The sequence below is a fragment of the Hydra vulgaris genome, chromosome 12 (genome assembly GCF_038396675.1).
Source record: "Hydra vulgaris chromosome 12, alternate assembly HydraT2T_AEP".
Lineage (NCBI taxonomy): Eukaryota > Metazoa > Cnidaria > Hydrozoa > Anthoathecata > Hydridae > Hydra > Hydra vulgaris.
Window position 1 is genome coordinate 36963021 of NC_088931.1, and position 72089 is coordinate 37035109.

The following is a 72089-nucleotide window of genomic DNA, read 5'->3' on the forward strand; positions in this document are numbered from 1 at the left end:
ACATTTATTTCACCTTATGTACAACCATATGTACTGATGGCAAGCCAATGGTAATCCCCATTATATATAATTTATACAAATGGTAAAGAACCAAGAACATCAAACTATAATAATTGTCCCAATATGGGATCTTGAAGTCCATTTGCATATGGGTTAGCTTTCTTTAACATATCTTGGAAATATTTGATAACTGTATCGGATAACATTCGATTTTTTGAAATGTCTTCAAAATCTTCTTGTGAAAGTAAAGAATAATTTCTTTCAAAACCGATTTTCCTGAACAGTCATTTTTCAAAAAATGTTTCATTGTAAGAGAATTTGTTTGAAAAGTTTCTTCACCAGTTATTTGATCTTCAGCAATAATTGATTCCTATACTGGTGCTTCCTGAGAGTTGCTTTCAACATTTATTGTAGAGGCTACCATCAACTTATCCTTTTTTTCCCCGCACGATTTGAATGAAAAAAATTTTTAACAACAGGTAAATGTACATAATTATGCATACCATAACCTGAACTTAATGGTAGACCTTTCTTGCTTGATAAAGCTTTTTGACTATATTTCAACGTGTTTCATCTAGATCACATAGTTCTTCTAATGATTTATTAAAATCAAATGTTAAATTTGTTATGCTTATTAACACTTCGCGGACTACAGAGGCCGTAGAGTTTCTTTTCCTTGTACTATCTTGATATGGATTTGTTGATGTTGTACTGCAAATAGTGTCATTAATTAAGTTGAAACTAGCATGCTTTACATGATTACGTTTGAGTATATACACAAAATCATTGGTGAATGTTTCAATATTTAAAAATGGAGAACTTCTATATAAAGATGATATAAACTCCCATCCCCATGTTAGTAGGTACTTTCTAAAAGTTATAAAAAAGTGTTTGTGTAGATAAGAAGATTTGAACCACCATTACATGAACATTTTGGCATGTTCTTCTCATCACAAGGTAAAGTGAATAAGGTAATTTTTGTTTGCAATAGAAAAGCTATTGACAACAAATACTCCAAGATCTTTATTTAGATCAGTATTGTTAGCCAAATTTTGAAATGTTTAATAATATGATGAGGCTTATTTATCAAGAATTCAGGTACATTAGAACTGTATTGTTTAAATGGACAATCCATTTAATCTGAATATCTTAAAAAATAAGTAAAAATAAATAAATTATTATATATATATATATATATATATATATATATATATATATATATATATATATATATATATATATATATATATATATATATATATATATATATATATGTGGGGAGACCGGGACACGTTGGCCCACGAGGTTGCTTAGCCCATTCGAGTTTATTCAAAGTTTAGACGCTTTAACAAGGTGGGAATCTAAGTGAAGGTTGGTAGTAATTCAATCCTTTTTTAAAAAAAAAATCATATTTATTGGACTATATTTAAGTGTGTGGGGCCGTTTTAACAATTTTTGATACATCAAAGTAAATTTTGAAAAACTTTTTTAACGTGTTTATACTCAGTGACGTTTGACAGTACAGCATTATTCAAGTGCCATATTTAAAGCTTATAATGTAAGGATTATTTTAGTATATAATGTTCCACAAAATTAGTTGATGGTTTAAGGAGAAAGTTGTTCATACTCTGAACATGACAATGGGGCAGATTGGCCCGATGCAACCGGGCCAATCTGCCCCATTTATAAAATAGTTCGGGTAATTTGTGACGGAAAAACTGTTTTTGTTATAAAAATATTAAAACTTGTAAAACATGTTAGATCAGAAATAAGCCTCATAAACAAATAGGCTTTTTTTTTTATACATTTTTTTGGGTTTTATACGTCGATAATAAGAAAATATCACTCGTATACATAATATTTAAATTTGGATAAATAATCTTATTATAAAATGTAATTTTAACTTAGATTTACGGATGTCTAAACTTAAATATTGTATTGCATTGTATATATTTATATATTATTATTATATATATTATTTAACTTATAATATAACTTATATATGTAAGTTTAATTGACATTTAAACTTTTACATACTAGTTATACTTACATATATAAATTTAATATGACATGAGTTATGTAAACTATTAATGATTAAAAGTAAATAAGTATTTAGTATTTTAAAAATGAAAAATATAAAATGTAATTTTTTAAATATATAAGTATACAGGTATATAAATAATTAAATAAAAAAGAAATAGTTAAATATAAAACATGTAATAAAGTAATGTACTTTCGGTTTTTGCATTTTTTTTAGACCTACCTAAAAATGGTACGTAATTATCTTTGCAAGTCACAACCTGGAAAAATGGTCGAAATAAACAATGTTATTGGCAGTGATACAAATTACAAAATATAAAAGATTAATTAGAGCAGTTAGCAGAGAATTTAATATACCACGTAAGACTCTAGGAAGGTATTACTTATCCAAAAGGTTGCCATCTACATCTAATGCTTAGGTTCAAACTGAAGTAGAACTTGATTGCCAAGTGAATCAAATTCTAACAATGATTACACACTTGAGTTTGATGTTACTGCAACAGTACATAAGCCTAATGCAGAACATACGCCTGATAATGCAGCTGTAGGGAGAGATTTACTATCACTTAAATTAGATAATAAAAACCCTGGCACAAGTTTGACTATGCCAAAAGATTTCAAGTATTTCTATTTTCTCCAACTAATTTGAATATAGTTTAGTTCTTTAATTTATTTAAACATTTAATAAGATACTTTAATAGAAAACACTGCTTTAATATATTTAAAATTTTGAATTTTTTTAGAGACTGAGACAGATACCTAATATGATTTTATTGTTTATGTTCAATGGTAATATATATTTTATATTTCTTTAGGTATTTGAACCTGAGCAGGAAGTTTTGCTTGAAGAATACCTAATGAAAGCAAGTGATATTTATTTTGGTCATTCTCCTAAAGAAGTTTGGCGATTGCTTATACATATGCTGTTGCTTGTACCAGAAAAATTCTTCACTCATGGATAGAACTTCAATCTGCTGGTAGTGATTGGTTTTCCGGATTCTTAAAAAGGCATCCAAAGCTTTTTATTCGCTCTCCTCAAACAACAATTTTAGCTCGGTGCACAAGTTTTAATAAACATAATTTAAATTTTCTTATTGACAACTTAAGCAATGTTTTGACTAGGTTAAAATTAAGTGCTTCAGACATTTGGAACATTGATGAGACTGGAATCACAACAGTGCAGCGGCTTGATTGTGTTGTCGCACATAGAGGCTTTCGCCAGATAGTTCGAATAACATCAACAGAAAGAGGAGCATTAGTGGATATGGCTTTGGCGGTTAGTGCTATTGGCAATAGCATACCTCCATAGTTTATCTTTCCCAGAGTTAATTTTAAATCTCGCTTTATTCGTGATGGACCAATAGGATGTGACGGATCAGTACATTCTTCAGGATGGATGACAGAGACAAATTTTCTTAAATGTATCAAACATCTTTCTATCCATTCACGTTGTTCCAATGATTGACAATCAGAGCTCTTATCTTGATACAGCAGTACTTGATTTTTGAAAAAGAAAATGGTATCACACTTTTATCTTTTCCAGCACACTGTAGTCATAAATTACAATCATTAGATAGAAGTGTTTATGCTCCTTTTAAAAAGTTTGTGAACTCAGCATGTGATGCATGGGTTACTGTAAACAAACGACCTATGACTATCTATGACAGACCTGGTATAGTAAAAACAGCACTTCCTAATGCTATAACTCAAAGGAACATAATTAGTGGTTTCCAAGCAACAGGTATTTGTCCATTTAACAGAGATTTTTTTTTTACTCCAAACACTTCACTTATACCGTCTCCTGAAGAAGTGAGGTCTTTTGAAAAAGCTCAGCCTAGAAAAAACAATGTAAATAAGGTCAGAAATCGGATCCGAATTTCTGCTATATTAACTGATACACCAGTTAAAAAAGCAACAGGAACAGAAAGAAGCAAAAGAAAAAAAATAAAAGGACCCAAAAAATAAAAAACTATTTTCTATCAAAGAAGCCGGTCCAAGTAACACTAAAACAGGCAAGATTTTTGCCAGTCAACCTGTAAAAGAAAAACGCAACAGGAAAAATAAAGATGATAATGAGGAAGATGTCTTGTGTCTTAGTTGCTTCAAACTGTTCTCAAACAGCCTTCCAGGTGCTGTGTGGATACAGTGTTCAAGCTATCAGTGTTGGGCCCATGTGAGTCGTGTAAAAAAAGATGCAAAGGGGTTAGATTATAAATGTTTATAATGTTGTTAAATAAAATGTTGTTGTTGTATTGTGTTTTACTTCATTTTTTTGTAGTTTATTGTTTTAAAGTTGTTTCAATTTTATTTAATTAAGTTAAAAAGTTGTTTGTTTTATCAACTAATCATCAGTTGTTTGTTTCATCAACCAATCAATTTTTTTGTTTCATCAAATTGTAAAATTGTTTTTGCTCAATGAGCATTTTCCTACCTCAAAGTCTGCCATAAGTTGTATGTGGGCCAACCTGTCCCAATCCTTCGGCCAACCTACCCCGATAACGGGGTAGTTTGGCCCACCCGATATGACTTAATAAAAACAGTTTTAAATGTGTTGAAAAGCTATTATGAACTTTTAATGTTTTTTCCGGATAGTCTAGGGAAAAGTCAATTTTTTTCCAAAAAAAAATAAATTAAAAAATAAAAAGCTTAAAAGTTACACATCAAGGAAAAAAAAGCGGGCCAACGTGCCCCGGTTTCCCCTATGTATGAATGCATGTATGTATGTATGTATGTATGTATGTATGTATGTATGTATGTATGTATGTATGTATGTATGTATGTATGTATGATGTATGTATGTATAAATATAGATATACATATATATATACATATACATATATACATATATATACATATATTGCATATATACTACAATAAAAATTTTTAAAATACTTACTTCTCAAATTTATCTGCAAAAAACTCTTCTATTAAAAGAGTAAGCATTCCAGTAATTGATGAATTTTGTTCATGGACTTCTAAATTAAAAAATATGTTATTAACTATATAATATATTTATTACATTTACTTTATTTATAACATTGTTATAAACAAAATAAATAAACTCAAAATAAATTCTGCATTTATTAAACTGAAAATGTTTGTATATTACATTACCTTTTATATTTCCGCTTTCATCATCAGGGCTTATTTCATCAGAACTGCTGAGATTCAAATTTTCGCCATATATAGATAAACCCATAATCTTTTTTTTTTTTGCTTTAATAATCCTTAGTTTTTAATACCATGTTTCCTCGTGCAATTATTTGCTGTTTCAAATTAACTCGAAAAAATAAAAAAGTTAACGGCCGCCGAAAAAATTGACCTACTTTGGAGTTATGTTAACGTCTGCTTACCTAGCGCTTGAAGTTAAACGCTTTAAATCGACGATTTGCTAAAGAATTTAACTTGTGGAATAAAATAATAAAACAAAGATATATTATTTGTTAATCATTTTTAGAATGTAGTAAAAGCAAAAAAATGAGAATGTAGTAAAAGCCCTTCTAGGATAAATATCGATCGGCCCATGCGGGATTCCCGCATAGCCTCTGGGGCCAGCATACTACTGGGAAGTTATAGTTATCTGATACAAGGTTTCAGATTATTAAAAACCTTGTGTTAAGCTTTTTAATAATCTGATACTTTGTATCAGTTAACTATAACGTTAAGGATATTTGTGTTAAGGTTATCTAAGTAAAGCCATGATCTAAGCAGGGATGCGGAGTCCCAAAAGGACTCCGGATTTATATGTCACAAAAAGATTACTTCAAGTATTGTGAATTTCAAAATAGGTATCACAGATGTAATGACTTGTAAGACTGCTCAGTTTTATGGCTTTTAATTAAAATTTTGTGCAGGCCAACGTCAAAAAGCATGTACAAGCAACAAATTTTTTAGCTTCATCTTATTTCTGAAAATCCTTTTGCATTTTGATTATATCTCAAAGTTTTTTCAGAAGTTATATTTGTTCAAATTAGTTAATTTTTTTTTTTAGACTTTGATTTTATTTATATAACTCAAGATATTTTCATAGAACCTTCTTTAAAAAGATAAGATATTCAAAATATGAAAATAATTTATTTCTATTAGTTTTTATAAATATTACCTGTTATAAAAATATCAATAAGATGACACCTTTCTTAATGTTATGCTTTTTATTTTTTTTAATAAATTAAGCTGTAGATGTATATAATAGTTCTATTGGTTAAAGGTTAAGTTATTATATTGGTTTAAGAATAAGTTATTTTAATGGTTTAAGATTAAGTTAAGGTTAGCTATTTAATCCACAACATATCTAAAGCTAGGCTGTTTAACAAGTTATGCAAATTACAGTGTGTGTAGATTTATGAAATAGAATTTACAAATTGAATGAATATAGAAAATGTATTATAAATTGATAGGTCAGTAGTAGTTTTGTTTTTTTGTTTTTTAGGTATTGGCAGGCTGTACTTGACGACTTACTTTCCTGCAACGAAATCAAAAGAAACTTCAACTACGAACCAATTTAAAATAATTTTTATAGCGACATTTTTTAAGAAAAATTTTCCCTATGTTTTATTTTACTTATATTTCATAATTTATTTTAATTATTTTTGGAGATTTTGGTGTTTTACAAAGTTTTAAGTTTAAAAAATTATTTTACATATAGATTTTTAGTTTTTTAATAATTTACTTTTATTCAGAAGTACAATTATAATTAGAGTGTCCAATTTTTGTAATATTTTTTCTAATATCAATTTGATATTATGTTATCAATGTGAAAGTATAATGTCTAGATATAATTAAAAAAATGGTTGGACCGATAGAAACCACTTGCAAAAACTTTTAATATTGATTGGTCAATCAAAATTTAATTGTTATTTTCACATGGTTTATACTAACTATGACTGTAAGTGTGAAAACACGCGCAAACTGGCAATCGGGAGATTTTTGAACAAAAATTCACGCCGCGAATAAATGTATTTAACTTTGCTTTATGAACTAAAAATGTTTAATTAAGTATGTAACGAAGTGTTAATTATTTATTGATATTCTTAAGTGTCAAATGCATATACAAACTTATATAAATAAATAACGGTACTCATAATATATACTTTTTAAATGGCATTCTGCGAATTTATATAATATAAATAACATGAACAACACTGACATTTAAGCAACTAAATCATATGTGTTTGATCATGAAGATCCGCCTTTAATGAATAATAAATTTGTAATCTGTCAACGTTGCAAAAAAAATCCTATAGAAAATAGTAAACGAAAAATCAAATAATCTGGCGATTCAACGAGCATCATAACTTGGCATTTAAAATATGCCCATAAAATATTTGGACCATTAAATAGCAATAGCAATATCAAAAGGCGAGAATCAGATGTGCTTCACGATTTAGATGTGGAAGAATATAAAAAAATGAAAGCGGACAACAACAACTGTATTAATAAAAGGTTTACATCAAGGTGGCACATCTATAAATAATCTTAACTTTTTCGATTTTTTACATATATACATTTTAGATTATTAAAAATTTCAAAAGGATATCTAATTTTGTAAAAAAAAATTCTAACTGCCTAATTTAACGCATTAATTTAAAGACCTTAAGAGTCATTTTTGAGAACCAAGTCTCTGGTTAATCAAGGCTTATATTAGCATGTTATAAGTTTTTAAGAAAGAAAATCTTTGTTTTTTTACTGTAAATACAGTCAAACTGATTTAAAACTCAATCTTAGTCTAAAAATCATGTCTCAAACCCTCACTCGCTTTAAAAGCAGTAAAATTTATGCTAATTTTGAGAAGCAAAAGATTAACGTGCTAACGAGCTATTGACTTATAGTTTTTTAAAAATGTTTTATACACCTGTATACTTTCAATAAATTAAAAGACTTCAATGGTTTTGCTTTAATGAAGATATCTTTAATTTAAAAAAACTTTTAACAGAAAAAAAACTGCTATTAAATTCGTAGCTAATTAATAAATCAAGTTATCCAATTTTGGTTAGTCTCTGTTTGTTGTTTAAAACTTGAAGTTTGTTTTTTTGTGAACCCTGAATTCAAGTATCTTACTTACTTTAGCTATAAAAATGTAGACTTACGATTTAAATTAAAATATTTAATACTTTTGAAAAATAACATAGTTACCTTAATTTTTTTTATTAGTGTACATATTATTCTAATATTTATAATACCATTTCTATAATATATTTTTAATATTATGTATAATTAAAGATTACACATATATAATGTAATAGTCCGCTACTTTTTATGACACAATTAATAAAAAATCCCGCATAGTGGTTACTTATAGTTCAACATCTAAGTTGTGGAAAGCGTAAGAACATTTTTGGACATTTACGTGGGTTTATGATTTCTATAAATTTACAAATTTTCTTAATAAATTGGTACCAAAATGTCTAATAATTAATATCATTTATTAGTATGTTCAGAGGTTTTTAACGATAATTATAACGGATTGTTATGTAATACGAATTTACATGAAATTTGTAAAGTGCAGAGTTTGAATCGAAGTAATAGAAGAGTTAAAGTCGAAATTTAATAAAACAATCGTTTGATAACGTGACTGAACATAATAATGTTGATTATACGGAATGCTGTTTATTTTCTGAAGGTTCATGTAGGAAACATTGAAGATCAAAACTAACTGGGTTATTTAAATGCGACGAATTAACACAAATGTTTGGTGATGGTTTTACCGAAAAACATAACTGAGTTGCGACTACATATAGAACTAAGTAATGAACAAATGAGTATAATAATGAATAACTGAGTCGCGAATACATATAGAACTAAGTAATGAACAAGTTATATGTGCTTTTTGCAAACATAAGTATGGCAGATACTGGTACGTACCAAAGCAATGCTTGCATCCATGCCATAAAGTTTCTCCAACAAATAAGGGAAGAGACAAACAAAAAGATCTACAAAAAGCAACAAGAGACCAGTATGAAAATATTAATAAATGTTTTCCTGGTTCTTTTCAGTATCTGGTCAACTGTGCAGAATTTACAGAGACAGTATGTTTCTAAATAATGACTGAATAGAGAATGATCCTACTTACGCACTTGATTTAGTGTCTCCAGAAAGCTCTTTTTCTTCAAAAAATGTAAACGAATTCTTAGCAACAAGCGCTCTAGATATAAGCCCTGTGAAATAGCATATTAGAAAAACACATGTCAATAAGACACCAACTTCTACAATCAACTACCATAAAAGAAAGCTTAATGAAGCTGTAGATAACTTCAAAAAATCTATTCTGAAAAAGTAGCACCAGGACAAGGAGGCCAATTTTTGTAGAATATGGAAGACTCAACGCAATCGTTATTAGTTATTCCAGATAATTTGATACTGCTACATGAAGCTTATCAAAACACTCTAACATTAGGCCAAAAAGTACTTATTTTATTCACAATACCACCACTACTAAATTATTCAAAAGAATATCTCATGAAAACTTTTAAATGTAACAAATAAGACTATTTAAATTAACAGCACTTGATTTATAGTTTTATTATTCTCGAAAAAGTAGTTAACTTTTTTTTTAAATTACGCAATTGGTTTGGCCAGGAAGCAAAAAAAGGAAACAGGAGCACTAACATTTAAGCAAAACAAGAAGTTAACTCGTCAAAAATTGAATATGGACTTTGCAAAACACTTCCTAAATTATATATTTACATCAGGACTTATTCAAGGTATTGCTTATGGAACAAGCAAAATTACTTTAACCGATATACATCAACAGTTACATTATTTACATACAACTTATTTTTTTGGCATGCCAAGTTCAAGTATTTGACATTAAATACAATGTGTTTGATGATTTCTGATAACACTTATGTCTTGTTTTCAAGAATGAGTCTTTAAAATATCAATCAAGTATTCTAAATATTGACTTAATTTATTTTAAATATTCATTTTCATTCTGTAGGTACTCCCTAAAGCTGTTCCAACAATGGCAAAGTGGCAAACCATAAACTCGTATCAAAACTATTGTAAATCAATAAACTAATCTGTTTTATCAGATTCATTGCTCTGGAAAATTCTTAAATCAATTAAACAAAGCCAAAGGCATTCACTCACAGGCCTTGATGATATGACATGTGAAGGCATAAATTGGTTTAAAACTCTAATGAGTTGTGTTGCCATAGCGTCCACAGATGCAAACACAATAAAAGATATAGAAAAAATGTTTAGAAAAAGCAAAGCGATATTTAAAGACTACGTATGGTTTCCATTGCATAGAAAAGTTAAATATTGCTTCACTCTGTATCAGCTGTGCTGTGTGTAATTCTAAAAATAACGACTTTATACGACCAAACACTTGCTCTTCCCATCCGGAAAAGTATCATGACTGCGCGTTACTCGCAGAATGTTTAGAGGTGATTAAAAATATAATCCAGAATCTACCCGAAAATGAAGAGAAAGAAGAACTTAAATACAATACTCTCAAAATTATTGAATCTATATATTCTTTGATGAAGCATATTTGTCGATACCTACTACAAAACAAAGCCAAAAAGTATGCTATGAGCCAAATTAACAAACAGACCGGCTTGTGGTTAAGTGATTGGTCTCAAAAAATACTTCCTATTGAGTTCAGAGAAGGACAGAAAGCCTATTTTGGTAAGAAAGGTATGTCAATGCATATCGACTACTTTTTTCACAAAAATGATGCTGGTGAATTAAAGAAAAGAGTATATCACACAATAATACAAAAAGTGGTTTGGATGCAAAAGACACTTTGTGTGGCTGACCATGCAGTTGACCAGTTTACTCAAGATGTTCCAAGTGTGAAACAGATTTACAAAAAAAGTGATAATGCTGCTAAAAATATAACTACTGTAATTATTGCTAAAAAACAAGCCTTGCAACTTAATTGCATATTAGCTGGAGGGGGTATTAATGTAGGCTCTTGTAATGTATGATGATATATATTTTTATCCACAAGTGAATTTTATAAATTCAGGTGTTCGTAGAGACAACTCTGGTTGTCTTTTCATAAAACCTTGCAACCAATCAATGCCTGCAATTTTATTTTTGATCCATGATGATGGGCATATCTTATTGTTTTTTAAAGCAAATTCATATGCCAATAATCGCGTTGACCTAGTTGAAAGGCCATAGTTCATTTTTGATGCAATTAGTATATAACTTGATAAACTTTTTTCATCTTCTGCTGTAAAAACTTGTCTATTGTTGTAGTTAGGCTTGAAAGCTTCATTTGGATTAAGCCTCTTTTTACGACAATATCTTTTTAAAGTCATTCTATCTATGTTAAACTGACGTGCTACAACATTCAGTTGTGTTCCTTCTAAAACTTTATTAACAGCTACTTTCATTGTTTCACTTGGTATAGCAACTTTATTTGTTTTTTTAATTCTATTTCTAACCATTTTAAGATCTGTAAAAAAATATATCAATAAAAACATATGTTTTTAATAAATGCTAATATTTAACATAATAATATTATGTTAAATATTTTTTAATTATTATGTTAAATATTATTCTTTTGATATTATAAAATAATAGTATTATTATTACTAGCTTATAACATAAGTAGATTTAAAAAATGAAATGCTAAAAGCTATTGTTTGTTTATATATAGTTTTTTTTTAAATTATAAATACAATTCCATTCGTTTAACTGTATTGCTTATAAACAAAAACATGGGGCACTTCGTCTTCTATGGGGCACTTTGATCCTCCGATCAATGGGCCCCGCATAGTCAAAGATCAATGTACCCCAATAGGTATAGGTAACATATTGATAGCAATATCTACTGTATAAATTGCAGCCAAATAAAAATTATATATTATATTATACACCTAACACTTACAAATTTAAAATAAAATTGTTGTTAACCCATACAGACATCTAAATAAAATTATATTTGAATTATAGTACGATTTAAAAAAATCACTTTTTATGACGAAAAACAATATTTTCTTTATTTTTTTTGACGCTGATAACCTTATGAAAAAATATTACGAATAATCAATTAGGGAAGCATAATGGTTAATTAAATTGCAACCTCACTTCTAGTAAGGCAAAAATGAACGAGTAAAAGCCAAAAGATCATACTGCCCCGGCGATCAATGCGCCCCCATCTCCCCTACACTTACAGTAAATTTGTTCGAAAAATTGCTATTAAAGTTGAAGCAATTGCAGTAGAAGCCATGTCTGATGCTGCACTTGAAATTATAAAAACATCCCAACATACTACTGATGAATTCAATTTAATAAATACCAGTGTTTCTTGTGATGGTACTTGGCAAGGTCGAGGTTTTTCCTCATACAACGGTGTTTATACTGCAATATCAATGAGTACAGGAAAAGTTTTGGATTGTGAAGTATTATCCAAATATTGCAAACAATGTTTTTTGATTGTAAAGAAAAAAAATACAGACCCTGATGCATATAAAATGCTAAATAATATTCATTTTTGTAACCTCAACTATATTGGCCCATCCACCGGTATGGAGGTTGCTGGAGCAAAATCAATTTTTGAACGATCTATTGAAAAATATAAACTTCGCTATACTGAATTTTGTGGTGACGGAGATAGTAAGGCATTTTCATCTGTTGAAAGAGTCTATGGTGATACAATAGTTTCAAAATTAGAATGTGTTGGTCATGTGCAAAAAAGAGTTGGCACACGATTAAGAAAATTGAAAAAAGGAAAGGTGTCTAGGTGGTAAAATCAACCTTCTCTCTATAAACCTGGCCCTGGTTTGCCACGTGATATTATTGAGTTACTAAAGCCAATTTATAAAGAACTTAGCTCTAATGAATTACTTGCAAAATGAATGCTTGGAAAAACTCAGAACCAAAATGAGAGTCTTAACATGATGATATGGGAACGAGTACCAAAAACTAAATTCTGTTCATTGTTACATTTGAAATTTGCAACATATGATGCTATTGCAAACTTTAATATTCGAAGAAAAGCATCAGTGATGACTTATGAAAAACTCAATATGATTCCAGGAACATTTATGATAGATGGCTGCAATAGAGAAAATAAAATACGCTTGTATCAATCGTCATACAAAAATAAATCCAATGTTAAGTTGCGTAGAAAAACAATCAGGGGCAATAAAAAGAACAAAAATGATAAGGAAAAGCAAAAACAAGGAACTCTTTATGCTGCTGGTAGCTTTTAAACATTTTGCTTTAAAATTTACAGACATTGTTTATTTTAAAAATATTTTTTTGCATTTTTTTCTCTTTTTTAATTTTTAAGTGTTTTTTTGCTAACTTCTATTTTTCAATCTCCCGTCACAGTTATTTCATTTTCTAGTAATCAGTTTTTAATCAAATTTTCAGCAATGATGTGTTTTTATATGATGTATGCAATCTGCCAAAAGTTAATTATAAAACATTTCAGAGTTTGAGATATTACTGTTTCAGCACTAAAAATTGGCTTATTTAAAAATTTTCATAATCCTTGTAGTGCTACATGGAAACTAATAGTCAGATTTAAAAACTTTTGGCAGATTGCATAGATCAAACTGTTTTTTATCATTGGGCCGAGTTTTACTTTGAATACTCTATTAGAATCTGAGATATTTTTGACAGTGCGACGTGCATATTTTCCTATATCCGCCATTCTAGGTGGTTGTCACACAACATAACCACCTGTAATTTTATAAATCGATTTAGTATAATAAGATCTTTCATAGGCTTAATTTTAATTTTGACAATAAGATTTCACTTTCAAGATAATTTTGAAGGGGGTATACCACCTTAAGAAAATCTGATATTCAACGTGTCAAGCTATCTGAGAAAAAGCCAACTAGCTCAGTAAAACAAAGAAAACTTCTTGTAGTCAGAAAAGGTTTTAATGATAAAAATGAACTCGAGGAAGGAGAGACATATGCTTGTAGCGCATTTCAGCTTTTGGAGTGATTTTTTTCGGTTTTCCTTGACTTTAATTTTTTACGATGTTTGTGGTCTCTCAACAAGGATAACTTTTGATTGGACAAAGCTAATCAGCTGAAATTTTATATGATGTTACCTAGTTCTATTTAGAGTATTCTGAGCAAGCACGTTTTAAAATTTTATAAAAACAAGGCTAGCAATGACTTTCACATAAAAATATTTTTTTAAATAAAATTTAAAATACATTTAATGACGCCATCATTAAATTTTTAAGCAACTAGTGTTAATTGTTTTGTTTTTAATGGTTTTAATTAGTGTTAATTGTTTTGTTTTTAATAATAAAAATAAAGCATTAAAATAAAACATTTTTAATTATAAGTGTTTTAACCCTGCTACCACCTTAATCCTATTTACTATTGTTTAAAGGTAGTTTCTAAAATATCATTAAAACCATCGACGCGTTTTTATTTTTTTATTTATTTACAATTTAGTGTATTCAACCCTGAGCGTCTGTAATTTAAGTCAGGTAAAAAATCTTAGATGAGCGTTTTAACGCGTCGCAACACGCGCAAGTATGAAAACACATTTACAGAAAAACGTTAATTTGCTTTTATAACTTATTAAAGAAATAATTCATACATTTATAAATAAATATATATTAAAAAAAATCATTTATAAGAAAAATGTAAACCTAGGTTGGCTACACAAAACAATTATTTAAAATGTCGTAACACTTGATTAAATTTGACCATTCTAAAAACATATACAATAAATATACAAGAGCGTTGTAATATCTATAAAGTTTTATTTTTTTATTTAACAACAAAATTAAAAATTCAATCGGATTAATCAACTTCCATATCAAGATTTGATGGAACCTCTCCATTAGGTTTGTGTACCTCCTCTTTATTTTCATTCGCTGCGGGAGTCTGATCTGTTTCCATATTCTCTTTGGTTGTTTCGTTTGCTTTTTTCTGGGTATTCGCTGGTTCTTTAGGGGGAACCTTAACCTTTGGTTTGTTCACAATAGGATCACAGAAATCCTTTAGAAGCTTAGCTTCAACGTTTATTTGGGAGGGAAAAATGACCGGATTGCAATGCTTGGGACACTGACCCATAGCTTGCATTTTTTCGTTAAACCATGCAAATTTCTCATCAACTTGGTTGGAAACTTTTTTCATATCCGCTTCGTCGATATGACTATATAATTCGTCCTGAAAAAAAACCTCTTAATCTTTAGATGGCGTATCTTTTAAATACACGTCAAATATAAAAGAATGAGAAATATTCTATTAATGTTTCTCAATGTTGACAAATTCTTATTTACTAATCAATCATAACTTTGATTGTTATAAACATTTTAAAATTTACGAACTTAAATTAAAAAAATAAAAAGACTTTTGATGAAAGAAAGTCTTATTTTCCCCTCTATTAAAATATTTTCATAACTAAAAAGTTTGTTAGTTACCTTTTTTGAGTATAGGTCTAAAATCTTTTTATAATGTGTTAAAGTAGTTCCTAATAACTCAAAAGCTGCAGGAATGTTCGCATGAGCTATGTGTCGATCAGCTACAGGATTTCCAATTTTCTAAATCGAAAATTAACATATAAGAATAAACGATATTTTCCTAAATAAACCTATAAAAAAAATATTTTTTAATAAAAAATACCTGTAACTCTGCAAGCTTGTCAATATACACTTGTTTGTGAAGTTCTTCTCCTTCATCGTACAACCAGTTTTCTGTAGATGTAAGAAGAGCAGAAAAATTGTCCCGATCAGTATCTGTAATATTTTGGTAATAATCTGAATGAATTTTATCACGCATTTTATAAATATACTCTTCTATTTTGTTTCTGGCATCTGCACGTTCTTTTTCAAGACGAATTTGTGAGACGAGTTCATTTTCAACTTCTACTAGGTAATTTAACTCAGCACTAGATAAACCATCTTGGTGTTTCACTATACTTAGTTCTGTTGTTTTTGTTGTTTTTTTTTTAGTTTCTATTTTTTTTTCTTGTTTCTTTTTATCAGATGTTTCAAGCTTAGCAGAACTTTCGGAATTGTTCTACGATGGAAATAGATATAAACAACTCAATATTTAAAATAAGTAGATACAAGGATTTTCAATCAGAAAAATCAAAACTTACTTCAGAGTCCATATTAACATCTACATTTTCTGAGCCCTTTTTGGTTTCCTCAGGTTGATGATTTGATTGCGCCTCCATTGGTTCTTCTTTAGGTATTTCAGCTGGAGGCTCAGGTAATATTTCAACCATACTAGCTCCACTCACTGTAAAGCAACCATGAATGTCAAGCTTAACTTTTACTTTTACTTTGACTTTGTTTGTGTCACTTGACTCTGTTGGTGCAGCTGCATTTACAACAAATTCACCTGCAAAATATTATTCATAATGAATTAACTTTTTAATAACAAAACTTTTAAAATAAATATTAAGATATTTTAAGAAAAAAAAAAAAACCATATAAACACTGACCTATTTTTCGCTCAAAATTAGGAAGAACCACATCTTTTCCATAAAAAGCATTAAACTTAAATGGCTCAACTCTATGCGGAAAAGTTAACATCTTAGTGAAAGGGTACGAATGATACTTTTTAAAGACTTCCATTTCTCCTGTTTGCTCATCTGCTCTAACAGAATCCCACGATATGGTTATCGGATATGTAGCAACATCCATTACTTCAATATCTCGTACTTTAACAGTATGAGATAACATTGCGCATTGAATAGCACAACCCCTGGCTACTGCTTCATCCAAATTAAGAGTGGTACTAATTGGTTTTCCAAAAACATTTGAAACGAATGTTTGGATTGCTGGCATTCGCATTGATCCTCCAACTAATTCTACTACTTCAATGTCCTCTGCTTTGAGCCCTTCATAAGACAAAGGTGTATATACAAATAATCTTCTTTTACATTTGATTAACAAATTTTCAATTGAATAATAAGTAAAATCAGTCAGAAAAAAAGCATTTTACACATTTTGTCATTTACCACTATTACATACTGCAGGCTGTCATGTTGTAATTTTTTTCTTTTTTTATATTTTTATTTTTATACAGGTCTTTAATTTAATGAACTTTTTAATTGTAAAAACTTTAATGTATTTTTAATTGTAAAAAATCCAGCAAAAAAAAAAAAAAAAACCCAAAACATACCAAAAATTAAAAAAAGAAATTATATAAGACCCATTTAAAATGAAAAAAAAATTGACAACTTTACAGCCTGATATTGCGAAATTTGTGGTATAGCAAAGGTTGCTTCTAATTAAATACTGTTGTTACCTGAATCTTGAAGTGCTTGTTTTAAAGGTGCTTCAATTCGAGCGAACAGATCTTGACTCATTTCTTCAAATTGAGCTCTAAAAAACAATTAATAGTTTATAACAAGTAAAAACAAATTAGTAGATTAAATTTTTCTAATAATGATAACTATTACCTGTTGACAGTGGATGAAACATCTTTGTCATCTAAAAAACATTCTATGCTTAGAGGAAGGTTAGTTGAATTTGTACTCATCTGCTTTTTTAATTTTTCAACTTCACTTTCAAGCCGAGACCAAGCTTTAGCATTTCTTTTAGCATCAACCTTATACTTTTTCTATAAAAAGTAAATTAGTCTAACAATATATTTTCATGCATTCCATGCAACTTAAAAACTTATTTTAGCTGCATATTTAGTGTTAAATCCTTTACTTGATTATTTGAAAGAAAAAAATCTAAGTATATATTAACTATTATGATACAAATAAATCATAAATAGTTTCTTAAACTATTAAATATATTATTTTAACATAAAAAAGAAATCAGAAAATATATCTAAGAAGAAAAAACATTTATAAAAACTTAAATCTCATTTAAAGTATTTTACTTTTTGCAATTAAAAAATTTTATTACAAAAAGTTTATATTAACTTGAGTCCAATGGTGCTGCGTTATAACGCAGATTTCCCAATGGACTTAATATTTCCAAAATTCAATGACCTTATTTTTAATTGGAAATAAAAGGAATTTCAATAAAAATTCCAAAATATTTTGGGGAACAATAACAATAAAAATTCCCAATATCGCAAAAACATGGTATAAAATATTTTCCTGGCTAACGCCCTGTTAAATTGAATTTCAAGATTACTGGAAAAATGTATAATATTATCAGTGTAAAAACTGTGTAAAAACAAATCTGTTGTTTTAATTTGAGTCTAAATGGCATATATATTAGTTTAAGTTTTATTTACTTACAATAAAATCATCAGCAAAATAATGCATTAATCTTTGATCAAAGTCTCTGCCACCAAGATTTGGATCACTTGCACTAGATAGAACTTTGATTTTCCCTTTGTTAAAAGAAGCAATACAGACTTGGAAAGATGAATGCCCCATATCAACAAAAGCAACGTTCTTTGACTTTTCATCAGCGGCTGGTAGATCTTGTTTAAATAAGCCATAATTTAAAGCCACTAAACAATAAATATTAAACTATTTAAATTACTAATAAGATTAGGTGGAAATGATAGACGATATAACTAGTTCTATTTTTAATAAATAATTTTTATTTTTAAAAAAATACAAATTGATAATTTGAACTCTAAATTTTAATTAAAATTTGATCCCACTTTTTAATACAGAACTGTCCATACTGGATATGCACCTGACTCAGTCCTTTATCAGCAGCAGATCAAGTTGCACCTCAGATTTTGTTAATATATTTTTTTAATTTTTAATTTGAAAATCAAATAAATTTTAAAATGGTTTCAGTGATTCATAAAGTTTTAGGGCTTGCCTTTTTCTTCAATGTAATGATGGTTGGAGGTGGCTACAAGAGCAGGTCCGGACTTATGATTAAAATACGATTTTGCATTTTGTCTAGAAGAGAAAGGGCATCATTGGAAGATTTGCCCCAGATACGGCAAGAGTATTCCAACAAGGATGGCTTTGAGATTTATAAAGATAAAGAATAGAATCCAAAGTAAGAAAGTGTTGAGCACGATAAAGTGATGCAACCTTAGCAAATGCTAAGTTTGCAATGGATTCAATATGGTTTGCAAAAAAATTGGAAGAGTTAATCCTAGAAGATGAAAGGTAGATGACTCATCAAGTAGATTACCGTTCATAGATATAGGAAGATCTAAATTATTGCAATAACAATTGGCTGAATAAAAATTTGGTTTATCTGAATTAAAGTTCACAAGCCACTGTGAGCCCCATGCTGTAGAAGAAGTGAGATCCTTTTCAAGAATTTGATGACCTGAGAAAACCTCTTGAATTTCATGACCTGAGAAAAGCTAGCTACAGCGTTTGACAAAACATTTTTACAATGGTTTCTAGCAATAGATTAACGCCTGCAGTCACTGACACTAGAGGCAAACCATTCAGTGTGATGAGCATTAAAGTCACCAACAACAATGATATTCACCAATGGATAAAGAGAGAGGGCTTAGTCAATTTGATCAGAAATAACATTGAAAAAGTCTTGAGATAAAAAGATAAAAGGAGAGCAACATAGAGAGCAAAGAGAAAGGCAAGAGTGAAACGGTGCTGAACGAAAGCACATAAAAGAATAGTTGGTGGATTCAAACCTAGTTTCCCTACAAATGGGTGAAAATTCTTACAAATGTTAATGCTCAGGCCAAGCATGCAATTTTCAGAGTCTTTACAAACCAAAGGAAGATATCCATTAATACAAAGATCACAAGATGAGTCAGCTTAACTCAAATTAGTCTCACAAAAAGCAAGTAGATCTGGTGAACTTTGCAAGAGATAAGACTCAACAGGAAAAAAGTTACTTTGAAGACCATATTAATGAATGATAGGGTCTAGAGAACTTGGTGATGACGATGGTTTTTTATGTATTATAGTTTTTGGTAAATTTTTTACTAAAATGGTATAACATATTTTTGTGCCTTCAATATACTTGTGAGAACGGACAATTCTATCCTTTTGTATGTTTATAATAAAATCTATGCATGTGGTGTTGATGCTTAATAATATAGCTCCCCACCCTAATTAATTTTTAAAAAATAACCTGGTACAGCATATTTAAGAGGGACATAACTATACATAATTATATTGCATACTACATTTCAAAAAATAATTATAAAAATAACATTCTGGTTATAATGCAGAAATATAAAATGATAAAATGCTGAATAGATATATTTGCAATATAAATTCATTAACAAGCTTACTTATGAATAAGCTTAAGTTAAGAATTAAATATGACCAAAATTTCAAAATCAAAATTAAGTTTATTGTATAGTTAACTTTACCATTTTAAAATGAACTTATGTTAAATTTAAAAATCATTTTAAAATTAGTTTATTATAAATTGAAAATGTTTACAAACATTTGTATTAATATGGACCATAAAAAATTTAAAACTTGTTACCAGCAGTGGTGTCATTCATAAGTTTCAGGCAATTTAACCCAGCAATCTGAGCAGAATTTAAAACAGATCTTCTTTGAAAGTCAGTGAAGTATGATGGCACCTAAATTATAATCATAAATGTTTAAATTAAAAAATATAATCCTTTTTCAAGTTTAAACAAGTAAAAAAACGAAAACACATACTGAAATCACGCAATCTGTCACTTTTATTTTAAGATTTTCCTGAGCAGTTTGTTTTAATTCTGTAAGAAGCATAGCAACTATTTGCTCCGCAGAAAACACTTTTGTTTCACTTTTGTATTGAACCTGAATAAGAAAACCTTGTTACATCAAAACTTTTAGATAAACCACTTTAAAATTAAAAAAAAAAAATTATTATGAAATTTTTTTAATAAAAATATTTATTGCACAAATAACTTATTAATATTGTTTTACTAACTTTTAACAACTATTGTTCAAAAGAAACTCAACATTTAGATAAACTCATTATTGCAATTTACTTATACTTTAAGATATAATATACTAGTTTTTTGTTTAATTTATTGTAAAAAAAAATTTTAAATATTTAATTAAATAAATTTAACAATAACTTTACTTTAAACTACTTTAAGTTTTTAAACTGAAGAAACATTTTATTTATACCTGAAATCCTACACTGCCATTTTCAGTAGGAACAACTTTGTTAGGGATAAATTGAAATTCATGTTTCATCTGGGGCTCATCAAATCTATGACCAATAAAACGCTTGAATTGACTGATGGTTGACATATAATTCATAGCCATTTGATTTTTTGCAGATATTCCCACCAATCGTTGCTTAGCATTAAATGCCACAATAGCACTATAAAATCAATTAAAATAAATTCTAGGATACACACTCTTACTAGAAGTCAAAAAAATAAGCAACACACAAATTGATTTCACTTTAATTTAAAATTTATTTTATATTTTTCAAAAAGGATTGTACCTATTAATCATTATTGCATAACTGCAACTATTCCTCTATAATATTTAAGATAAATTTCTCTTCAAGATATATTATTTTAACTCAGTTTAAACATTGTTATAGAAATAAATTGAAAGTAAAAATTAGTAAAAACAAAATGTATACACTTTTATCCTGTAGTTTTTTATCACAACACTATTCATTAAAAGTTTGTCTTGAATCATTTGAAGAGTAAAAAAAAATAAGTTCAAAAAAAAAGGCATTACGTCAAAACTTTCTTGAGTGCTAAACTTGACATTTTAAAATTACTTGTATTGAAGTGTATTGTTAAGAATGAAATGAAAATACATTTTAAAAAAGTATAACTTGAAATCGACAGCATTGCTTTGCCAGACACACATTACGAGATCAGTAATTATCGTTTAAAATTAAAATTTAAAAGCATTACTGCATTTTATGTTGCATTAAATCATTAACTTTATCAACAAAAAATACAATCCAGTAACATTTAAATTCTATAATAGGTTTTCTCTAATAATTATTTATGTTCGGAAATTTAATTTACGGCGTTAAAATAAAATATTAAATTTAAAATAGTCTCATTTAAAATTAGACTTATTTTAAGAACTTACGGTGTACATCTATCAGAGTATTCATTTGCAACAGTTTCAATGCCACCTGCTTTAGCTACAGCAACAAAGCAATTGCTATTTCCAATATCAAATCCAACAACTGACATTATTAATCTTACAATCGTACGTTCGCAAAAATGTGGTTACTATTATGAGCTTTAGTCTTGCCTTGTTTTAATATAAAAACGAAAGAACTTTGTAAACCAGAATCTCGAAATTTCTGGAAGCAATGAACTGGGCTGGTCAACAAAACTAAATAGATATTTACTGGCTCTTATTTACGAGACCCACTTAACTTGAAAGCATGTGCATCAAAGTTATTTTAATGACCAGATGAGTTTATATAATCTCTTAATTTTACGATATAAGGAAAAATCTAGAAAGTTTTAAAGCTTTGATATAATACAGTTTTTGATAAATTTAGCATAAATTTGTCTTTCCAACGTTATTAAAACTAATCCGAATAACTTCTAAAAAAGACTTCAGTAAAAGAATGAGTTTCCATCTTTATGCTTCACTAGTAACGACCATAACAACTAGAGCTGATTTTTTTTTGTTTATTTAATCGAGATATGCACATGATTTTAGCGAGCAATTTTGATCTTTATTACATTTTTTGATTAAGTTGTTATTTGATAACAGTTTATATGATAAATAAACATAAAATAAATTTAGATTAATAGTATCATTTTAGGATACGAATATATATATATATATATAGTAATAGTAATAGTAATATATTTAAATAAGTCTTCGTAGATAAAATGACAAATAATTAAAAAAAAAAAAAAAAAAACCAACAAATTATACAAAAACTTATGGTTTGTGAAATATAAACTTTAAGTAAAAAAAAAAAAAGCAATTATTATTCATAGCAAGTAGGTTGATGTCAAATTGGGAAAAAAGATTGCTTTCATTTAATTAAAGTTTACATCTATGACAAATAGTGTCTAAAAAGCCAATAATTGTAGCTGCTAAAGCATGAATTAATTAATAAACGTGCAGCTCATCTTCAGTAAAAGATATACTGTTTGCAGCTGGAGAAAAAAAATACTTGTCAATTCTATTTTTAAATGCGTTAACTGACGGAACCTTTTTGCATGCTGACGGCAAGTTATTCCAATCATTGACAATACGATTGGATGTAAACTGTTGGGTTAAGTCGCCACGTCTCCTGCGAGTTTCCAAAGTAATAGAATTGAGCCGATGACAGCTTTCAGCGTAAAGTAACCCTATCAAATCATGAGGTACTTTTTTTGCTTTGTACTGAATTTTTTCGATTTCTTTGATGTCACCTTTTAAGTAAGGACACCATACCGGAATAGCGAATTCCAGGTGCGGCCTAACATACGTAGTGTATAATTTACTCCAAACTTTCATATCTCTTGATCTAAATGTTTTTTTTAATTGGCCAAGTATCATATTCGCTTTACGTGTTGCAACCTGTATGTGTTGATTCCATTTTAGATCATTAGATATGAAGATACCCAGGTCCCTCTCAATTTCCGTTGCCTCAAGAGTAAGTGATGTATTTCCATCATTCATTACATATTCATGATTACTATTTCCATAACCAAGGCGCATAACTTTACATTTTGGAACATTTAACTCCATCAGCCATTTCTTTGACCATTCTGTGACAATTTTTAAATCATTTTGTAGGATCAGGCGATCAGCAACGTGAAACTCAGGTCTTATTTCTTGTAACAGTTTAGCATCGTCAGCATAGATTTTATGAACTGATTTTAAATTATCCGTTAAGTCGTTTATATAAATGATAAATAATGTTGGACCAAGTACAGACCCTTGAGGAACTCCGCTTAGAACATCGACCCAGTCGCTAGAGTGTTCACCTAAAACAGTTCGCTGTTGATTACTCTTGTTGATAAGTCTGTAATAATTAAATCCAAAATGTTTTTTGCTTTACCATTAGATGTTTCGAATGTTGAGAAATCAACTAATTGTTCTAGATTATGATTAGCCAAAGTATCAAGAAAAACACTTGCCGCACTATTTTGACCGCTTAATAATTCGATCCTGTCATCATCGTGCCATTTGATATCCGGAAAGTTGCTATATATATATATATATATATATATATATATATATATATATATATATATATATATATATATATATATATATATATATATATATATATATATATATATACATATATATATATATATATATATATATATATATATATATTTCTTTTTTTTTTTTTTTTTCCAAAAATGTTATTGATGTGACATCTCTTGCGGTTATTGGTTCGCTGTTTTATTTAGAAATATATATATATATATATATATATATATATATATATATATATATATATATATTTATATATATATATTTATATATATATATATATATATATATATTATATATATATAAATATATATATATATATTTATATATATATATATATATATAATATATATAAAGTTTTATTTAGAAATATATATATATATATATATATTTATATATATATATATTATATATATATATAAATATATATATATATATATTTATATATATATATATATATATATATATAATATATATAAAGTTTTATTTAGATATATATATATATATATACATATATATATATATATATATATATATATATATATATATATATATATATATATATATATATATATATTTCAAAATAAAACAGCGAACCAATAACCACAAGATGTGTCACATAAATAGCATTTTAGAAAAAACTGAAGAGTCTTTTACAAGGAATGAGATCACGTCTTTTACATGATTTCAGCAAGTAAATCATTTTCAAAACTCATTAGCTTGAATGTTTTAACTTAGTCAACAGATAATGCAGATTGTTAATCGCTATTTTCTTTTTATAGCTTTCAGTTTACTAAAAGTCCTTTCACAGCTTACTTGAGTAAACCAGTAAAAAGCTTCCTTGAGTAAACTTGCAATGTGTATCTGCGATAAATTCTAGAATAGCAAAGCCGATAACTTTTACAGGCTGTTATGATTGCGCATTCAATTTCTGTATCAATCGAGACTGCAATCACTTCATAACCTTCATCAGCATGACCTTCATAACTTATCTCAGCAAAGTCTTTATGCAGTGTTTTCGCAAAGCATTTAAAATTTCGAATGAATGACAATAAACCTGTTAGTAAAGCTATAGCATTAAGACCAGTGGGTTCAGCAACTCGACTTAATGATTTAACAGATAACCCTTTTTCTGAAATTTCCTTGAATCCTCTAGGATCAAATCAGACAATCTCTGATAAGCGGATTATTTGAGCAAAACGGCTCAGTAATGCTAGAAATTATTTGATGTTAGAAATATTAGAAATTATTTGTAAATCTTAAAAACTTTAACTCAAAAAAGTGTTTGTGGATTTGAAGGTCTAGTATATTCACCTTTCCTTTTTCAGCGCAAAATGACGCTCTTTTACATCCTCTTTGACAACAAAGTGCAAAATAATAGACTCTTTATCAGCAACAGATGTATCTTGCGTGCTATCCATGTGAACATAAAACTTCTTGCCTGCAACATTACTGACAATTTTTTGAATTTGTTTATTCAGAACTAAGGAATTTATATTAAATATTAAATACAAAAAAAAATTTACAAATTTTTAATGAAGTAATACGACACCAGGCACTACTATACTGACACCTTAAAGATACGCGCTGTGTCTATTACTTGTTCTTTTTCCATTAATGAGATCTTTGAAGGCATTTACCAAGACTGCTTAGGCTGCATTTGACAAAAGTGCGTTCCATGCTTTTACCACACGATTAGTAAAGAAATGCTTTCTCTTTTTGCAATTTTTTGCTACTTGCTTATTCAATCGTTGATTGTTCCCTCGTAGGCAGTAATTCAATATTGATGGCGCATTCACCTGTCGTACGGCGAATTCTATTTTTTTGATACCGTGAACAATTTTAAATTTCTGAATCAAATCACCTCGATTTCTTCTTTCTTTAAGAGTTGTAAGTCTAAAGGATACGGTGCCTTTCCTCAAATGACTTGTTCTTGATTTATGTGATTATTCTTGTTGCTCTTTGTTAAATATACTCTTGCCTACATATACCTTGTTGTAGATATGGAGACCAGGCTTAAATAGAAAACTCAAGATGTGGTCTGACATATATGGTGTAAAAGACTTTCCACAAGAAAAGGCCTCTGCTTATAAAAACTTTTTTGAGAAAGCCTAACACGCAATTGGCTCTTGCTGCTGCCGCTTTTACTTGATATTTCACTGAGAATCAATGAGAAATTCTACTTGATATTTCAGTGAGAATCAATGAGAAATTCTACTTGATATTTCACTGAGAATCAATGAGAAATTCTACTTGATATTTCTCATTGATTTCACGGTTTGCAATATTAGTGTGGATGACGTCTATGGCATAACCTAGGGAAATTGCGTTTATTAATATGTCTCATGCTTCAAATAAATTAGTAGCACAACCTCGCTTTGGAAGAAAACCGAGCTAATCTTTGGTGATTAAGTTATTTTTTATGCAATGCTTCGATAGGATATTATGTCATTATATTTTGAATTATGGAGAAAGTTAAATGTCACACCGATTTTTAAAAAAAGGAGCAAACAAAAAAAACTAATTACTGGCCTGTATCTTTCACATCTTTCTTTGCAAAGTGATGGAGAATTTCGTTCATAATAATCACATTAGAGACAAGACAAAAGTAATGTCTTCTTTAGGCTCCTGTCATTAATTTTAATTTTAAATTTATATAGGTAGTAACATTTCCTCAATGGCAAAATATAATGTTCAAAAAAAAAATCATTCCAATGTTCTCTGAATGGCAAAGGTTGTTTTCCCAAATATTATATAACAGCCAGTTCCAGAATTTCAATATTTTTCGGTGCTTGCTGTTTTTGGGTAGCTATCATATTCCCTTTCATTAACTACCCAATATCATTTGAACATCTTGTACTAAAAAGTGTTAATACCATACCATACTATTAGTATTTTATGCCTCTGTTCAACAATTATTTAATACACATGTTAAAAACTGTATGTATGACATTCACTGCAAATGCCTTACAAACATTGCAATAAAGACCTTTTACTCGCCAGTTTCTATTCTTGCAGTTATCAATTGACATTTAACAGTTATTGTCAGCAAGGCGTCGTTGATGAACGCAATTTGTATCAAAAGGTAAATTCTATATCTGTTCAAAACTGGGCTATATTGTATTACTTCGTATTAATTCCAGTCTTTTTTCTAATGGTTCTATGTTAACAATCTCAATAGCTGATACCGTTTTGTGACCATCTTTTTAAAATTAAACGGATTGTAGGCTATGAAGAGCAGATGACGCTTTATATTTAACTATCTTAACAATCTCAATAGCGGGTATCATTTCGTTTTGCTTCTACTTAACAATCTCATTCTGATACCATTCAACAATTGTAACTGTTAGGAGTAGATGCTGCAATATTACGGAATGATCCGCGTTAAGGTAAGACCCCTCAAAAAATTATTTATTCAAAATATCTTTTTAACAAAAAACCAAGTATATCCTGAGAAACATATATATAATAGGATTTTAAATAATCCAAAATAAATTTATTAGTTGCTATGGTTACCGAGTAAAATGGCAGACATATAAAAATGTTTAGGCCATTCTCAGTAACCAAAAGCATATAGAATATGATTTTTTGACATATAATTAACAACATAATAATCTACAAACTGAACTAAAATTGTTCTAAAAAACAATGTATTTAAGCTATGCTAAGTTTTTTCAAAATGACGTATTTAAAAAAATACATTTTTGTAAACTAAATCAAAAACTCCCAACAGTATTGCAAAGCTTTTAGTTCCAATTGTAAAAATAGATAGAATAAACATTTGGTGAAAATTTTATGCAAATCTAACATACGGTTAATGAGATAGGATGGTCGGGAGGTTAGAAATTGACAATTTGAGAAAAAAGCATTTAAATATTACTAAATATTCATTGTGAACCAGTTACTTCCATGCCAGAAGCTGAGCCACAATAATTTTATTTACATACATGTGATGACTTTCAACCTTCAAATGCAAAAGGATTATTTTCTTTAAGTTTTAATTTTAGACTACGTGCTTTGCATGACTGACTCATTGGCTCGTAATCAAGAATTTTACCTGTGTCTATTGATATTGCTGTAACAAACCCATTTAATAAAGAAAACCCACTATGTTGCCAGCTACCATCAGCTGATAATGCAGTGTCAACAATATTTGAAGAAGATTGGCAAATTTCATTAACAGCATCAATCATTGTTTCTTTTGTGACAATATTAGCCCAATCAGAGACAGATTTATTTATTTTGTTGTAATCATTTTTAAATTTTGTTGTAATCATAGGTTTAGGAATGTTCATTAAAGATGTAAATTTTTCTAATCCTGAAATGTCATGACCACATGACGAATTGAATAAACTATTCTATTATTTACATTCAAAATTTTTTCCCAGGACATGTCTTTGAAGTATAAAATTCAATTTTTTCATTGCAGTTAGAGCAGCAAAAAAACATTTTTTTACAACAAAGTTGATTAATTACACCAGTTAAAATTTCAATACCAACAGTTCAATAACCAAAAGTTTTATCTTTATTATGCTAAGTTGTCTCAATTTTTTCAATTTTTTTTTGAGGATATCGATAAATTTAATGAAGTTTTACAAGAAATATGGTCATTTTTATAACTAATAACAGGAGCAACTGATAGAGTTGAATCGATTGGCAAAGTTTTAGTGTATCTATTTAAATGAAATTTTCTGGATTATATACTTTGAGTACTTTGTTTGACTCGATTTACCCACTGTTAAAAAAGTTTATTAAATAACAAAACAAAAACAAAAAAATAGCTTGCAATTCTGATTAAAAGCCTGTTGCTATGCGTGTTGCTCGGCAGATCAAATTTACCCAGCCGAATAGATTTATATCTCCAGAAGTAAATCTTACTTTTAGAAATGGTTTTCAATTTTTAGTTCAGCGATAAATTTCGTGTCAGAATTACACAAAATATTTTTTTTGGTTTTTTAATGATTTTTGAGGGGTCTTACACCTTAACATTCTTTGTCACTAATTCTTGAGATTCATTTCACAAGCTGCTTTGTTAAGAAATGGTGTTATTAACATAAAACTTGCAAACTTGTCTATTTTATTTTTTCGGTACTTATCTTTTTTGTCCCACAATTAAAGACTTGAACTGGGCTTTGCGTCACTTGTCTATTCTGAAACAAATAGAAAACAAAATATAAGTTGGATATTTATTTAGAAGCAAGGCATATTTTAGTGAATTTATACTAAGTGACAGAACTTTTTTTTATCTTTTATTTTTTTTCTTTTTTTATTTTACACTTATTGTTTATCTTCATGCAAAATAAAAAAAAGAAAAAAATACAAATGAGTATATCATTAAAAATTAAAAATAAAGATTGCAAAAACTCAAACAAGACGATTAGGTCTTGTCGCAAAGAACCGCAAATTTGAAACTAAACTTTTGAATATTAAGCTTATTTTGAGTATTTATGGTGTTTGAGGTGTTTGAAATAATGTAAAAATTGAGTTTTTTTTAGTAAGTTTTAAGAAGATGATTCCAATGAATATGGGGGGGAGTGGGGAGAAGTGGGACGCGGGAGAAGTGGGACAGCCTAAAATTTCTAATTAGGAATGGTGCCTAAATACTGTTATTTAATGTAACAATTAAATTTCTTCCCCTCTATTTAGCAGAAACTGCTTTGTTTCCCTGCGTGCACTAGAAGCCCTAATTATGAAATGTACATTAAAAAAGTGTTTACATTGGGGTGAAGTAGGACAGAAAAAAGAAATATTAATGCTCCGCTTCTTCCCGTCGCCATTTGATTATTTTGATTGGAGAAAGTTCTTGAACATTTTTATGTCAATCAAGTGATTTTAAGATATTATCAGTTTCTATTTAATAATTTGTATTAAAATCTTGTTTTAAATCAGTTTGTCCCACTTCTACTCACACTTGTCCCACTTTACCCCGATGGCACGGTTTTCTAAAAGCAAAAATTTATATACTTAGTTAAAATTGGCAGGAAACCTTAGAGGATTGAGTCGGTGCTTAAAAAGAAGGTTTATTCATGAAAACTTGTTTGGTTCAGTTTATACATCAAATAAAAAAGATATTGCAATTACCTTAAAAAAAATTTACGTGTCCCACTTCTCCCCACTCTCCCCTAAGTTCGTGTCCATAGTTTTTAGTTTCTTTTTATACTTTTAATTAATAGAGGTATGGAATCTTCGTCAGATTTTCATGTTTTTTGAATATAAATTTCATCGTTTTTTACAGTTGGTGCATTTCATTTTTCAAGTTTTGATTTTCTTCTTGTATATTAGACATTTTGGTATTCAGATATTCTACTTTGTGCTTAAACAATTTTAATATTATATTCCTGTGTAAATAAATAGGCTCCTTGAATAGCGTTATTGTAATTTATGTCATTTTTAATTTTCTTTTTTTTTCTTTAAAAATCTCTTTTTTTTTTTAAAAAAAAATCTCTGTCAGAACTGAACTAAACGGTCAGTTCAAAGTTTACCCAATATTTCTTCAGCCATTTTAAATTCATTGTTTTTATTATACATTTTAATTCATCAACTGATAAATACTCATTTGTTATCAAAATAGTTATTTTCATCTGTTCTTCGTTTTTTAACTTTGTAAAATGTAATTTATGAAGACATCAAAACTACTAAATATATCCATTAAACTAGAACTAAAAATATCCATTAAAATAAGTCTAGTTGAAAATGTTTTAAACTGTTCTAATAAATAAAGATTTTTAATCACTGAATTATATGTTTAAAAAAGGTTAATTAATTTGCTAATATCAATAATTTTTTTAAAGAAGTTATTAAAAGGCAATGACAAAAATAAAAATATATATTTTCACGTGCTAATCTTGATTTAAAGATTTCCACAAGACTGCGTGATTAAGAAAGAAGTCTAAACATTGACTTTTCGTCAAGTAAAATACATGTTAAAAAATGCCCTGTTTGTAGAAGTCATCTAAATATACGACTTCCTACAAATATAAACTTTATGCGGTAAATTTTGATAATCTTATAACTAAAGTCGGTAATCCTGCAGTTAAGCGGCCTAAAATAACTTTATTTTTTCGCTTGTTGCGCTTTCGTGTGATGACTTGCTCAAAGTAGTGACTTTTTAATATAAACAAAAGGAATATTTATTGGCTTCAGTACATACATCGACTATCTTATAGCCTGTTGCTACAAGGAAGTGCTGCTACATTATTATTTCACTTAATATTTCTAATGTTTAAAAAGCATCCTCTGACGAGAGCGCAACAAGCGAAAAAATAAAATTATTTTAGGCTGCTTAACTGCAGGATTACTCTAAAGTCGACCACTTTATTTATTTCTATTTTTTTTATTTTTTTTTTTGTATAATAGTATGTGATGACATTTAGGTTAATCTGTAAATGTTTTAAAATTTCTACTGCCAGGTTTTTTGTGGTTCCAAATTCAAACAACAGCTTTACTAGACCACATTTTACATTTTTCCAAATCCCAAAGGACTAATTACTTTTTAATTGAAACAAATATGAAATATTTCAATTTAAATATTTGAAATATTCTTTGTTTCAAAAATTATTTTATTTTCTTTCTCCAATATCTTTATATACAAAGTAAATTTTTTTATTCTTCAATAAACGTTTCTTGAAATTAAATGTTATGAAATATTAATGTAGAAAATAAAATAAAGATGTTTAAATTTCATGCGCTGTTTTAAATTCTACGCATTTTACGAATGCATACGCTATCAAGGTTAAAAAATTCTATATCAAGGCAGACCCGCTAGTCGCCGTCATTAGCCGCTACCCGTCGCCGAAATTTGATTTTTTTTAGCCAGCCATAAAAGTATCTTTACCCAACTATGAAAATAAGCAGTGACATATCCAGCAGCATAACTAACTAAATAGTCAATTATTTATATCATGTTATCGTTAAATTAGTTATAATATCCCATTTTTTCGTTATTGTTATTTATTTGGCAATGCGGTAAATCCCGAGTAATAGTTTTAATGTATCACTTGCAGTCCGAACATATACATATATATAAAGTTGATAAAGTTAATACTTTACTATCATATAGTTATAATATACAAGCTATTGGTTTCGGACTGCACTTTTATATATATATATATATATATATATATATATATATATATATATATATATATATATATATATATATATATATATATATATATATATATATATATATATATATATATATAAAAGGGTGTGTGAAATTAGAAATGAAGATATCTAACCCAACTAAAGGTCAATATTTTTTACAACACTAGCCCGTTAGCCATCTGAACCATACTGTTATTAAACATGGGAGGAGTTTTGAGCAACCGATTAATTCAAAAATTACCAATTGGGTTCAAACTGTGAAACAAAATAAGCCGGCTCAAAGTCAATTTAAATCATTAGTATATTTAGATCTTAACCATTTAGCTCAGTTGAAAGACCTGGATTTAAAAACTTTTGTTTAAAAAATACATCATTTTAACTTCCTTTATCCGACTGCATATCTAGGTTTGCTCTTCAAAACCTTTTTACTTCGGTTAAACATAAAGTCTTAGATGTTCTCTCGTCCTGTGTAAGTGGAACTTTGATGATGGATGCTTAGACTAACAGACACAACTTTTTACCATATTTTGGAATTTGTTTAAGCGTTGTACATGATTGGAGATTTAAAGTTTTCACATTAGCTGTTCAACCAGTACAATCCTTCTGAACACCTTTATCGGTCTGTTAAAACTGTTCTAAAAAAGTTTCTTTCTCAAGAGAAAATCTTTTTGTTTTTTAATACAACTGATGGTGCTGTTAATATAAAAAGACTATCTAATCTTTTAGGTCATGAACGTATAACATGATATATGCTATCAAAGGAAATTTAAACTCTGAAAGACGAGGAATTATTTAAAGAACTCATTTTGAGCAGCTAATTGCTGATGAAGAGCATTTCTGGATTTCAAAAAGAAAACTCAAAATAGAAGCATTTATACACAAACCAAATTACCTAATTGTCAATGCACAGTTCTTTAAAAGATTTGTCCCAACCAGATGATATAGTACTCTTCAAATGATTGAATCTATTTTAGATCTAAATATTTATATTGACACTGTGTTAAAAAAAATTGGAAAGTATGATTTATGTTTTCTTCCAGAAGATTTGGAACTTTTGCACAAATTGCAAAATTTTTTATCTCCATTTTGAAAACTAACTTTACTTGTTAGCGAGGCGTCACCAAACTTGTCTCGTCTTCCACTCATGGTCACTAAGATTAAAATTTCCTGCATTGCTCAAGTGATAGGTTCTTTAGCTGTGAAGCAATATAAAAAGTTAGTCGAACAATCCTTTAAAAAACGGCTGACTATTACTTGTTCGGTTGAAGTAGCCTGTTGCTTTTATCTAGCAGTTCTCAATTTTATGTTGATAAAAATGTGAAACTTTGTTAAAAAACAGCTACAATGTACGAACGAATTACAAACAAAAACCTCAATATTTGGTTCAAACATTTTACCAAAAGAACATTCAGCAGAATCTATGAATATAAAGAGTACTTTATCTGCATCAGCTGTCGAGATAAATCAAAGCAGTAAAGGTGCCAGTGCATCACAAGATTTAAAAAACCTTCTTTAATACACGAGATAGCAAAATCATCACCGAGCTCGGAAGGATTGCCAGATAACAGTATTGGATCGCAAGCGGAAATCAAACTTTATTTTAACATTCATGACGAATGACTAGCTTTGCAGTTTTGGAAGAAAAATGCTAAAATGTTTCTAATTTTAACATCCATAGCAAAGGAATAAACTATTTTTATCTTCATCTTTGTTCTAAGATTTTTTACAAAGGAAAAGAGCAAAATAAATTATTATGGTCAAGATAAAAGTATAGAAGATTCTATTTATGGATAATAAATAATGACCTTTTTTTCTATAAAATTTTTAGTACTATAACCATTAATCAATATTATATGAGAATCTGGTAAAAATAAGTCATATTTTTCTTGAAGTTCATGTTCATTATCATAAAAACTTTTATTGCTTTAGGTTTATCTTGCATTGAGCATTGAAAGTGTATCCGTAGAATGCTTATTTAGTACAACTGGTATCATACTGAATGGAACGTGATCATCCTTGGCTCTATATCGAATGAATGCAGTTTTTTTATCCATGGTAATTATCTTATTGATGGTCTATGGTCTGTATTGTGTATTTTTTAAATTAAGAGATTTTTTAATAGACATCTTGATATGAATTTACTTTTTAAAAGACAATGCTTGCTTTTTGCATTACTTTACATTATATTCATAGTTAAGATTACGCAACTAAATTTTAAAAAAGTGTTGTTTTTTTGTTAAAGACTTATTAGTTAATTTTAAATTGTATTAACAGAAGTTAAAAAATAACTAACGTTTCTTATTATGATATGATATGAAGTGAGCTAGCAAGTCATGAAAATTAGTCAGCTAGCCAGCCACAAAAGTATTGGATAGCCAGCTATGAAACCATTTTAGCCAGCCATGAGTGTAAAATTTCATGGCTCGGAGGTCTAAACTATTTGCAAGAATGATACAATCATCCAATGCGTTTATACGAACTGCTTCTGTGACTACTGAGAAGTAAATCTTATTTAATGAAAATTCCAAAAAGATAATTTATTGTTGACTTTATCAAAGACAAGTACAAAAACAACCCTGAGTAAAGGCAACTTTGTAAGATAAAATTCGTCAATTACTGGGAGATTTCTAAAAAAGTTCATTATTTTTGATATATTTGTTTACGAGTTTGTGATTTATTTATTAATTTGTTACTTCTTGTTTAAATACTTTTCCTTTTAATCGGTATCTAGATCAGTAGCGGGTTGTAGGGAAGGGGGGGGGGGCAAGGGTTAGTAGCCCTTCCCCCTCCTCTTTGGGACTTTTTTTCAGAAATATTCTTTTGCAAATTGATTATTATACTGAATTTGACTATTATAATGACCAATGAAATTGACTGTTATATGTAATCATACGATATGAACTTTATTATTAGACTAAAGTACAAAAAATTATAAAAGAAAGGTACTTGAAAATAAATGAAAATAGCGGGAGAAGTGGGGGGGCTTAGAGGCAATAATCCCGGGTCCCACAATTTTAGGGGTCCCGAAATAGTTTTGAGGACCTTTTTTTTAAATTCAGTCATTTTTTACGCTGTGGCACACAAAAAAGGCACATGTATATAATAAATAATAAAATTAATATAAAAAAATAGTTATATATATTTAAATTTAAGGTCTTTGTGAACGGGAAATGTCTAATTTTAATTTAAAATAGATATATCGCCAAAAAGAACAAGTTCTTTAACTTTTATTAAGTAACAATAAATTTTTTAAAGGCTTGAGAAAATTTCTTTAGAACTCCATGAATACCGATAATTTACTGGTTCTAAATAACCGTATTTTGTCTTTTACTTTTGAGATCTTTTAATTTTGAATATAATAAATGTAAAATTAGTTAAATTAAAACTTCTTCAATTAAATGAACATAAATCTCCAGGACTAGGCATGGTAAAATCAATATTACAAAAACGGAGTGTAACTTTTGCTTTACCGTTCGCTATGATTTTTTATAAATTACTCTCAAATGAAAGAGTACAATATGGATTTATACGAGGGAAGACTTGCTTAACAAATTTAATTGAAACAATGAACTTTTTAAGTAAATTGTTATCGGAAAACATTACATTGTTAATGAAATTGAATACATATGGTATATCCAGTGTAATATGCAACTGGATTAGTGATTTCTTTAGCAAATAGACATCAAAGATTGATATAAGGCAAGGAAGCATCAAACTGGGAATTACAAGCGGTGTTATATTATGTTTCAACTATTTATTGAAGGTTTTAAAAAATTCAAAATTTTTTGCACTCAACGTCAAGTTAATCGGAAAGTAGTTAATTTTGATAACCTTTAATTGTTTCAAAATGAAGATAACCAATTCGTCAAATGGTCTGAGCTCTGGCAATTAAAATTTAATGCTGAGAAATGTAATATTATCCACTTTGGAAAAAACAATTGCTATATTTATAAACTAGGTGACAAAATAATAACAGCCTCTGATACCGAAAATAATTCTGGAATTAGAAAATTTATCAAATCTCAAATGGAAAAATTACATAAAATATTGTATATCAAAAGCTTAATGATTCTTTTGGGATGTTGAAAGAAACATTTCTATGCGTTAACGGAAAATGTTCAAGATATTGTATGTAACATTTGTACCGCAAGTTCAAGACCTCGTCTTGAACTTGCGATACAAACATGGTATCTATACCTTAAGAATAATATTGATGCACTTGATAAAGTTCAACGTTATGCAACTAAATGGGTACCGCAAATTCGAAAACAAAGTTACAAAACAAGAACTAAAATACTTGGATTAAGCACACCGGGAAAAAGGATCAGAAGAGAAATTTTAAAAAACTGTAATTTTTGTCACACACCACCAAGTTTTACCAGAATTCGGATCGAGATGTGGGGGTAAATATTCAGATTTTGACGAGAGTGCAATTAATTACAGTGACGTAGTAACTAGATTAAGCAAATTATCCATTGAGAAATCATGTGGAGTTGATCAATTGAGTACTATCATTTTAAAAAATTGCGCTGAAGGACTAGCAATGCCAATCACATTGATATTTATGTCTTCGATTGATAAGAGCGAACTACCTAAGCAATGGAAATTTGCGAACATTACCCCAATCTTTAAGAACAAAGGCAGTAAGCTAGAAGCGAATAATTATCGACCAGTATCACTGACTTCTGTGCCGTGTAAAATTCTGGAGAGCATAATAAAAGACTCACTTTTGGCACATTTTACGAACAATAAATTTTTATCGAAGTGTCAACATGGATTTGTTAAATCTAGATCATGCACGACAAATCTGATGGAAACTGTGGATTATTTAACAGAAAATATCGCACTGAATCGTCCGGTAGATGTGGTTTATTTAGACTTTGCGAAAGCTTTCGACACAGTGCCACACAAAAGACTCGTTTTAAAATTAAAAGCGTATGGAATTACAGGAAAGCTGCTAAAGTGGTTAGAGGAATTTTTAAAAGATAGAAAGCAACGCGTAGTCAACGGTGATACTGTTTCGAGCTGGCGCGATATCTACAGCGGAGTTCCCCAGGGATCGGTAATTGGCCCGATATTGTTTGTTTTGTTCATAAATGACCTGCCGGATAGAATACAAAATGCAGCCAAGCTCTATGCAGATGACACCAAAATAATGATCGATGTGAACTCAATAGAGAAAATAAACAGTCTTCAACGAGGTATAAACAGTGCTTGGGACTGGTCTAAAGAATGGTTAGTGAAATTCAATAAAGAAAAATGCGAAATAATACATTATGGAAGTAACAATCCAAAACACGATTATTCTATGGATAATGTTGTCCTAGGACAAACTACTATTCAAAAAGATCTAGGCGTATTATTCTCAGCAAACATGAAATGGAGACAATAAATTTTATCTTGCAGCTCGAAGGCAAATAAAATGCTGGGAATGATTAAAAACACATTTGTGAAACTGGATGTGCAGACTCTTAAAGTCTTATACGTGACGTTTGTTCGCCCAATAATCGAATTCGCGGTTCCAGTGCGATCCCCTCAGCTTAAAGGAGAAATAGAACTGCTCGAGAAAGTTCAACACAGGGCTACGAGACTCAATCCGACTCTGGCAAAAATGAAATACGAGGAAAGACTGGAGATTCTTGGCCTCAGCTCATTATGTGAACGCAGACTTCGTGGAGATTTGATCCAGACTTATAAGTTATTAAATAAGATTGAAAATGTGGACTTTTTAAACGGTTTCAAGCCTAATGATTTTCAATTATCTAGAGGAAACGGTGTCAGGTTTGAACGCGAAAAAACAGTGCATCTTAAGACACTCATTCTTTACTAACAGAATAACAAAACCATGGAATAAACTACCTAAAGATGTAGTTAATGCAAAATCAGTAAACAGTTTTAAAGCACAATTAGACAATTGGCTCCTTTTAAATAAAATTAATACTGACACGGCTGTCTAAGTGTGTTATTAATGCACACACTCGTCGTCTTTGGGCGGCTACAGCATCTACTACTACCTCTTTACAAACAGAGTTGCACCAATGTGAAATAAACTACATGACTTCATCAATTTCATCAAGTAAACTACCTGATTTCAATGACATCAATTTTATCAAGTGAACATAAAACTCGCATTGATAAATATTTTAAGTTACATCAGTTGAAATTTGTATAACATTTAATTTACCTAGTCTTTACAATGTATATGCTGTCATGCATGTACATTGTAAAACTACGAGTACCATTAATTCTACTCGTAGTTTTCGAACTGTTGTAGCTTTATAGGCTACAGCATTATAAGTGAATTAATGTAATAGAAATAATAAAAAAACCTTTTTTCATATGCAAATAAAAAAGAAGTTATTTAATATTTGGAGACAGCTTGTTCAATTTAAAACCATTTGAAACTTTGAGTAATCCAAAGCTTATGTTATGTTGTTGCCAGTGAGTAATAAATGAAGTGTATAAATTATTATTTATTAAACAAACTTCTTTAATAAATCTTTAACAATTTTGAAAAAACTGAAAAAATGGATATAGGAAGATAGTTGCTAACATTAGTTGGTTCTTATTTTTTAAATATTGGTACAACTTGCACTATTTTTATTTTTAAGACACCTAAAAGACGTTTAAAAACGTCTTTTTTACGTCCTGTGCCCACTGGATTGTAAAAGCAATCATAGGTATATCTTTTAAAAAATCAAATGAACTTGTAATAATGTTCCCCCCATTAATGACATTACGTCCTGTGCCCACTGGATTGTAAAATCAATCATAGGTATATCTTTTAAAAAATCAAATGAACTTGTAATAATGTTCCCCCCATTAATGACAATTCTTTATTAACATTATCAGAGAAAAAAATTTGGAAATGATCAAATGTCAGATTATTTTATTAGCGATTTGTTGAAACTGCCGGTGGTTACAACGTTTTCATTCAAAAGTTTTGTTGATTTATTAATTTTAGTCAACTTATTATTTCGCGTCATTTTCGAATCAATCATTGAAATAAGCAAAGAAAAATATTTATTCATTTGCGAAAACGGATATTAAATTAACTGATTGTACTAAATTGTTTGTAAATGTTTGGAAGTGATTGTTGAGCAAATAATTCAAAATGTATGCAGGCTTTTCTGGTTAAAAAAAAATTACGGTAGAAAAAAAAAAAGCTCCAAAATAAAAAATAGCCAATCACAGTGATCGTTAAACTTGTTTACGTTTTTTAGTCATTTTATTATTATGATGAAACTAAAACTTGAGATATATGTATTAATGATGTAATAAAAAAATAAGTTTATTCTAATAGAAATTAGAGATTTATTCTAAATCTCTAATTTCTTTTGAACAATAACTATTAAAAAATATTTTCTCGAAAATTGTTCAAGCTAAAGTTATTTTAATGGAGTTTGTTGTTTGAGTCAAATTTACTTAAGTAACTTATTTAAATAAAGAAATTGAAGGTGTTTAAGTAAACCATGCAAGATATAAATTAGTTCCAGTTTACTTGATATAAACTACGCTTTACATTTTGCTATTTCTTTTAAAAGTTGTAAAAATAATGAAGATGGAATAATTAATTAGGATAGTTCCCTAAAATTGCATCCACTTTTTGGTGTAGCGTTTTGAAATTAAGCGCAATTTATGAATCCCTGCTGTTAACTAGAAGAGCTTTGCCCTAAAGAAATTTATATTAACTTAAATATCGTAAACAAAAAGTAAACAAAATCTTTTACGTAAAGCTAAAAAAAAAGTTAGAAGTAACTGTCAAAAAAATGTACTAAATCGCGAGTTTTTGTTTTTTTCGATTTTCATTTTGGATTTTTTCATTTAATCTTATTACATTGTCAATGTAATAAGATTAATTGAAAATTGACAAAACACGACAATGTGTCTTTTTTTGTCACAATGACAAAAAAAGACACATTGTCATGTGTTTTTTTTTGTCATTGTGGAACATATGTTGTATCTTATTTGTTGAGATATCTATTAGTGAGGTATCTGTACTCTTTAACATAAATATAAAAGGAACTAAAAATAGTTATTTTTTGTAATTTATTCTATTCATCCAAAATTAAAATAGAATTGAAAATTCTAAAATAATGGAGAAAGCAATTTAACAACATTTTAAATTCTTAAATTCTAAAAGGAAAATGGCAAAAACATTTGATATAAATAAAATAGACGTTAAATTCCTTTTTAAAAGCAAGGGCACTATCCCCAAAGAAAAGATATCACGCATTAGCCATTGGACGGATTACATTAACTTTTTTATATTTGTATTAGCAATATTTTATTAAATGTACCTTTAAGGGAGAGGGTAAACATAAAGAATGTTTAATAAGCTTATTTTCGACATATCGGATCTACGACAAAACTTAAAGGTTCTTAACGGTTATCAACTTATTGGGTTTCTCGACAATAAGTTATTAATATTTAAAGGTTCTTGTACATTGTTCAAATGTTTGTAAATAGTCCAAAGAGTTTCAAAAAATTTAAGTCTTTATAAGATTTTTAAAAAATTAGAACTTCAATCAAATATAAAAAAAGACATGCATGAATTTCGCGACTAGTTAAATAAAAGCTAAATAAGTAAAGCAAAAAAAGATATTATTTATATTTATCCTGGCCATTTTATAACCTTATTTTTCAGAATTATGAGTTTTTTAACTTGTCAACCTGGATCGATAAGAATTTATTTTGGAGCTGACTAAAAATATTGTCTTTAAGGCTGGTTTATATGGTCTGGTTTGTTTGTAACATTGCACAAGTAGATTATCAATATCATGTAGTGAAACTAAGATTTTCTTGCAAACTTACGTTTTGTTCCTTATCAGCAGTTTATAACGTTTTCAATAATTTAAGGTTTAATGGGGGTTATAATTATAAATAACAATTTGAGACAGTAAAAAAAAAGTTAAACAAAAAAATATTAGTTTTTGAAAATAAAATAAAACTGTTCATCGTGTTGGATAAAAGTAAACTAAAGTTGGAAATAATGTTTATATTGTGTATGCTTGCCCACATCGCTCAATCTCTTCATAAAATCAACTCGCCGTTTTGCACTGTGTCATCATAAAATAAAGAAGCAGTTTAGAAATTTACTTTTTTTACTGTTATGAAATTAAATTTTTTTTTTAAAAAAAGCGTATACTCGATAAAATGAATTCTTTTAAAAAGTTGTGACGTATATAATTTAAAAATCATATGGTCTGTAATTTTTACATTCCAGCTGATACCACGGAATGATTGAAATTCAAAAAATGATAACTTGGTCAATTTTACTTACACAAATAAAAAATATAAACTTGACAAATAATTTCTTGAGTGTGCGTTAAGAGGTTATATTTGCGTGAATTCAAGTTTATTAAGATAAGTTTGAATAAAGAACACTTTGAAAAATATGCTAAAAATTTTGACAAAAATCGTGGAAGAAGTTTGAAAACTAACAAAATTAATTTGTAGTCATGAGAAGAGAATCGCCACTAGATGTTTTATCTCGAGCAGCATCTATCGTTCAAAATGAAGAAAAAGCAGGTATCTAGAACTTTAAGCAAGTTTTTTGGTATATATATATACCAAAAAACTTGTTTTTTGAGAATATATTATGTTTAGTCGACGAGATATTTCTTATTTAATAAGTTTTTTTCTTTATTAAAGGTATTAATATGAGGAACCAATTAAAAACAGGACAGTTACCAAAAGGAATAGTTTTTTCCGATGGTATGGAAGTTCCGACAAAAGAAATATATCGTAAAAGGTACTTCATCTGATTTTAATACTAAATTTAAAAATACCTTATGTTTTTAAAGTATCTGCAATGTATTTTGTGTGTGTGTGTGTGTGTGTGTGAATAAAATATAATATCAAATTTATTAAAGAATTTATAACAAAGTTCTAATTTCAATATTATGAATGTGTTTCAATCGATTTAAATGCATTAATCAACACTTTAAGACAATTCACACAGCTGAATTGTTGTCGTTGTTGTTTTTGTTATTGCTGTTATCATCTCTATTATGAGTTATTAACATTTGATGTCTCTGCTTTGATCAGGTTTCTGTTAAAAATGACATTATTCTTGTCAATTATTTGCTAATTACAGTTTTTCAATAGTTATTATTTTATTCACATATTGTAATAAATGTGTGAGTGCTAAAGTATTGCTTTATTTTTCTTTTAAATGTTGTTATTATTATTACTTTTAATAATTTTTGTTACTTCTTTGATCATACTATTATTTATGGGACACCATCCTTTACAGTTATTTTCTCATTTTATTACTTTTATGTGCATTTAATTTTTGTTAAAATGAGAGAATTAAATGAGAATAAATAAAATGAGGGAATTAAATGATACTACAGCCAACAGTTTGCTATTTGACATGTTCATAATATAAAAAGGTTCTAAAGTGTCTAATTTACTCCACTTAATCATTAATTTCTGTTTTATTTCCTTAAAATCTGGTTCAGATGCCTGAATAAGATGTACAAAGGCTTCGTTTTTGTGATTAGCTCTGGCTTCAATGATTGTTTTATCATTTTTTTAGTAGCTTTATCTTTCATTAATTCAGATTTTTGATTTAAAAAAACAGATTTTGAAGATCATTGATTGCAAGTTTATTTAAAGTAAGTACCATATGTGCATAAACACTTATTGTATGTCCCATCAAATTCTTTATAACAGTTCATGGTTTTGTTGTACACAAGTTAACCCTAAAAATGCAGCATGCAGTTTTCAGCTACTATGGTTACATCTTCTGACACTTAAAGTTTCTTTCAAATTGACCAGAAGTTAGCGCTGATGTAACCTTCTACATAAATTTCTAGCAGTTAATGTAAAAGCTGAGAACAGCCAGAGCATTTGTATCTGATAACAAGGTAGTTTAAGACATCTTGCAAATTCAATTCACTACAAAATGTCTTAAACTACCCTTTCCAGAAAAAATGTGTTGGAACCAATGTGTTTTATGATAATGTGTATTTATGGCAATTGATTTGCGTGCAAATGGAAAACATTTCATTGTAAAGCACATCAAATGTTTACTTTAATTGATTGGTTAATCCTTAATTTTTTACATATAAAACCTAACCCCACATAAAAGTTCTTAACCTTTTACAAATAAAAATTCTACAACATTTGTACTAGTGCCACCATATGCCAAAACTTCAATTTTATTAATGTCTTTTTCTTTAAGAAACTGAATAAAAGCTGTAGAAACATAAAGGGTGGTTCAACCATAATGCATGATGTTAATTGTGAGTCACACCTTAACATCAAGTTTTTAGCCCAACTTAATTTGACATTTATTTTTTTTAGTGTTTGACAAATTCAACTATAGAGAGGTACACAATTAAACAGCGCGTTAAGATTGCTAAAGCCTTTTACGGACATTCAAATCAAAATACATTTTGTGCACTTCATGATTTTTTGGTCAGCATAATTGACCAAATGCTTCCACAATCAGAAGAATTGTGCGCAAATTTCAGCTAACTGGGTCTTTAGGAAATATGAAAACGCCTGTGCATGCTCACCCAGTTCGTTCTGCAGAAAACATTGATTGTGTTTGCCATAGTGTGGCAGAAGAGGAGTCAACCTCAACTCGATATTGTGCCCAACAATTGAACATTTCATGAACATAATGTCAATTTTGAATTAAGATTTGAATTTACATGCTTATGAGGTTCAATTGACTTAACCATTAAGCTAACCATTTTAAGCATCATCAATACGCAGAACGGTTCGTTGAATGGTGACTTAAAGAAGAAAATCTTCACTGACGAGGCACACTTTTACCTCAGTGGATTTATTAACAAGCATTTTTGCCGCATTTGGGCAAATAAGAATCAACAAGTGATTGTTGAAAAGTCAATGTGTCCACGAAGAGTGACTGTTTGCAGTTACCGTGAATAGTATCGTGAGATGATAATGGTCTTCTTGTGGCCAGAAATTGAGGGTATGGACTTGGACCATATGTAGTTCCAATAGGATGGTGCCACTTGCCACACAGTCAACAAAACAATTGCTTTTTTAAGCAAAAAATTCAATGGCCAAGTTATCTCCTGTTGTGTCAATGTCAGTTGGCCTCCGCGATCATTTGATTTAACATCGATGAACTATTTTCTTTTGGGATATTTAAAATAAAAAGTAAATAAGCCAAGAACAATTCAAGAGCTAAAGAATGTGATTATTTGGCACATTAATGACATTGAACCTCAATTATGTCTTAGAGTAACTGAAAATATTGACCATTGGGTAGAGGTATGCCACTGAAGCCGACGGGAACATTTGGCTAATATTTTGTTTCACACATGATTGTCATAGATCCTTTTATCATAATAGAAAATCTTAAGATAATTTTCTAAAAATATTTTTGTTTTATTTACAATAGACATCATGCGTTTTGGTTGGACCACCCTTTATATCACCAGCCAATAAAAAAGTTTTTGCTTTTTTAGTGGTTGATGATACATGATTTACATACAATCAGGAAGGGAAGAGTTCCTCTGTTTTTTGTTTTTTTTAAAACTAATTTTACCACTTATTACAATTGGTGCTTCATCTGGTATGCAGAGTAATTTTTGTCATTTTTTATTGACAAAACATCAAATATATCAAAACATAATTTAACATATATTATCCCAACATCTCAGTCTATATCAACACTGAAGCATTTAACGATAGTTACATTAACCATATATTTACAAAATTTAATTTTGAAAGTTTTGAATAAAAATCCAAAAATCTCTATTAGAAGTTATTTTATTAGTTAAAAAAAATTTTTTTAATGTGAATCAGTGCTTTTACAATTATCAATATATATTCATAGTTTATTGTAAAAGTTAAAGATTAATCAAAGAAAAGGTTTTGGTTTATTTATCTCAAAATTTTACAACAATAGTTTATACATGAATACTTATAAGGAGAAAAAATTATTGTATTGTTTTCAATGTGTTTTTCATAACTGTCTTATTCTAAGACATGTAGCAGAAAAAACCTGTGCCTGTTCTGATGTGGTGTTTTTGGAAACCGTGCATCATTTTAAATAGCTAATTGTTTTAAAATGTCATTGTATTAGTGTTATTCAAAATTTAAACAACTCTGTTATCGAAGCAATTAGTTTTAATTGAAATGTCATCAAATCAAGAAAAGAAGCAAGAAAAAGTTTTGCATTTTCTTTCGTTGAAAATCCTGGTGTATCAAACAAAACAATTTCTAAAGAGTTGCAGATTGCTTTGAGAACAGCGCAGAGCGTTGTGAAACCATTTAAGGACACTGGTACAATCATAAGGAAATCAGGAAGTGGATGAAAAAAATGTTTTGTTAGATGAGATCTTTTTAAAAAGGTGAAAGATGCCTTAGACAGAAAACCGAAAATTTCTGTTCGAACTTTAGCGAATGAATTTAAGACAAGTGCTTCCACTGTACAAAGAGTGAAGAGAAATTGTGGCTATAAATCTTACAAAAAGAAAAGCAAGAAAATGTTGCAATTCATTGTTCAAAGCTGCGCTATAAAAAATTATGTGCCAAAAAATCTTATTTTACTATTGGCGATGAAACTTATTGTGCTGCATATTTCCAATCACTTCCAGGACACCAATATTATTCAGCAATTAATCACGAAAAACTGAATTCCAATTATAAATGCATTGGAGTGCAAAAATTTGCTAAAAAATTCTTAGTTTGGCAAGCAATTTGTGAATGTTGTGAAAGAAGCTCTTGTTTTGTGACTATGGGAACAATTAACACTAAAATATACATAAAAGAATGCCTCAAGAAATTTCTTTTGCCGTTTTTAAAAACACACACGGGTAACCCATTATTTTGGCCCGATTTAGCATCATGTCACTACTCTGGGATAACTTTAAACTGGCTTAGAGAACATAAAGTAGATCTCGTTGAAAAGCACTTCAATCCACCGAATTGTCCCGAACTATGACCTATTGAAAGAAATTGGGCTCTTGTCAAAAGAAAACTAAGGTTCAATTTAAAAGAAGCTAAAAACATTACAAGACTTCAAAAATAAATGGATTAGAGCTACCAAGAAAGTCCAACTGAAGACTGTGCAAAAGCTGATGTCGAGTGTAAAACGCAAAGTGCATGTGTTCTCACATACAAAACTTCACAAACTTTCTTAAGTGAAATTTAAGAATATCAATATATGTACTTTCAAAGTATATATAACATTCAATATTGAAAATACAATAGTTAAATAAATATCCTTTAAAATGTCCGTGCAGATTTTTTCTGGTACATGTCTTATTTGAATTTTGGCAACTTAAATTTGCCATTTTCATTTGATGTTTTCAATTATACTTTGTTTCTATTATTCCACTTATGTAATTTAAGATTTAAATAAATTTACGTTTTCTTGTTTAATTAAATGTAATGAGTTCTAATAATAAATAATATTCTTGCAATTAGTATTAATAATTACTTTAAATTATAATTTTAGAAAAATAAAATATTAAGAAAAAATATTTTTAAAATAGCTACAAAATTTCTTAAACTAACATATACAAACACATTGGAATCTCTTAAATAACTATACAAACATATTAGAACTGTTTTTAAGATTTAGAGATACCAACATTTAATATGTTGGTATTAATGTTTAATATGTTACTATAAACATTGCTAGGCATGAAATAAAAAAATATTACTAAGTTTATAGTTTTAAACTACTCAATTATTCTAGTTTAAAACAACTTTGCAATATTTTTTTTGTTTAAAAGTTGACTTAAATATAATGGATTAATTTTATAAATTTTTTTGATTTTTAGCATAAAATGATCCTTTAAAAAATCTAGTTCTGTTGAAAGTAGGTTTACAGATAGCTCTTCCAGTTGACCAAATCTCAACTGGTTTTAGGCCTATCGGGTGGGTATTTTTGTTTACGCTGTTATCAAAACTTGCCAAAAAAAACTTATTTTTATAGAATATAAAGTAAAAATATATCCCTCCCCTCCCTTTCCCACTACTCTAGACTTGGTCCCGGTGTTTCTTAGAAATATAAGAAGCCTCATTTTGAATTTTGAATTAGCTAATTCTTGATGCTAATTAATAATATATTTGTTCTTACCTTAAAAAATAATAATGAAAATATTTCATATCTGAAAACATTTCTAGATCAAAAAACAAATCAAAAATAAACTTGTTACTTATATTGTTACAGTATTTTATTAAAAAAATGTTACTTTGAATAATTTTTTTTTATTTTTTTTTACTTATGGATTAATTTAAGAGCTGAAATTATTTGGTGAACAATTATAGAACTTATAAGATATGTATACTGTATACTATGCATCAATACTTATGATTTTGAATTTAAATTACTTAATTAAGGTAAAAACATTTAAGTGAAACATTGATTAAAAAATAAAAATGTTCTATACAGATTTTTTCGTCTTCTTTTTTATCCCAAAAATTTGACAAATTTGACAATTTTTTATAAAATGTTTTTTCAGCCAAATCGTATCAAAATCTTCCCAGGAAAGCAAGTTTATGAATTCTAAGTTATGTGAGTTACCTGTTTTGACGGCATCATACATATCTAAATCGCAAAATATTAACGAACATTGTAAATTGCCTCCACCTTATCATTTGCACAAATTATACGAACCTAATAATTATACTGAGTATAGTAAATCAAAATCTTTAATCACTTCTCCGAGGTATTACCCATATCAACATCATATTTCCACAAAAGACTTTGAAAGACCTTCTGTTGACGATCACTTCAGAAAAAGTTTGGGTGACCAATATCTTACAAGTAAAAACTCTTACGTCATTGAAAATGATAAACCATGTTCAGTTGATGAGCATTTTGCTAAAGCTTTAGGGAAGAAATGGAAACTTGAAAATGAAAAGTCGATTTAAAAAAGAGGTTTTGTTGATATATCTATATATTTATATATATATAATTGTAAATAACTTTCTTTGTAATATTATATAAATGAATATTTTTTAATTTTGAAGTTTATACATATTTCATTTATTTCTTACAATAATCTTATATTTTCAAAGTTTATTTTTTTTAAATTGTGAAACAATTGTTTATTTGAACTATTATGTTCTTTGTAGTATTATTTTTTCGAGTACATACGAGAAAAGTTGTCTTTTATTTTATTAGGTAACATTAGAAACTATGTTTTAATTTAAATTCACTAAAAATAGTTATTAATATAGATAAAAATGATTTATTTTATTTTCATGGTTAATTATTGCCAGTATTCCCAAATCAGTTTCCCGTTCTCAAGGAGGTCAGAGTACATTAAAAGTTAGCAAAAATAGTATTCCTCATGGGAAAAAAGTTATATTGACATAAGCGTTACAAGACAGCTGCTTGGTTTTTAAGCCTGCATGATTTTAGTGTGCTGCATACCAATCATATACTTTTTTGGGTCAGGGAAAGCATTTTTGGGAACAAAATTTCATTTTGACCATTCTGGCTAGTGCGTTACTTGTTTTTAGCTTTTTAGGGTCAATTAGGACGAATTTTGCACACATACTTATCTGGAAGTTTTTTTTAGAATGACAAAGTTGTTTTAGAATGACAATGTTTAACATAAAATTAGATCTTTGATCTCTTGCTTGCTTTTCATTTGCGGGTTTTATGATTTTGTTAATCGAAATTCTTTTTGAAAAAAAGAATTTCGATTAACTTTATTTCAATTAATTTCAAAATTTTGATTTTTTGAAAAATTGAATTTGAAAATCACCAGATTTTTGAATGCTTATATGATAGAAAATCCAATACTTCATAGATATCAAATTCATTCATTTTAATATGATTGAAAAACGATGCTTGCAGGATCTTACTTCTAAAATAGTTGTCTTTTGTTTGCTGCAATTGCTTCTCCTCAAATAGCTGATCAGAGAATCAAATCTATATAGCATTCTTCTCGTGAAATTGTTTTTGCAAGTGACGTTTTTTCGGTCACTCGGAATTGCTCTTCAAATAGAATAACTTAGAGTTCATTTAATTTATTTAGGAAAGCTGTCGTAACTTTTCCAACTATGATTATCTTTCATTCGTTTAGATTACTAGATCTTGAATTTCTGTTTAATCTTCTGCATGCATTCCTCTGGCAGTGTTCTTTGCAAAGATAGAGAACATTCTTTCAACATAAAAAAAAGAGTAATATAAAGGTAAAATAATCTGTTAAATAAATTGAAAAAATAAAGCAATTAAAAAAAGAGAGTATTTAAAAGTATAATTTTTTATTATTGAAAGTACAAATAAAATTACAATAACGAAAATATAAATAAAGAAAAACCGTTAAAAAGCAGACTAAAGAAACTCAAATTCAAAAAATATGTTAACCTTTACAAAAAAAATATATATATATCAAGGAGTAAAAACTTGTTTATTATTTAAATTGCGCCAACTTACCCCACTAGTGGTGGGGTAAGTTAGCGCAATTTTTTTTTTTTTTTTAACGGCCCGGAAAGGTTTAAGAATTAATTTTTGAAAATGAATGCAAATTTTATAAGTTACCCAAATTCATACTCTTTAAGATTACACTTTAATATTTTCAAAAAAATGTACTGTTAGGGCTACAGAGCTCATAGAGTAAAAACCGAGCCAACTAGCCCCGTTCTCCCGTACATATTATTTTATTTTTTATTATAGTCAACTAATTATTTTTACATGAGTTTATTTATAACTTTTTAATTTACCACTTATATTACAATGATGTTTACATTGTTATCATCGTTATTGCTGTTATTATTATTACTATTAAATTATTTTAAATTATATTATATTATTCTTACACCTTCATAAATAAAGAGTAAGTTTAAAAGTAACTGTTTTAATAATATATGATCTGCCTAAAATTATATTGTCCTTGCAAAACAAGATAAATAAAAAGTTATTCTCCTTGCAAAATAAAATCAATATTTCATCAGATCAAGTTCTCTTTTATAACGTTATGTTGTACCACATTAAAAATAACTTTTTTAAGTTGAGCGTAAAACGCCTCATGTATCTTAATACAATTCAACATAATTTATATACAAACTAATTCTCTTAAAACTTACAATTATGTCTTTATATTATATACAAATACGTCTATATACATATGCAATTATTTACAAGTAACGCAAATCAATCGTTAGTTGTAAAACAATCATTAAATATAATTACACTTTACACGTTATATAAAAATGGAAGGTGTTTTTTAAGACAAATAAAGGGTGATTAAATTTTAAAGGCCGATGTTGAATGTGAACCAAACCTAAACGTAAATTATTTTTCTGTATTTAATGTGTCATTTCTCAATTTCAGACTGACTCAATTTGAACCATGGAAAGTTACACAATTGAGCAACGCGTTAAAGTTATTCAGGCCTATTATGAAAATGGGCGTTCAAATCAAAATGCATATTGTGCACATCGTGAGTTTTTCGGTCAATTTAATCGTCCAAATGTGCGTACAATCGGAAAAATCGTGCATAAATTTGAGCAAACCGAGTCTGTAGGAGATGTGAAAAGACCAGCGCATGCTCGTACAGCTCGTACTGCCGAAAATATCGCTACTGTTCGCGACAGTGTGGCTGAAGAGCCGTCCACATCAACTCGTCGTCGTAGCCAACAATTGCACCTCTCACGCTCGTCGATGATGAACATTATGCATTAAGACTTGCAACTACACGCTTACAAGGTGCAGTTGACCCAAGAACTAAAGCCCACTGACCATCTCAAACGTCGTCAATGGTCAGAATGGTGGCAAGAAAAGGCAACCATCGATGATCAATTTCCGACGAAAATCATCTTCAGTGATGAGGCCCATTTTCACCTTAGTGGCTTCGTCAACAAGCAGAATTGCCGCATTTGGGCGAATGTTAATCCGAGAGTGATTGTCGAAAAACCAATGCACCCACAAGACTGTTTGGTGTGGTTTATGGGCTGGCGGCATCATCGGACCATATTTTTTCCAAAATGATGCCGGTCTGGCAGTTACTGTGAATGATGTTTGCTATCGTGAGATGATAACGAACTTTTCATGGCCCAAATTGGACCATATGGATTTGGAGGATATGTGGTTTCAACAGGACGGTGCCACTTGCCACACAGCTAACGAAACCAAGGCTCTTTTGCGCGAAAAATTCAATGGCCGTGTTATCTCACATGGTGGCGATGTCAATTGGCCGCCAAGATCATGTGATTTGACACCGTTGGACTTCTTTTTTTGGGGGTATTTAAAAGAAAAGGTGTACGTTGATAAGCCAACAACAATTCAAGAGCTAAAGGATGAGATAATTCGGCACATTAACGGCATAGAACCTCAATTATGCCTCAGCGTCATCGAAAATTCGCACCATCGGATGGGGGTGTGCCGCCGAGGTCGCGGCGCCCATTTGGCCGATATTTTATTCCATACATAACTGAATTATACCATATTATCATAATAAAAAGATGTTACAATAAATTCCTTAATAATTTGTGTTTTATTCAAACTTAACATCGGCCCTTAAAATTTACCCACCCTTTATTATACAAAACATAATTTATACAAAAAGTTGTTTAAAATCACAAAAGCTATATTTAAAACAGTTATAATTGACTTTTAACTTCATCAATCGAATAAAGGTATTAAACATTAATATTACGTAAACATTAATATTACGCTCTAAGGTACAGAGGATATTTCACACCTTTATATTAATTATTCAAATCAAGTTGACAAATACTTAAAAAAAAAAATAGTTAGAAAAATAAATTATCATTCAAAACCAGATAAAATAAAATTGGCATGCAAAACCAGATAAAACGTTTTTTAATGTTGTAAAAAATTAAAAGTGCATGATTTTAAAATTTGTATATTTGAAACATTCATCATATATCTACTGATTAGCTTTTAAATTTTAATTTTTTAGCAATTAGTTGCCTTAATCTCAGATCAAAAAAGTATGAGCTATCTGGTTTTGCGATTCCACTTTTTAATTATGCTGGATACGATTTAATGTAGTCAAAACGCACAACATGTCTGTGTGTTAATTGTACCTAAGGTTTCTTTCCATTGACAGATGTATCTGATAATGAATTTAAATTATTCTTTCCTACTAATAAAATTCTTATAACTTGCCTTCATCAACTAACTTCTTTCTGCTATCGGAATTGATTAAAATTTATACTCAATTTATTCGTTCGCATGTTTCAGTTTCTGATGAGATGTTTTTCATTTAAAACATACTATTTAAACATAATATTATCAATATTTAGTTTTCAAATTTGCATTATTGGGATTACCAAAAAAAGACTAAAAAGTGAATCTTCTTCCACAAATCCAGTTATTAATGAAAATTATAACTTTGAGCAAACACAGAATCTTTCTGTGATGGCACATTGTTTTATTATCAAAAAACTAAATTTTAAACAAAGAGATGTTACAAAACCTAATGTAACTTTCTAATGTAATCACTAACCAAATTATTTCAAGAAACCAAACAATTTCTGTTTCTAATATTTTGAAAATCATTGGGCCCATACATGTTTCTTGACCAACATCCAACTTTACTACTCTTTCTTTTGATGTAGAACCAAAAATAGCTGACTGTCTTCTGTTTGTTAAATATGAAGGGATCCATTTTAAATTTTTTTCACCAGCAACTATGCTTTTGAGTTTGTTGTAAATAATGCGATGGGCACAACTATCAAAAGCTCTTTTTACATCAAGTAAAATGAATGCAACAATTTTATTTTTGTTTCTATTGTCCGTTATCGAATTGAGAATTTTTAAATTAGCATGTACTGCATCGCATCCCTTTTTGAAGCTGAGTCGATTAATCGGAATAACTCTATTATCATCGAGATTTTTCTCAAATTGAAATATAACAGCTTTTTCAAATATTTTTGATGATGCTGGCAATATACTTATTGGCCTGTAATTCTTTAAAATGTTTTTATTTCCTTTTTTATTTACAGGTTATATCATAGCTAATTTTAATTCTTGTGGGAAACATCCAGTACTAAGAACCATTAATCATTTTTGTTAAAAAATGAGTGCAACCTAATAAGCAATGTTTAATTAACTTATTACTTATTAGTTCAAAACCAAAAACTTTTTGGAGAAATCTATTAATAGTTTGTGTAATTGATTCATTAGATTCTGAATTTAAATCCCAAGTAATATAGTGAAATGAATGATATTTGGAATAGTTTAGGAGGTTAAAGTTGCTTTATCTTAGCTCAAGTGAAGTATTATAAAGTGATTTATAAACAAGTAAGCTAGGGAAAAGGCGCCTATGATGGCATATCGGTCATATATTCATAAATATTGGTTATGGCAAAAAAGTGATTAAACCATGTCTATACTGACTTTACATTAGTTTTAGTAAAAATACGTCTCCTCTGTACAAATATTGCTTTTATAACACTTCCCAACAGTGATTTTGTTTCGGAACTAAAATTAGTTATTTCCTATGTATTTCTATCTGCTTAACTACAATGAACACAAACGGAAATCAATTAATTCAAAAATGACATTAAAATTGACATATTAGCTCTAGTTTATAAAATAAAAGCAAAAATTTTCTCTTAAGGCAAGGGTTGAATTAAGCGATCGAGATATGAAAAATGCGGAAAAATATCTGGTCTTCAAAATTTTAGTTTATGCATAACCGTGCACTTTGTTTTCAAGGGGCGAACCAACTTAAGTTTGTTAGCGAAAAAGTTATAAAATATAAAAAAATAAACTTTCGACTACAAAAGTAATAACACTCTAGTAACTCACTGCATTATAAAAGTAATACACTATAATAGTGTAATTACTTTTATAACACACTTATAACTTTTATAATTCATTCTTTGTTCAAACAACATAAGTAATCCCAAATTTTAATTGAAGTAGAAAAAGCATCTAGAAAAATAGAGTGGATATTCAAATAATATTTAAAACTTATTAATGAACTTAAACAGCTTTATTAAAACGTACTTTATAAAAAGTTTCGCATTACGAAAAACGTTACTAATGGTCCGTTAAAACCCGTGTTAATTAATAAAAACTTTTTTAATAAAAACTTTTTATTGGTTGATTTTAAAATTAGCGCGCGTTCTTACGGTACGTTTTAACGTTGGTACAACGTTGGTACATCTTTACGGACTGTTGGTAACGTTTTTCATAAGGCTAACCTTTTTATAAAGTACGTTTTTATAAAGTTGTTTAAGTGTATTTGTAGAAGTTCATGAAGTTTTTAATAATATTTGATTATCCACTTTATTTTTTTAGATGTTTTTTTACTTTGATTAAAGTTTGGAATTAATAATGCTGTTTGAACAAGGAATGAACTTTAAAATCTATAAATGCTTTATAAAATAATAATACTAATAGTTTTATTACTTATATAATGCAGTTAGTGACTAGAGTGTTATTACATTTGCAATCGTAAGTTTTTTGTTTTTTTTTACTTTTTTGCTAACAAACTTAAAATAATTTGCTCCTTGAAAAACAAAGTACACGGCTTTGCATAAACTAAAATTTTGAAGACCAGATTTTTCAAATCGCGATCGCATAATTCAACTCTTGAAGGGTATAAATTTCATTTTTTGAAAAAAAAATTTTGTTTATGACTATCCATAATGTTTTATTCATGTTTAAAACTTGTGATACTGGTTATGTGTGTTTGCTAAAGTTTCTGGTCTAATCTATTCTTAGTTTTTTTTTTTTTCATTTAACAGTGTAAAATTTTACAAATCAACATGCCAAAGAAGTGTGTAAATTTATTAGACAATTTTTGTTACATTTGTGGTGAAATAACATTTTCCTCACAGAAAAGAACTGACACCTCTTATGCAGACTACTTACCAGCATTACTTCGATAAGAAGGTAGGGGACCAGGATAAGTCATGGGCTCCCCATAAATGCTGTAGCTCTTGTTCGGTTACACAACGAGAATGGTTGAAAAATAAAAAAAGATCTTTGGCTTTTGCTGTTTCTATGGTATAGAGAGAGCCTAAAAACCATACAGATGACTGCTATTTCTGCTTGTCCCCATCCATTAAGGCAGGTTTGTCAATGAAGAAAATAGAAATTGTTAAATATCCGAATCTTCCATCTACCATTCAACCTATTCCATATTTAGATAGTTTACCAGTTCCTACTCCACCACAAATTTGTTAGGTAGAAAATGAAGGCAGAAATGAAGTAGAAATATAAAAAAAAAAAAGAAAACATGCCTTCCACATCAAATGATCCTGTTTTTGTGTTAACAGATGTTGTGCCACACAGATTGAGTCAAGCAGAATTAAGTGATCTTTTTTGAGATCTGGACTTGTCACAGAAAAAGGCAGAACTTCTTGGGTCAAGACTAAAGCAGTGGAATCTTCTCCAATTTGATGTCATGGTTTCACATTACAGAAAATGGCAGCAGAATCTGCTTTCTTTTTTTGAGAAGAAAAATAATCTTGCTGTTTGCATTGATGTTTTTGGTATTGTCTTTGAACTATAATCCAACTGAATGGAGATTATTCATAGTCTTACCTAAGCTAAGCTTGAAAGCTGTATTACTGCACAATGGAAACCGTCTTCCTTCTGTTCCTATTGGCCATGCAGTTGACATGAAATTTATTTAAAGTCTTATATAAACATGAAATTTTTCCTCAGCTCAATTAATTACCAGGGGCGGATCCAGGATTTTTATTGACTGTAGCAAAAATGCCATAAATATTTTTTGGTCTTAAAAAAAAAAAGGTCCTCGTTTTTCACATTTGCCGACAATACGAAAAGTTCAAGTTTGCCGACTGTACTATATGATCTACATATGCCGATTTAAAGGAGCTAAATTTGCAGACATAATTAAATAAAATTAAATAATAGGGGGTGGGGGGAGGGAATCACACACCATTTGCGCCAGCCTTGCAGCGGCTTGTAGCCTTACAGCGGCTTGTAGCCTTACAGCGGAAGAACGTTACCTGATTTACGCGACGTTAAAACTATCTAGTTAAACTGAATACTTTTTATCGAAATGATAGTTTACTTGTTTTTTATGACTTTTAATAATGACTAAAACCCTAAACGAACCCTTATCCTCAGTCGATGTATTTAAATTTAGTTCTTGGTATTCCTATTGCCAGTCAATCTATTTATGTCAAATAATACACAAAACATTATCATATAAATTTATATATGTATTTAAATTAACAAAATATTTGTGGCTGTTAAAATGTTTTGGTCTGCAAAAAAATTGGAGGTTAATATTTGAAAATGTAAACGACAAATTTAATCAAAATTTGTTTAAAATTCAATTTTTTTATTTAATCAAAACTTGTTTTAAAACACATACTTTATTTAATGGCTTACCTAATAATATATCTGAAAATTAAAATAGACACTTCAACGATTTATATAAATCTATAAAAACAATTTATAAATATTACCATATTTTTAATAATATACTTCATTACTTCATTACAATAAACTTTTTGTCAAATAATGAAAAAAAGAAACAGGTTTCAAATCAAATAAAAAATAGTAAATAAATGTTTCAATAAAAATATATTGCTTAAAATAAATAAGGAATGCTTTTAAAATCCCAAAATAGCAAACTCCAGGCATATTACAATGAACAATGATACAATCAACAAATGCCAGCAAATAATAAAAACAAAAGTGTCAATGAATAAATGTCAACCTAACAAGACAAACTTAATATGGTCGTTCTTTGTTTAAAACAACATAGTTCTTTGTTTGATTTGGATGTAGAAAGTTTTCAGTTTTTTATAAATGAATATAGGAAAGTATATTGTGACGATAACACTCAATTTCAATTAAGTAATGCATTAAAGCATAAAAGTATTGAATATGGAAGTCAAATAAACTTTGTCTTTAATCAAATTGAAGAAAAGCCATTGAACAGTATTGTCAAAAGGACATTTTAATCCACCTATTTCAAATGATTTTAGATGTTGACCAAAGTTTAAAAAAATAAAACATTATACTGGCAAAATTTCATATTCGTTAAGCAAATCATAATTTCAAAATACATGTTAATGTAAACAAGAGACTTCTTTGGTTTCGAAGAACACTTAAAAAATGTCTTACGATACTTTTCTTAAATTTCTAAATTCTGTTTCAAGTAGTTCTGTAACAAATTTTCCTAACATATTTGTAACAAAAGTGTTTCTCTTAATAGCGTTTTAATCAGCTAGATTATTTCTTCACATGAATAATTTGCAAAATGCCTTGTGACATGCGTTGATATTTTATGCCTATTTTCTGATTTTTTTCATGCATGATGCTGTATTGCCAAAATCCAAAACAAACTTTCTTTGTTTATCATTTACATCTCTAAGGAAGCATTTTTATCATTATTGAACCTAAAATATATGCCCACACTTTTTAGATAAAAATTTTTCCATTATGTGAAAGCAAGTTTAATAAAATCACCAGTCTTGTTAACGCTTGAGACTAACGTAAAAGTTTTACGTTGATTAAGAAGAACATTGTAAGTATTATCAGGAAAAAAAGGTTTTGCTTTTTGAGCCCATTATTTTGTATGTTTTTGATAATGTGGACAAAAGTCAAACAACAAAAGAGTTCTATCTGTAGTTAACCAAGGTTTTTCATTAAATTTTAAAGTTAGATTTTTATCACATTTAATTGCCTTCGCTTTGCTATTTGACTTTCTTACTGATTTTAAAGTTAAACAAATTTGATCACATAAAAGTTAAGAATTTATGTTTACAGGTTTTCACAACATTTTCAAAAGTAATTTAGGACCATCAAACATATAACTTGTATTACAAGCTATCATAACATCTAAAATACTTTTCAAAAGAGAATTTATATCAATGGTTTTCCCAAAACAGCAACTTCCTGATACAATAACATTTTTGTAACATACACCTTGTCAAAGGGAACAATATTTCTTAGTAGAAGCTAAAAAAAAAGCAGTAGAAAGTTCCTTTGATACATTGTGTAAGTTGCAGTAGAAAATTCCTTTGATATCATAATTTTTAATTAGAGTCGAGCCTTTAACTTTGGAAGATTTATGATATTCATACAGATTCTTTAAATACTAGTCTTTCCATCTTGATCGGAAATGTGTCAATAACATGGAAAGATGTTTATTACATTAATTTATATCTATATTTATATCATTGGTTTTCCAAAAACAGCAACTTCCTGATACAATAACATTTTTGTAACATACACCTTGTCAAAGAGACTAATAGTAGTAATTTCCTAGTAGAAATTTCCAAATTAAAAAAAAGTAGTAGAAGGTTCCTTGCAATTTTAGAATGAACTGAAAATCAATCTGAGAGGAAAATTGTGCATTTTAGTTGAACCTTTTTGTAGTTTTGATGTCTATCAGATCATATAACAAAGTGTTGCTAGACGTTTTAAAACTCGCATTAGGTAATCGTTCTATCCAACGTGTTTTCTTCTCTTTGTCTCTGGGAAATCTATAAATTTTTTAAAACGTTTTTAAATCGTTTGACTTCTTCAATGATAAATAACTCGTAGAACAGCAATAAACACATTTCACCATTTTTTATAAACATAAACAAATTTCGCTATTTTCATAATAGGTTAAATAAATAAACCAACAGACGGTACTATTTAATTTAGTCTTTACAATTATAAAACCTCTTCCTTTTATGTTTGCTACCCACTTTATTAAAAAAAATTTATTAACGGAGAGTGGATATTTTACAGAATTTCTGTCTTTGCTACGCAATTTTTTTTTTGCTACAGGTTCTCGCGTGATGACTTTTAGTCACTACGTAAGACCTCCTTGTTAATAAAAATATTGAAGGTATTTAGGCTCAATATATAAAAAATTATCGGGGTATAGAGTTATGTATAGAGTTAAGTTAAGTTAAGTATAGAGTTGTTTCAAAATATGACAAATTGACTTTTGCTACAGTTGCTACAGTCGATTTGTCATTTTATTTAACTCTCAGTTCAATTTAAGTTGATACGCTGCGAAATGTTTGACATTCTTTCAAAAATTTATGGGAATGTGAGACAAAACCCGATAAAAACATGGATTTTTCAGTGAAGCATTTAATTTTTCCGAATGAAATATTTCCGTAACATAAGTCAACTTGGCTCAGATACAGTTTTGAATAAAATGATTACTTGTAACTTCGACCATATAAACTGATAGACACGCCTTACCGTAAGATAACATTCACAAAATTTTGAAGCCAACATCTTTTAGCGCGTGACGTCACGTTTGGGCATTCAACAATTTATAATATTCGCTTAGGGCGAAAATAGCTTGATGTTATAACACTTTTTAAGCTTTAATATTTGTAATTTTATATTATTTTGTTTAAACTTTAGTTTTGAAACAGAATATAGGTATATAAAGATCATGGCTTTATCTTGTTCTGCATAAAATTGCACTCAAAAATATACTGAAAGGGTTTCTTTTCATGTGTAAGTTGCTACAAATCCTTCTTTGCTAAGATCCTACGTTATATTTCGAATATCAATAGCATATTACTTTAATATACCTATTTTTGTTGGTAGTTTTCCAAAAAATCTGGAATTGATGAGAAAATGGATACAAGTTATGCGGAGGGATGGTTTTACTACTAGTAAACAGTATAAACTTTGTGGTAAACATTTCACTGGTTTGTCATAGAGTGACACTTCATAGACTCCCTTCATATCACTCCATATACTTCCTTCATATCAGGAAGTCTATGGAGTTCACAAAAGAAACTAAAAAAAGATGCAATTTCTTCTATATTTCAAATATAAAAATAAATTGTGTTAGGAAAGCAAATATTATTTGATTTCCTAACACTTTTTAAAAAAGTATTTATCTTAGAAAACCACCAAAAAATAGACAAAGTATTATTTCAAATAATACCACAAATGATTCAATACAGTAAATCTGATGTAACTAATCTTTTTTTTAATTTAAGTTTACTTTTTGTAATATAAATGTTACAAAAAGTAAACTTAAATTTTTTAAATCAATCTAACATCGGTTTAAAAAATTTAAGTTTTTGTAACATTTATATTATGTTTTTAGGAACATAATGCTGATAATTTTATCATTAATGTTAAAAATAATATTACCAATTCAATACAGTAAGTCTAATGTAAATACTTTACAATGGCATACTTTACAATTACTTTTACAATTGCATATAGTGATTTAAATGTTTGAGTTAACTTTTTGTGACACATAACACCTTTATATTTTTAAGAACATTGTAGAAAAGTGTTAAATCAATCCTAACACCAATGGTAAACAGTATATTGGTGTATTTGATGAATATGATATGATAACACCAGAAATTAGTAAATAGTTTTTAAAATAAACTATAAGTAATTGCTTGTTGCTAAACAAAAGACAACTAAAATGCTTCAGCAATCCAAGCATCATCTAATAAAAAGGATTAAAGACTTACATTTATTCCTTTGTCATCTTGAATCAAAAAGTATGAATCAAACTATGATTTCTGAAGAAAAATTAACTACACTAATGGAAATATTAACTACACTTACGGAAAAATTAACTACACTAATGGTATGATATTTATTTTTAATAGGAGTAGTTGTTAAACATATTTATATGTTTGACATATATATGACTTTTTTATTTTATTTTTCTATTTAATTATTTAAATGTGTGGTATAACTTATTTAAGTTATACCTTTGGGATAATTTTGTTTTAGTCAACCTACTGTTGAAATATGGTTTTAATTTAGTAAGTTTTTATGATTAAAAATTTACTACATTAATCATTAGATAACAGTTAGGGAAAAATTTAGTTCATGACAATTAATGTAGGAATAGCGATGAGTTAATTATTTTATTTGTCGTAACAGTAATAATTGTTGTTATGATTGTAATGCTATTGTGATAATTTGTTGTATGATTCTTTTTTTAATTGCAACTATTTTTACAAGTGTGTGTGTGTGTTTGGGCTGTTGTGTATCATTTACATTTATCTTTTTGGCTTTTTACTATGCTATCATCTATTTCTTGATACCCCAATAAATAATGCCCCATTTTACTTGATTGGGTTATCAAGTATAAATATAATATTGTAACTAATAATATATTAATTAATTTAATTTATTTTGTTACAGGGAACTATGTCTGAGTCTACAAAACAGTTATTTTGTCGGATTTTACAAAGAAAAAGTTTAAATGCATTACCCACTAGAATTACGAAGCTTTGCTTAAACGTTAAATTTTTATTCTGCTAAAGCATATTGTTATGTTAGGAAAACATTTAATAATGCACTTCCTCAACCACGAACTATACAAAAATGGTATGAAAGTGTTGACTGTTCCTCTGGATTCTGTAAAGAAGCTTTAGTTACTTTTCATAGCAAAGTAAAGGAGACTCAGAAAATTGGTCAATGTGTTGTGTGTTCATTGATGTTAGATGAAATGGCCATTAGAAAAAAAATTGAATGGACAGGCCACAAATTTTCTGGTCATATTGATTTTGGTGCTGATATTGATAATTATAGTTTTTATGATAAACTGTGTAAATGGACGTTGGAAACTTCCTGTTGCATATTTTTTAATTGATGGTTTAGGTGGTTGTGAAAAAGCTAACATTGTCAACCGTTGTCTACAATTTTTTTATGAAAGTGATGCAGAAATTATAAAACTATTATTGCTAAATATTTAAAGATACGATTGCACCAAAAAGCTGACTCGATCAACGATTTACGACATAATGAACGTATACAAAGTGTATTAACAAAGTAAATTTTTTTTTCTAATCTATAAAAAGTTATTCTGTATATTAATATTACATTAATATACAGAATAACTTTTTATAGATTAGAAAAAATAAAGCATATAAAATTGTATTAACTCTTACGTTTTCTATTCTGAGAAATCTAAAAATGCATTAAAATTTGATACCAATAATAAATTTAATAATATTTTAAAAAAATCATAATAATAATAACAAGGCTTACTGAAAAATTTTACATTTATCATTAAGTTTTTTATTCTTAAAGCTTAATTTCGTTTGTATCGCGTTTCGTTTTGCCCAAACGTGACGTCACGCGCTAAAAGATGTTGGCTTCAAAATATTTAACTTACGGCGCGTCTATCAGTTTATATGGTCGAAGACTTGTAACCTGCATATCTTATTTAAATTATTTTTCTCTTTTGCATGAAAAAAAAAAAAAAGAAAATGTATGTAAAAAAAAAAAGAGAAAAAGAACTGACTGTAGCATTTGCTACACTTGCTACAGCCTGGATCCGCTCCTGATTACAATGAACGCAAATGGAAATTTTGTGGTGATCTAAAAGTTTGAATATACCTGTAACAAAAAAAAAGCCAAATGTACTTTAAATGTTATTAGAATATGTAAATTATATGTCATATTGTTCTGTTGCAAATTAACTGAAATAAAAATTTATTGCTATTGTATTTCTCAGAAACTAGAGCTAATAAAAAATTTTCGTTGTCATTTTCTTTTTTCTCAGCCCAAAATTAGTATAATTTGAATAAATTGAATATTAGTATAAACTGAATGGCTAAAGATACAAAAAATATATTTTTTTTTTAACTGTGGATAAATGAAGTTTTCATGCATTTTATTTCCAAGTTTTGTGCGTTTAGTGGAATACTTATTTTAATTTTATCTTTCGAACAAGACAGACAAATAACGACTTCTTCCTATGATGACATACTGACGAGTGAGGTGTGTTGCAATATTGAAGAGTTAAGAAAACCTTTTTTATCATGCGAACGAATAAATTGAGTATACATTTTTTACCTTCAATTTATTCGTTCAATTTATTCGTTCGCAAAGATTTTTTAGTGAAGTAAAAAGGAATTTTTACTGCACTAAAAAATTTTTGGTCCCAAAAACACATAAAACGCAATATCTCTTATGCGCATGCGTGAATTTCTACACTGTTGCCGTGTTGCCCGAAAGAGTTAAATAGGATAATTACGCGTAGTTTTTAGCATTTCTGAGGGACAACTCTAATGTCAAATGAAATCGTCAAGTTACCCTTGATGCTAACCAGCCCCATTCTTCCCTATGCCACCATAGAAGCAGTGGTTGCATATGCATGATGGCATACTTGTGCTTTCTTTTTAAAATAAGAATAACTAATAAAAAAACAAAACTGATGAAAACTCCTAAGGTTATTTTTGTTCAACATGTAACAAAGAATGTATCCATATCAAAACTTTCGTTCTTGATCTTCAGGATACTGAATAATGAAGCTTCAAAGTTAAGTATGCCATTATAGACGCCCTTCCCCTATTTCCTGTTCCGACTCAATCAAACAGAAATTTTTTTCGATTTTTATTTAACAGTTTACTAGATCTATTAAACCTTTATTTGATCTATGAAGAGTATTGTTTAGAAAAAACCAAGTTTTCATACTGTCCCCTTTACAGTGTAGTAGCTGTTGCCTAAAGAAACTAATTTTTTTGGTTATGGATTTTTTTTTTTACTAAAAGATACTTAAGATTATCTCTTCCTCTACTAACCTTAGAGTCTACTAACCCTAAAGTCTACTAACCCTAAAGTCTACTAACCTTAGAGTCTACTAACCTTAGAGTCTACTAACCTTAGAGTCTAAATTCGTGATAAGCTTTCTTAAATTGAGCAATTCTCTGGTTATTGGTTTTTAGGTAAAAGTCGCCGGTTACTCACAACCTTTTATTCTGGTGCTGCTAATGTCTAATTGAATCTGAATTTCGTTAACAAATTTTTTGTAACTTAGTTCAAGGCTATCATTTGTAAAGTAACTGTCCATTTTCATTCTATTGTGTTATAAAATTCTCTGTTAATTTTCCTAAATTTCCGCTGTTTTATTTTCCTATCAAATTATTCGTATACTGTGAAAAAAATAATTTTATGATAAGTTATACCGTAATCATGAGTTTCAGCTGTAACATTAGATTGACTCCTACTAATCAAAACATGATCAAGACATGTACCAGATACTAATCTAGCTGGGTCATTAATTATATTAATGAGATTGTACTCTTTCAAAGTATTAACGTAATCCAGAGAGGTTACTGAATTTAGAAAGTCGATTTTGGAATCACCACATAATATTGCGTCCTATTGTTTTCATTAAAAAAATTTTCAATCAATTTCAGTTTCCCTTTCTCATTACCATCTGGAGGCTTATAAATGTTTACAATTTTCCATTTACTATTTCCTCGTAACTCAATTCCCATTGATTCTACCATGTTTTCGTAAAATCCAGTATTAATTGCTATAAAAGTAATTCCATTTATAATATTAGCATCAGTTCCACCACCTCTTGAAATCCTTTGGTATATTAAAGGAACAATTTTTTTTTTTTTTTTTTTTTTTTTTTTTTTTTTTGCATATAAATTTATTAAAGTCGTAAAGCATAATATAAATACAAATAGCAGGGGCAAGAAGAAGACATAATTGGTCTTATCACCAAGCCCCTTAGTCTATACCGTAAATATAAGACAATAAAAATTAAAAAACGCAACACTATATAATATAAAACGTTTTTCTAAAGACTTAATAGAATAAAAATCAATCTTTAACAAAAAGTTAAAGTCCTACTTTAACTTTTTGTTTTTGTGTTGGTTAAGAAAAATTAAAAAAAAGAGAAAAAAGAATTTGTACAAAGAAACTATATTACTAAAAAGCAAAATACGCATAATCCTGAAGCTTTCCTTTTACACCAGCATGTACCTTTAAATATGTGAATAATTCTTATAAACCATAATTATATATATATATATATATATATTTTTTTTTTTTTTTTTTTTTTTTTCAAACCTCATTAAAACTTCAGAAAAAGCTGAGCGCTACGTCGATCATCTGCAGTTTTTGCTTTAATTTATTCTTAAACTCATTTAGCATAGAAATTGTTTTAAGTTCATTAGTTAATATTTTATTCCATAATTTCGGCCCTCTAGTAGAAATTGAAAATTCGGTCGCCGCAAAATAACTTTTGGGTTGAATATAACTGTTATTTGAAAATCTGGTGAGATATCTATTCTGATTTATTTTGAATAATGGGTAAAATATTTTAGGAGATATATTTTTATTAATTTTGAACATAAATATAAGAACTTGATAGACATTTAATTGATAAACATTCATTATATTTAAATTAACAAATAATGCTTGGGAGTGTGTACAATAAAATTATCCAGCTTATAATCCATAAAATCTTTAATTCTCCACACTTCTTACAAAATAATTACGTCAATATCGTTATTTTCATAGACAAATTCTTTTAATAATTCAAAATTACTACAAAGACTGCTTATATTTATACAATAGCATTTTATATAACTTGGTTTATGATTTTGTTTGTTTTTCAATAACTGTTAACGTAGGTGTTACGGATGTTGTGATATAATTGATTATTTTTTAACTTTTTTAAAAAAACTTGAGCTACTCATTTTTATTAATTCTTATATTGATGATTTTCATTATCTTTGATAATGAGTACAGAAGTATATAATACAGAATCATTTAAATCTGTTTTACTAAAAGTTGACTGGAATGACGTTCCAATTAAAAATGGTATTAACTTCTGTTTCGATGCATTTATTTTTTAAACAACATTGTTGATGGATTGTCACGTGCCACTCAAAAAGATTAGTATTAAGAGCTACACGCGTAAATTTAAACCATGGATCACTAAAAGCGTAATATAATCAACTCAAATTTGAAATCTTTTTTTTAGGAAAAAAGATAAAAAATTCACCACAATAAAGTTTAAAACTTTATTTAAACGCTATAAATACACCATGATTAGCTTAATTAAACTGAGTATTAAAATAAATTTTAAAAATTTCTTTTCAGAAAAGGTGAAAAATTTTTAAGAAAAATTTGGAAAAACTTAAAAAAAAAAAAAATTAAATGTCAAAAATGCAAATGATTTGCCTCCAAATTGCTAATAAGCTAACGAATATTAAACATACATAACTAAGCCAACTTTTAAAGTGATAAGACTTAATGTCTTCTCCATTTATTATGTGTGTACACGATCTATCTTATTGAATATAATAGTATTATACGGCAAAAAAAAATTATTAAGGTGCTACCAGATGTCCTTTTGGTATTATCACAGAGCACCGCGGAAGAGCATTTAACAAGAAAGTTCGCGCCTCCATCCTTACCAATTTCGTTTATTGGGTTAGAGCCGGCGTCGAAGCCTCTTGGTTCTGAGCCAGATCTTAAACTGCGCCACGGCTGGAAAATTCTTTAAGAAGTTCAAGATTTTAACGCTTTTTAACAAAATTTATTAAATAAAAATTCTTTTAGAAATCTAAATTATTCGGTTTTTAAAGCGGTCTAAAATTGGAAAAGTTTTTTCCAAAACTTGTTTTACACGGCTGATTTTTTGAGATGCCAATGCAACCACGCGCAATTTTATTTTTTAAATAAAGATTAGACCCACAGCTATATTCTGATGTAAAAAAATCCATGTTGCTATGTTGGCTTCGGTTAAAATTTCGGTTTCGTTACTTTTTATAAATCCGGTAAACAGCAAAATTTCGGTTAAAAAACATACCGAAAACCGAAAAATTTGTAAGATCTTAAATTTTTATCTGATTTAGAAAAATAATTATTTTTGAGAACTTTCACAAAATATTTAGAGAATTTGTATTAAAGTTTCAACAATTTTCACAAAACACCTTGAAAAATTCTTGACTTGCAGAGTAAATCAAAACCAGTACTTTCTCTATTAACTTATATCGCCAACTTATGTATTAAATCTCAGTTTGTGAAACACGTGTAATCAATTCTAATATAACATACGTATAAAAAAACAGCAAATGTAAAATTGTATTTTTAAATAAAATTTTCTAATTAAATTAATTTTGACTGGCCGAAATGTCGGTATCGGTTTCAGTAAAATATTTGCCGAAATTTCGGTTTCGGCTTTTTTTCTGTTTCGGTCGATCACTAGTTATGGCTTTCTAAAGTTTGTATTTTTCGCAATTTTTGTACTTTTAGACTATGATTTCTAGACAACGAAGAACTTTTTTCATTATTTATTTTATTTTTTCAAGTAAAACTATTAGCTGGCTGTTATAAATAAGTTGACAAAACTTATGAAAATAAATGATATTCCAATTATTGCATAAAGTATGACATAATGCAAAATAACCAAATTGTATAAAATTCGTCCAATTTTCAAAGTACTTGTATGGCCGAACGACAAATATTTGAACCAAAATATTTTGGATTTGTCATTGCATCTATTATACAAAGCAAATATGAGAAGAAGAACTAAATCGGTAACATTCAGAATTCGCAACTGTCTGATTCTTACAGATAATGGTTCTCAAGTATATTTAAGTATAAAAATTTTTTCAAAAGTATCCAAGAGATCTTGGATACTTATGAGGAAGGATGAGGGGAAGGGGTCCTACCCCCTCCTCTCATCCTTCGTCATATGGATCCACCCTTGTTTAAAGCACATTTTAATTTTAAATTTGTGTAACGTAAGTTATAACTTACGAATTAAACAAAATGTTTTGACAATTTTTAAAAATGTTTTTATTATCTATGCGATGTAAAAATAAAATTTAAAATTTACTCTTCTTTTTGAAAAACTGTTTTCGATTGAAAAACTTTCATAAATTTTGATGAAAAACCTCCAAGTAAGAAGTGCGACCGATTATTTGTATAAACTTTGAATGAATGGAACTTCAATTGCAATTCTTTCGTTTCGTAACTTAAAAAATAAGATATTCTACTTTAAACATTGATGGTACTATTACTATTTTAGTACTACTAGGATTAATACTACTGATATTGCTTTTAAATAACGACTTCTAACCAGTGGCGGATTAAAGCTTTTTGAGGCCACAGGACCATTTTAAAGTAGGTGACCTCTTTTCTTGTCATTAATTGAAGATTTTATTTTTTGAGCTTCTTTTAAATAAATCTCTTATTTTGAATTGGGGCCCCCAAAAGTATGGGGCCCGAGGCTATAGCTTTAGCCCCCTACCTCCTTGATCCAGCACTGCTTCTAAAGATTGTTTATAAACATTTTTTAAAGTATAAAATGTTTATATTTTACGCTTTTCAGAACTCTCATCTTGCGAATACACAATGTATCCTGAACCATAAAATGATTCTTTTTTGACTAAGTATAAACGTTCCTTATCGCTAATTGAAGATGACCATAAGCCTGTACCTTTCCAATCGAAGATAATATTTTACCTCTCATTTGTATCGCTTAAAACTGCATTTTTTTATGGCTATGATTTCTTTCTGTAAATTAGCCGACTGATTAGCCACCTCTTCTAAAACCATCTGGCTATTTTGACCACATATTGGCGATTGGGAAAATAATTGTGTTTCCTCTTCATTCTAAGCATCTGAAGTTGATGTTGCTGAAGTTAGGAGGTGGTCTATGAGTTTTAATAACAAAATAAAGCATCTTTTTGTGTTGCAAGAAACGCCTACTTACCTACGTTTTAATGCTCAAAAAGAACTTTTAGCTCTTTGTTATATTTAAAGTAAAAACCAAATAATTTTCTTCCTTTTCTAATATGAACTTTTAACTCGTTTAATAAATTAAAGATGTTTATCAACCAGCGTTCAAAGAATTCATATAACTATAAAACCTCTTTGGGAAGCGCGATGAAGAATATATATAACTATATATAGTTATATAAATTCTTTATTGCAATTTCCAAAGGGAATTTTATATATAAAACCTTACTGGGCAGGGTTGAAAAGTATTGTTTTTGTCACGGAAAGAAATGGATACACTAAATTGTAAACTAAAAAAATAATAAAAACGCATAGATGGTTCTGATAATATTTTACAAACTACCTCCAAAACAATAGTAATTGGGGTTAAAGATATTGACTGAAGAGTTCTAAAGTTTCAGTTATAGGTCTTCAAAACTTGCGTCACGAAAGGAATAATAGAAAGAAACTGTAAAATCAAATTTTTACTTAGGCCTTAAATTCTATCAAAATTAATAGAGATACAGCAAAAAAAAATTCTATCAGACCTTTAGGTTAAATTTATAAATTTGTTCTTGACTAAAATTAATTTTTTTTTTTTAATTCTTAATTAGTTAAAGTGATTTAATGTCACCGAAGTTCATGTTACGAAAGGACAAAAAGTACACATTCATGAGGTTATCATATAACTATGTTTTAAACAAAAAATTTCTTCTATAGATTTCATAGATTTTTTTCATAATTTAAATTGTAAATAACTTTCTTTTTCTTCTTCTGCTTCTCCATTCTTTTTTTCCATGTCAATGACTTAAAAACATCTGATGATTTTTTAAAGGTGCTATTTAAGTATAACTGTAATTAAATTTGGATTTAATCTTTTAAAATGGTGAACATTTAAAGTTCCATAAGTGCAAATGCTATCATTTAATTCTGGGAACTTGATATCTTTTGCATTTCAGCAGATCACTAAAATGTCACGCAGCTGATCATCAACTTCAAAAAATTGTTTAGCATTTTCAATAACAACATTAGCTGAAAAAACTTCCCTGTAAACTTGATTTTTAATAGTTCAACCAATTCCATCATGGGTCTTTTAAAATGATTTTTTTTAGTTCTTGACACAAATCAGATATAATGATTCTTCCCATGGGGCATTTTAAACAATTGCCTTTCATTTATATGAGTGTAAAATTTCTTTTAAAAGTTGTAAAATTTCTTTTAAAAATTGTAAAATGTTTTTTAAAAAATGTAAAATTATTTTTTTTAAATTGTAAAATTTTGTATAAAATGCATTTTCTAACATTGTCATCAATGCTAAGAAGATACAAATTCCCTTTCACAATTCCTTTTCACAAAAAAGTAAAATATAGTTACAAATGTATAAATGATAAACAGACTGGGGCTCAAAGAAGATATGGATGGCAAAATACCAACCTAATCTTTTCATATCTTTTTTAGAAATACACCATACTTGGGTATTTTTTCAAAAAATAGTAAAGCCCTTCAAAAAAATTAGATTCATTCTTAATCTTCTAAGTCTAATTTATTTTTCCTTCCGTGACAATGAATATGATTATAAGTTGACATTAAAAAGTTCGCGTGGGGCAACTAACGGCCCTATATATATCTTTAAGCTTAAAATTGTAAATTTAACTTTTCTGCAAATGAAAAATGCATGTTTTGTTTTTTTCATATTTTATTTCACTACTTTTCAATCCTGCCCCATTTTATATATAAAACACCTGTAAAAATAGCGATAAAAAATGACTTTTTTTTTTGTAAATAAAGCTTAAAACAAGCTGTAAAACAAGCTTTGGTTTGATTAAAACTTATCTATCAATGTTCAAAGAATTTATACAATTATAATATTGTTTATATTGGTCAAAGGCAACCGCCTAGTTTGCCTATACCAAAGGCCAGCCCTGCTGGGATAATGATACAAGCACTCTTGTGTATGATAAATCTTGCGTATGTTGTGTAGACTGTGTATCTTGTGTAGACGGGCAAGATGGAAAACGTTTTGAACCATCTGAGTTATTACAAAACTATCAGTCATGAAGCAATTGTTATATTGAATAAAGAAAATGAATACAACAGATCGTACAAAGTTTCCGTAAACAACACAGAAAAAAATATAATATTTAACCCTGCTTTATGGGATAACAATATAATAGTTAAACCATACCGAAAAAAACGTTTATATACTAAAATATTTCAAAATCTGGAAACTAACGGAAACCAGGAAGATTCTCATAGATCAAAATGGATTTAGGGAATATTTTAAAGGAAGAAAAACTTCCAACAACAACATTTAACTTATGTACTTTTAACTGCCACGGTCTAAAGTCCAACATTGAGTATACTAAATCGTTGATTCTCTCTCATGACATAACTTTTATATGTGAACACTGGTTATCGAAACTAGAACATTTTATAATAAAAAATATCTATAAAAATACCCATTCTTCATTTTTCCACCAGGCTAACAAACATGAGCAGGGTCGGCCGTTTGGCGGAAACGCGTTTTTTATTCGGAAACATTTGTTTCAAAACATTATTATTCTTTATGAAGATGATCACATCTTCGCAATAAATCTTAAAAAAAATCAGACTAATATTATAATTATTGGCATTTATCTCTCATCGTCGCGCAATAATCAAACATCGCTGGAGGAATACAAGAGTCAGTTGGATATAATTTCCGGTGTTATCAACAACTACGAGGGTGTTGCTGAATTTATTGTTCTTGGGGACTTTCAATCTTTTCCTCACGAAATATATGATTTTTTAAAGAGAGCTAGCTATACGAAAAATAACTACTCCGTGGTTTTATCAGATTTTATTAAGTCGAATGAACTTGAATTAGTGGACGTAACAAAAGGCTCTGGACCTAAGATAACGTATCGCCATAATACATTACCAAACGCATCTTACATAGATCACATAGCTCTCTCAAGGTATACGTCTCTTCTGTACTCAAATTGTTTCGTAATTCCTTTTTTATCTCAAAATATGAGTGATCATTTACCAGTATCGATTGAAATTGGAATTATCGGACAATCTTCTCAAGAAAACAATCACAAAAAATCAGAAAATTATAGCATTCCAAATTATGCCTGGAATAACAATGATTTTTTACAACTATATAACAATTGCTTAAATATTAATTTTAATCGTCACAATTTTACGAATGAAAATTACGACGAAGAACTTATCAAGGTATATACTGTTATTACAAAATCCGCATCTGAAGCACTTAGTCAATATTTATTCGGGAAAAAACCGTCTTTGCATTCAAAATCTTGGTGGACACCCGAGTTAAGCCGCAGTAAAGATATTCTTTCATTTTATTTTAAAAAATGGCGGGAAAATGGGTTCCTAAAAGATTCAAACTCTCAAATTTTTATTCGATACCGGATGGCTCGAAAAAATTTCCGCAATGCTATCAAAAATGCTCAAAACAAAAACCTGTACAAAAAATACATAAAAATCGAAAAGTTAAAAAATACAAATCCAAAAAATTTCTGGAATACTTTCAAAAATATAAAAAACGAAGCAAACTCGAAATTGTACACCATAAATAATAAAAAAG

At 28.6% G+C, this 72089-nt stretch overlaps 4 protein-coding genes across 4 annotated transcripts in view; 3 read left to right on the top strand and 1 right to left on the bottom strand.

The window, feature by feature from the left end:
- Positions 1 to 14750: 14750 nt before the first annotated feature.
- Positions 14751 to 22178, bottom strand: LOC100202835 (97 kDa heat shock protein). The gene is made up of 12 exons (XM_065813128.1): positions 21910 to 22178; positions 20974 to 21172; positions 20515 to 20637; positions 20333 to 20432; positions 18187 to 18404; positions 17389 to 17549; positions 17235 to 17311; positions 16426 to 16824; positions 16078 to 16322; positions 15600 to 15995; positions 15398 to 15517; positions 14751 to 15143 (listed from the first exon to the last, which is right to left on the bottom strand). Exons 1-12 carry the CDS (start codon positions 22014 to 22016, stop codon positions 14775 to 14777), a joined length of 2514 nt encoding a protein of 837 aa, XP_065669200.1. The 5' UTR covers positions 22017 to 22178; the 3' UTR covers positions 14751 to 14774.
- A 15350-nt stretch (positions 22179 to 37528) lies between these two features.
- LOC136088094 (uncharacterized) lies at positions 37529 to 37936 on the top strand. Its single transcript, XM_065811751.1, has one exon. The coding sequence runs from the start codon at positions 37529 to 37531 to the stop codon at positions 37934 to 37936; it is 408 nt and encodes a 135-aa protein (XP_065667823.1).
- Positions 37937 to 41405: 3469 nt separating this feature from the next.
- On the top strand, positions 41406 to 48212 carry LOC105850054 (uncharacterized). Its single transcript, XM_065813130.1, has 3 exons — positions 41406 to 41637; positions 41761 to 41860; positions 47568 to 48212. Exons 1-3 carry the CDS (start codon positions 41568 to 41570, stop codon positions 47977 to 47979), a joined length of 582 nt encoding a protein of 193 aa, XP_065669202.1. The 5' UTR covers positions 41406 to 41567; the 3' UTR covers positions 47980 to 48212.
- A 22547-nt stretch (positions 48213 to 70759) lies between these two features.
- LOC136088095 (uncharacterized) overlaps positions 70760 to 72089 on the top strand; it is a 3036-nt gene continuing 1706 nt past the window's right edge. The window contains exon 1 of the mRNA XM_065811752.1: positions 70760 to 72089. This exon is cut by the window's right edge and continues 1706 nt beyond it. Coding sequence (XP_065667824.1) covers positions 70760 to 72089 — 1330 coding nt within the window.

Bases quoted from the DNA above. Each gene is read 5' to 3' on its own strand.
- LOC100202835 (XM_065813128.1), bottom strand. From the start codon at position 22,016: ATGTCAGTTGTTGGATTTGATATTGGAAATAGCAATTGCTTTGTTGCT. The intron at 17,312-17,388 runs GTAATAGTTATC...ATTGTTTTTTAG, and splicing joins GTTTCATCCACTGTCAACAG to AGCTCAATTTGAAGAAATGA. The intron at 15,996-16,077 runs GTAAGTTTTGAT...TTTCCATCGTAG, and splicing joins ATGTTAATATGGACTCTGAA to AACAATTCCGAAAGTTCTGC.
- LOC136088094 (XM_065811751.1), top strand. From the start codon at position 37,529: ATGCTGGGAATGATTAAAAACACATTTGTGAAACTGGATGTGCAGACT.
- LOC105850054 (XM_065813130.1), top strand. From the start codon at position 41,568: ATGAGAAGAGAATCGCCACTAGATGTTTTATCTCGAGCAGCATCTATC. The intron at 41,638-41,760 runs GTATCTAGAACT...TCTTTATTAAAG, and splicing joins TCAAAATGAAGAAAAAGCAG to GTATTAATATGAGGAACCAA. The intron at 41,861-47,567 runs GTACTTCATCTG...ATGTTTTTTCAG, and splicing joins AAAGAAATATATCGTAAAAG to CCAAATCGTATCAAAATCTT.